Source organism: Canis lupus, unplaced genomic scaffold (assembly GCF_011100685.1).
Source record: "Canis lupus familiaris isolate Mischka breed German Shepherd unplaced genomic scaffold, alternate assembly UU_Cfam_GSD_1.0 chrUn_S2189H2389, whole genome shotgun sequence".
Classification (NCBI taxonomy): Eukaryota; Metazoa; Chordata; class Mammalia; order Carnivora; family Canidae; genus Canis; species Canis lupus.
Window position 1 is genome coordinate 1 of NW_023331071.1, and position 51,705 is coordinate 51,705.

General features: G+C 34.2%; 1 pseudogene; it reads left to right on the forward strand.

The window, feature by feature from the left end:
- The first annotated feature begins 6,560 nt into the window (after nucleotides 1-6,560).
- On the forward strand, nucleotides 6,561-44,719 carry LOC119878989 (annotated as a pseudogene).
- The last annotated feature ends 6,986 nt before the right edge of the window (nucleotides 44,720-51,705 follow it).

Below are 51,705 nucleotides of genomic sequence, written 5' to 3' on the forward strand. Positions count from 1 at the left end.
TCAAGGCTGTTTACGTCTAGCCCTAGTTCCAATTCCTTTTTAACTTTCTAATTATTTTGCATGGATTTGCTCTAGCCAAATCTTTCTTTGATTCTCTATGCTTTCCTCGGTTATACTTTTTTGGGGAAAAAAAACTTTTCTCAATTTATATCATTCATCTTAATTTCTTTCTGACACCTGCCAAATTGCCCCCATGCTTTTTGACCCTGGTCAAATGCTTACTTCTTCACCAAGTGAAGTAGTTGACCTTATGGAATTCTTAGAACATTTTATTTGTATCAAAAACACATTTATTTTTACCTAGAATTAAAATTATGTTTACTTACATCCTTTAATAGATTATAAGCTTCTTGAGGTTAGAATTGTTTGTGGCTTTGTTTAATTGCATGAATATTTGTTGAACAATCTGTAGGTATTATGCTGGACTCTTCTCATCAGTATACCATGTAATCTTCCTAACAGTATTATGAAAGAGTATTATGTCCATATAGATCAGAAAATGGACTTAAAAACTGTTAAATAACTTATTTTATGATTAGAGAGCTCTTAGACTTCCCATCTCTAAAGGAAAGCCTTGATTCTTACATACAAAAAACTTTATAACAATTGATGGTGGAATGAGTGAATTACAAAGCAGATAAAACTAATTACTCTTTGCTAAAATTGATGTTCTTGTGCTCCCTCAAATCTTTCCTATTATCCAATGAGCCAAGGGAGCCTAGCAATAGAAGCTTTTGCTATTTTATGATACCTTATTCTTTTCTATGTCCTAGTTTGAAAGTGCCTCTGTTTGGGAGGTAAATAGATAAAGACATTTAGGCACATTTTTATTCCTTAGTACTCATTACTTATGATACTAATGAGCTACATTTAGGTCTGCAGTACTATGCAGTATAAGATAATGTTCCATAACTGCATTGTTTAGTTAAAATGTTATAAAAGCAAGTAATTCAGAAGTGGCTTGATAGTTTTACATAAATAGCCAAGTTTATGAACTCTGAATTTCCCAGAGAAATCTCACCCATTTCATGTAGCTCTTTCTTTTCCCAAGTTAATAAATTGTATTTTTATTATTAGAGATTTTTAAAAATGTGTTAAGATGCAAGTCAGATCTGATCTCAAGTCAGATCAGTACCTTATATTATTTTCCTAACCCCAGCCAAAATTACCTCATTAACTGTAAAGTCAGTTAAACATTCCTAGAAACTTCTTCACCCCTAAAACACACACATACATATTGATTATTAGTAGTTTGATAGTTGTCCTTGTAATGTTTTATTATATCGTTTGCATTTTGTTTCCTGAAAGCTGTTAATGTTTCTTGTTAGGAGGCAATTAAAATATACATTAAAAAGCATTTAAAAACATCTTAATATGATTATAGTTCTCTTTGGTTTCATGGTTGTTGTTGCTGTTTTGATTTGGTAACCATAGTGATATAGAAACCATGGAGAGTTTAATTACTTAATAAGCCTCTGGCAGGTAGTACACATAGAAGTCAGATGTACACACAGAAACCATAAACCACAGAATTAATTTTGGAAGAGGGCCCTGTTTTGTAAAATAAATAGCGCAAGGGGACATTGGGCAGTATTTAAACTGTGAGCACTTGTTGTAGCACACAGTTTAAATGAATTGGTAATAGGGGATGAAAAAGAAGAAAAACTCAAACCTCAGAATGTTTTGTATGTTGGATAAAGACAAGTTCTAGAGAGTTCTGAACCAGATGTAATTTAAGAAGTAATGTAGTTTCTGGAACATTTTAGTGCCCCCTCACCCTGTTCCCATGACAGATTTGTATTTGTATTTTTTTTCTTTGTGTGTGTATGTATGGTAATATATACGTAACATTAAATTTAACATTGTAACCATTTTAAGTGAAAATTTAGTAGCATTAAGTACACTTATATTGTTAACACAATCATCACAACCATCCATCTCTGGAATTTTTGTGTACCAAAACTTAAATTCTGTACTCCTGAGATAACTTCGCATCTCCCTATAGCCACCCTTAGTCTCTGGCAGTCACCATTCTACTTTCTTGCTCTATGAATTCAACCACTCTAGGTACTTCATATAAGTCTGCCTTATTTCACATAGCATAATGTTTTCAGCGTTCATCCATATTGTAGCATGTGTCAGAACTGCCTGACTTTTAAGACTGAATACTATTCCATTGTGTGTATGTGTGTATATGTGTGTGTGTGTATGTGTGTGTGTGTATAGACAGACAGTGTTTTTGTCATTCATCCATTGATGAACATTAGGGTTGATCCTACGTTTTGGCTAATTGTGAACAATGCTGTTATGAACATGGTTGTGCAAATACCTGTTCAGTTTTCTGCTTTCAGTTTTTTTTGGGCATATAACCAGAAGTAGAATTGCTAGATCACATGGTTAATTCTATGTTTAATTTTTTGAGTAACTGCCATATTGTTTTCAACAGTGATTGCACCATTTTATTTCCCACCAGCAATGCACAGGAGATCTAATTTCTCTACATCCTTGCCAATCCTTGTTATTTAATTTAATTTTTTATAATAACCGTCTTAACACGTGAAGTGGAATCTCATTGTGGTTTTGATTTGTATTTCCCTAATGATTAGTGATATTTAGTAGCCTTTCATTGGCCATTTGTATATCTTCTTTGGAGAAATGTTTAAGTTCTTTGTCCATTTTTTAACTGGTTTGTTTAGTTTTTTGTCATGAGTTCCTGATATTTTCTGGATATCAATTCTTTATCAGATATAGGATTTACAAATATTTTTCACATTCTGTGGGCTACCTTTTCACTCTGTTGATAATGTCCTTTGATGCATAAGTTTTTAATTTTGATGAAGTTTAATTTCGTTTTGTTTGTTTTTTTTTGGTTGCCTGTGCTTTTGGTGTCATATATAAGAATTCGTTGCTAAATCCAGTGTCCTGAAACTTTGCTTCTGTGTTTTCTTCTAAGAGTTTTATGGGTTTAAATTTAGGTATTTGATCCACTTTAAATTAATGTTTTTTGCATATGATACAATTACAGGTCCAATTTCATTGTTTTGCATGTGGATATCCATTAACCCACTACCATTTCTCTCCTTTCTCCAGTGGTCTTGTCCACTCTCATCAAAAATCATTTGACCATATATGCAAGCAAGGGTTTATTTCTGGGTTCTTTATTTTCTTGTTTCATATGTCTGTCTTTATGCCAGTGCCATACTGTTTTGATTAAAGAAATTTGTAGTAAGTTGTATGATTGAGAAGTGTGAGGCTTTTTCAGGATAGTTATGGCTATTCAGGATCCCTTAAGATTCCATATGTATTTTAGGATAAATTTTTCTATCTCTGCAAAAATAATTCTTGGGATTTTTATAGGAATTGCATTGAATCTCTAGACCACATTGAATAGTATTGACATCTTTTTTAAAAATTTTATTTAAATTCAATTAATTAAATATGATATATTATTGATTTCAGAGGTAGAGGTTAGTGATTCACCAGTCTTATATAACACCCAGTGCTCATTACATCATGTGCCCTCCTTAATGCTCAGCACCCAGTTACCCCATCCCCCCACTGCCCTCCCCTCCAGCAACCCTCAGTTTGTTTCCTGTGATTGAGTCTCTTATGTTTAAAATGAGTATTAACATCTTAACAGTATTAATTCTTTGAATTAATGACCATGAGATATCTTTACATTTATTGGTATCATCTTTAATTTCTTTTAGCAATTTTTTATGACTTTCAGTCTCTTTACTCAAATATCCCCAAGTATTTATCTTTTTGATGCTATTATAAATGGAAGCTTACACCTTGCAGTTGTTTTTTGCTCATTCTGGTTCTCAGCAGTGAGGTCAGGAATTCATCTATTGGTTTCTGGAGTCTGTCTTCTCTACGGGTCCCTCTTTTACAAAACTCTGCCCTACAACTTTCAGTTGCTTCAGCCTGCCTGAACTATGAAATTGATATTCTCAAATTGGTTCCTTGTGCTCCCTGCCTGCATCATGCTTCTGAGCAGTAATTCAGAGCTCCATCTGTTTTGTATTTTTTTTTCTCTTTGAGGGATTATAGGCCTGCACTACTTACTCTCCTATGTCTTAAAACGGTTGTTTCTTATATGCTGCCCAGATTCTTATTTGTTTATAGAGGTAGATAAAGTCTGACTTTTATATATTCATCAGGATGAGAAGTAGAAACTCTGTGTTTTAAATCATATAATATGTATTGAGAGATGGTATTATTCGTAGCTTATGTGAGCTTTTTAAGGAAGTTAGAGAATAAATTGAAATGATTGATTTTGAATAATCCTTTTCTTATATCTAAAGTGAACCTGAGGAAAGGACCCCTAGATAACTCTAGGCATTTGCTGTTTTTGTTTTAAATAGGTTAACATCTTAACTGTAGCTTGTATAGAAATCTGACATTCCTATACAGTTTAAATTATTCTTTGCTTAATCAACTGAGTAGTATTGCTGCCTTTAGTCTTAGCATTCTTTTTTTTTTTTAAGATTTATTTATTTGAGAGAGAGAGAGAGCATGAGAGAGTGAGCAGGGGGTGGGGGAGGTAGAGAGAGAGAGAATCTCAAACAGACTCCCTGCTGAGCACAGAGCCTGATGCAGAGCTCAACCTCATGACCCTGAAATCTTGACCTAATCCAAAATCAAGAGTCGGATGTTTAACCAACTGTATCACTCAGGCACTTGTAGTCTTAGCATTCTTTATATAAGTTATCTAAAATGTGTAGTATTCTTTACATAATCGAGAACTCCAAGAATATGTTTGAAAAGTGCACATGATTTTTTAAAACTTCTTTCCACCCACTATTTAACAGCATATTTTAAGCATAATATTTTCTAATGATAATTATTAGGGATACACAAAAAAATTTTAAGGTGAAAAGATGTATTAAATGACAACTAGTACTTAATAGACATGTTAACATCTCAAAAATGAAACAAATAGGAGGAGTAGATGACTGAAAGAAGTCCTTCAGAAGATTTCTTATGATGCTTTTGAAGGACTTTATGACGTGAGAAATTATTTTGCTGGGAGGAAACTTTTTTTCCATTTTTATAATATGTTGTTATCTCTCTAGTCTTCAATATAAGAGGAAAAAAGGAAACTAAAATTAGTAGGGTTTGAAAGCTTAACTTTATTAAAGAGCAAGGGGTTGAATAGTTCTTCAAGGTATAATTGGTTTGAAAAACAAGACTTTATTGAGGAAATTTTACTGTAATTAAAAGTAACCTCCAAATCATGAACTATAATAATATGACCTCTTTAAATAATTAGAAATCACTTTTATCATAAGTATCCCTATGAACTATTGCTAGTCACAACATTTTGACACCAAATGTGTGGGATTTACACACCAAGCAATTCTCTCCTTCTCTATAGACACCAAGTGGATGTCCTAAAATTTAATTCACTTCTGACACTACCCAGAGTTAGTACAGACCCGGCAGCTTAAGGACTCAGTCTCACAAGACTGCTCTCCCACTTCAGATGCCAGTGCATATAGTGGGCCTGCCAGGTTACCTATTGTCTCTCCAATGTGGTTACAAACTGGGGATTCCCATGACCCCCTGTTCAAGTTTAATAATTTGCTATCATGGCTCACAGAATTCAGGGAAACACTTTACTTACTATTACAGGTTTATGATAAAGGATGTTCTAAAAGATACAAATGAACAGCCAGATGAAGAAATACAAGATCTAGAAGGGTCCCACGCACAGGAGCTTCTGTCCCTGTAGAATTGGGAGTGCTCTGCCCTCGCAGCACACGGATATGCTCACCAACCTGGAAGTTCCCAGAACCTCATTGTTACGCGTTTCATGGAGGCTCATTATATGCATATGATTGACCAAACCATTGGACATTGGTGATTAGTTCAGTCTCCTCCACTTTCTGATCACATTATTGGTGCCTCTGGCAGCTAGCCCCATCCTGGAGCTATCTGGGGGCCCATTAATAGTCCCCTCATTAGCATAAACTCAGGTATTGTCAAAGAAGCATATTATGAATAACAGAAGATGCTCCTCTTACCCCTATCTCTCAGGATATTCCAAGGTTTTTAGGAGCTCTGTTCCAGGAACTGGGGAAGAAGGCCAAAAAAAAAAAAAAAAAAAAAAAATATATATATATATTATCACAAGGTCACAAGTATGTTTTTGGTTAATAGATTTTATGTCTAAAAATTTATTTTGAAGATAATTTCCAGGTAATATTTGTCTGTCAGATTATAGTTTTAATATACTTTAAAGTGAAATTCTTATTAACAATGCTTATTGTCTGGATTTACTCCTTGTTGAGGAAGCATTTTGTTTTGTTTTTAACTATTTTCTCTTTATGGGAGAAGGTTGATAAGTACTTCTGAAAATTGTATGTGAATGTGTAGTTTAGTATGGGAAGGTGGGGAGAGAACCTTTGCCTAATTACATGAAGTGTATTATGTAGTTTGAAATAATCTATAGAAGGCTTTTTTTTTTCCTGTTCCATGTAACCTACAAAAGTAAGTGGATTCCTGGTACATTGTAAATTGTATAATTTCTGTTTCATGACTCGCTTTTCTCACAGAGCTTGTCAAAACACAATAGAAGTAATATTGGAACTGAAGGTGGACCACCTCCTTTTGTGCCTTTTGGACAGGTAATGACTTTCATGTTGGCAAATGAATTTTAATCAGCAAAAAATTGTTTTTCATTTGTATTCAAACAGTGTTTAGTTTTGTGCAGAACTATTCATTTAGAGGTCATGGGTGTTATGTGGAAATACATTAAATACAGAAATTTAATAGTTGTGGAGTTTTTTCTTTAATTAAAATATTGGTGTAGATTCTTTTCTCAAGAACTCTTAACACAAAGATTGAAACAATTAAGAGGCGCACCTGAAGAGCAACTTAATAATGAATTAAGATAGGATGGGGAGAGGCCTTTTTCTTTTAAGAGAGAGAAAAATTCGAAAGTAAGAAGACAAATGTATGTTCTAATTTCCTACTTTGTCAGTAAAAACAAAAGAGGGAGAGAGAAAATAAAAGTATCAACAGAAGGTTGAGACATAAAGGTGAGAACACAGAGGCAGGGAGGGGCATCACTGCACTCCAGTAGGGCCTGCTGTCCCAGCTGTCCTCTCTTGGATTCTGTTCTTCTCTCTTGATCCAAATACCCATCTCAGTCAAGAGCTTAATTTAATTTCTATTTGGTATTTATTTTTTAAACCACAGCAGCTCTGATCCTTCTTTCATAAAAGCTAAAAGTATTCTACTTCCTATTTTTAATCCTCCCTCTGCAAAATGTTACACTGAGGTAATTCCTTGGCTGGTGAGTATCTTGGGTCTTCCTGATTGTACTCAGCATCAAATTGTTTACAACAGTCTCCTGCAGCCTTTCCCTACTTTATCCCTGCTGAGTCTGAGAATAATCCCTGTGACAGCTTTCTCTTTGCTTCATGATGGCACCAGCATTTAGCTGTCGGTAATCTTTTTTGTGTTTGCTCTTTATTTTTCTTTGAGAATGCTAGCTCAGAACGAAGATGACTTAGGGATACAAGTGGGAAACAGAAATCTATAGCATAACAGCTTTTTAAAAAAATTTTGGTGATAAAAAGATATCTAGTTGATCAGCAGATAAATGGGTAGAATCAGTTGACACATACTTTTCAAAAATATTTTTGTAGGGTTACTCAAAATTAAAAGTCATTCTTGCATCATGTCTGTTTTGAAAATACTTTAAAAATATGTTGATTTTACCATGCTTTGGAGCAAGACACAGTCAAGATGAGAGGAGGCATGATGCCCTAGAGTCTGATCCATGTTGATACTGTCTCTCTTCTATCAAAGTCATAATGAACCTTCAGAATGGAAACAGAGCATAAACAGTCTAATAATTTGCATTTGAATCTAATAAATCTATGTTTGCAAGAATTTGCTTTCTTCTTAAACATATTGCTGATAAAATTTCATGAATTGCTCAGACTTATAATCTAATTACTTTCAAGAGTCCATTCTGAAAAATTCTTTCCATGTTTATTGTAGCCTTGTACATGGGTTAAAGATAGATTATGCAGAATGTGTTCTGGTATCGACAGGATATATTTACATTGCCAAAAATCTGTATTTATGTAACATATTTGTTTGAGAGCATGTTTTTCTTTTTTATTAGTAAGTTGAGACAAGGTTCATTTTGTAGGATTTTTACTGCTAGGATTGGGAGGGAGAGCAGAATTCAGGGCTTATTTTTCAGCAGTGATAACTTTCTTAATTTGTCTTCTGAAACTAAAAATCGAAAACTTTGTAGCCTGATTGAGAGAGCAGATATGTGTTTAGTTTTTGGTTTATAAATTCAGAGAGAGCTCTTTATATTTAAAATAACCATATTCCTTAACCCTCACAAACATATTGTGGCATAATATGGAAATCAAACTCTTAATAAGAAACTAAACTTATTCTGCCCCCTCAAAAGAAACTAAACTTATATTCTCTTGTACAATAATATAGATTGTTTGAAATGTAAGATTATTTCAAGTCATTATCCTAAAAAAGCAATTTAAATCTCTTGGTTTATTGTATGTTTTAAATATGTGTCCTATTTTAGATGGCCATTTTTATGTAGCTTTACATTTTATTTTATTTACAGTTATATTGACTTAAAAGTTACTTTAATTAATTTTCTACTTTATTTTTAAATCTTTCAGAAAAAAATATATTTTTATGAGTTCTCAGTTGTGACACAAACATTTCTTTTGAGGTATTATTTTCTTATGAAAAACTTGAATCTCTTTTGGAAATACTGAAATGTTTTATTTTTATTTATTGTTACCAGAAGTGCATATCCCACGTCCAAGTGGATAGTAGAGAACTTGACCGAAGAAAGACATTGCAAGTTACGATGCCTGCCAAACAAACAAATGATAATGATGAATTTGAAAAGCAAAGGACTGCTGCTATTGCGGAAGTTGCAAAGAGCAAAGAAGTAACAAACTAAATCATTATAAATTTCTCTTATTTCTTATCAGTATGTTCTATTTAGGTTACTCATAATCATTATTGTCTTTTTATAGAAGGTAACTTTGACATTCTTCTTGCATATTTCATCAGTAGAAATGCCATGGTAACTTATGGAGTCTTAAGCTTACACATTTTGCTCATACATTCTTTTTCTTAATCTCCTTGACAATTCTTTTTTCTTTTTGTAATTTATCTGTGAGAGAGCGAGTGAGTGAAAGAGAGAGCATGAACGGGGGAGGAGCTAAGGGAGAGGGAGAAGCAGACTTCCTGCTGAGCAGGGAACCCAATCCGAGACTCCATTCTGGGACTCTAGCATCATGACCTGAGTGAGCCAAGGCAGATGCTTAAGAGCCACTCTAGTGCCCTCTCTTTGACAATTCTTGCTAACAAACTACCCTTTTCTCCTTCTTCCTTTCTTCTTAATAGAGTGGCAACTGAACATGACACTTTGCATTATGGCAGAATTAGTTTTGTTAGTTGGGCTAAATGCCACTTCTGAGGAGTGCAGGTAAAAATCAGAGGATAAATCAATGGTTCAAGGATTAACATTTTTGTTAGTTTTCATTCTTCAACCTACTAAGTAAAAAATAATTTTTTCTTTGGATCATATATATTTATATACACATGTAATCCATCATGTTCTATTAACAGCCAAATGGTTTTCTTTTCATTATTTAAGCTTTCCTGCTTATTTGAAATAGGTGTTTTTTCTAGTTATTTATTGATTTTAGACTTTGATAAGATATTTTAGTTCATTAATTAGTTGCTTAGACAGACTTTTCTTAATCAGTGAGATTGAAATACTTTCCTTTATTCATTAGAAGCTTAGCTAGCAACTACTTTCCTATTTAAATTTGAAGTATAAGTAAGAGACTTATTGCATTTTGATTGTTCTTCCTGCAGTGTTTTTCTATTATCAATCTAATGTAGGGCCCAAGAGCACAAGTTCTGGAATCAGACATCCTGGAAGCATATCCTGCTGACAACTTTGCGTTGTTTACTTAGTGTTTTATGCCTTATTTTCTTCATTGATGAAAGGGAATAATAATGGTACCCACTTCATATGGTTGCTGTGAGAATTAAATCAATAATCTTTAAAACATTTAGAACCCTGTATGACACAGATCAAATCTTCCTTCAACTAAGAGCACTCAATAAATGTAACTATTGGTATTCTTTAGTATTTCCTATGTTCTAAGGTACATTTTTTAAAAATAATTTTTAATGTTTTTGAAATTAATATATTTTGCATAGTTCACATAAATATATTTCCTTCTTTCCCAAAAAGCTATAAAATTATGAAGTTTAAAAGAGTATATTGAGTATATGTCAATTCCTTAATGATTATAGGGAAAGTGGTTCCTTTGATGTACATTTTTCTCACACAAACTTTCCTCCCAAAATTTTGTTGATGTGGTTTAGCTATTTGTTAGAATATAGTTATATTGTAATATGCTTCAATTTTTTAAAGTCATATTGATCACATTATATTTTACATAATATTTGATAAGTAAAGAATCCTAGTTTCTGAAGAAGCTTAAAACTTCCCAATTTATATATGAGGGAACTGATGTTGGTTCGAAACTAACTGAACTTGCCTAGTGTACTCAGTGGCAAATCTAGGACTAAACCTATATGCATTATAGTAGATTATCCCTGTATCTATGTAGATTATCCCTGTATCTATATGTTTCTCTATAGAGATAAGTACACCTACATACACACACACAGATATTTATGTATTTATGTATTTATTTATAGATTTTATTAATTTATTCATGAGGGACACAGAGAGAGAGAGAGAGACAGACACAGGCAAAAGGAGAAGCAGGCTCCATGCAGGGAGCCCGATGCGGGACTCGATCCCGAGAGTCTAGGACCACACCCTGGCTGACGGCGGCACTAAACCGCAGAGACCACACGGGCTGCCTAGATTTATATTTAATCTAAATGTCTGAACAGCCAAATCATATAACACTGTAATTATACTGAAGAGATGTTTTATGATTATCCATATAAACAATGTGGATTTAGTAGAGTCTACTGTACATGATCAAGCCATGATTTTTGTTTATTTTTTTCCTTTATTCAGCAAATATCTTTTGAAAAATCTATATGCTAGGAAGTGTGGATTTTTTTATTTTTTATTTTTGAGAGAGAGAGTGAGTGTGAAGGGGCAGGGAGGGGCAGAGGGAGAGAGAGAAAATTTTAAGCAGGCTCCACACCCCATGCAGAGTCCAACACAGGACTCTATCTCATGACCCTGAGATCATGAATTGAGCCAAAATCAAGAGTTGGATGCTTAACCAACTGAGCTACTCAGGACCCTCCTAGGAAGTGTTTTAAATGCTTAGGTTAAATCAGTGAACAAAATAGATGAAAGACCTCTGCCCTTATCAATCTTATATTTTAGTAAAGGAGACAGACTGTTAGCACACTAAGTTATGTGGTAGGTTAGATGTTGGTAAGTGCTATTAGAAGAAAAAATGTAGAGTAGGTTGGAGAGTTGGGAATGCCAGTTGGGGATGGGGTGCATTTTTAAATAGGATGGTTAAGATACAGGTATCTCCCCCAAAATTCATTACAATTCTATAGAAAATAGGACTTAGAATGCTGTACTGTTAGACAAAATTAGTCCTTTCTTTGGCATTAAAAAACCAAAATAAAAACTCTGAATGTAACTAATTAACAAAGTTTTTCTCATAACTTATGTTTCTTTTATACTTAATATGCCCAAAGACTTTGGGCAAAATTCATCTATTGATTATTCCTATAGAGTATGTTTTAAGAAGCCCATGTAGACATACTGGATTTATACTTAGAAATTCCCCACTTCCTGCACAGTATCTGTTTCTGTCCTTCCAAATGATAAAGTGAAAATAGTTTACCTTTAGCAGTGTTACTAATAATAAAGTTTGTTTTTTTAGAGGTTATGCTTTTTACTCAGAAGATAGTGTTGGTGACTAGATTAGAAATGTACAGATGGGTTGTGTGGTCCAAGTAATATGATAGATATGTATACATGGTTCAATATTTGGATCGGTGTATTTGATTTTGTACTTTAAATGTGACAAATAAACCTTTGGGAGAAAAATAAATAGGATGGGTCAGAAATTGACTATTCTTTTAAATTTTGTGTAGTTTACATCCTAGTAAGGACACTAAGTAATAGAAACATGCTAAATAAGTAAGTTGGCAGATTTCAGTTTAAAATATTGTAATTGATTAGGTCTCAGGATGATGAGATTTGAGCCAAGACTTGAAGGAGGTAAGAGAATTAGCTATATGGTTATGTAGAAGAAAAAGCCTTTGCAAAGGTTCAACAGCAGAGTATATGTTCAAGAAATAGGAAAGTAGTCAGTGGAAGCAGAGAGAACAAAGGGACAAGAAGTAGAATATAAAGTCGAGTTGATAATGGAGGTTGGAGGCCAGTGTATGTAGGGCTCTGTAAGGCCATGTTAAAAACACTGACCTTCATTGAGAGAGAAATGAGAGTCTTTAAAAGGGTTTTCAGCACAGCAGTAACATCAACTTTAAAAGGCTAATTCTGGCTGCTAGGTTCAGAGTAGATTTTAGAGCAGAAATTGAGTCAGATGAGCTAGAAAATTGTTAAAGGTAAGCCGAGGAGGGAAAAATAATGGTATCTTGGATAAAGATGGCACCTGTCTAAGTGGTGCCAAGTAGTCAGATTCTGGAATTTTCAAAGTAGAGCTGTCACCATTTCTGAGATACCAAATGTGGTACATGAGAAGAGGTGTCATGAATGATTCCAAGGGTTTTGCCCTGAGAAGTTGGCAGGTTAGAGTTGCTCATTTTGAATTGGGGAGACTATAGTGGAATGGATTTGAGAGTAAAGATTTGATATTCTGTTTTGAACATATTAATGTTGAAGTGTGCCTGTTAGACATCCATGTGGCTTCATAGGCAGTGAGACAGAAGAGTGTAATTTAAAAAGTGAGCTTTGGAAGAGATACACATTTGGAAGTAGTAGATATATGAATGCCCTTTGAAAAATCATGAAGCTAAATGAGATCATCAAATGAGTGCTGAAGAGAAGAGAAAATGGGGGCAACAAATGAACCCTGTTGTACTAGAGGTTGGATGAAAAAGGGTTGAACCAGACAAGGTGCAACCAGGAAGTTAGTGTCAAAACAAGAGAATGCAGAAATTGCATCTTGGAGGAAGGAGTATTGTACTTGTCAAAAGCTGCTGAAAGATCATGTAAGATGTGGTCTGAGACATAATGTAGAGTTGGGGAATTCATTTCCTTTAGATTCCTCTAGATATTCATGTGGATGGTAAAATATACAGTGTTAAGAGAAAGTAAGTATGCAGATATCAGTGGGTGGGTTGATGTGGTGAAAATCTATGCAAGTTCTGTAATGATTATTTCAGTTTTTTTCAGTGAGGAAGTCAGCAAGGTCAACGGTGACATGGAGAAGATGTTGGAGGTTTGAGGAGTAAGAGGAATATGTAAAATAGTGGTCTAGAAAATTGGAAGGGTGGATGGGGTAAGGAAATAAAGTGAGGTTGCTATGGAGCATTAGGGACCCACTTGAGTTTCTTTTCATGATGATTTCACAGTAAATTGTACAGTACGGACAAGATGGTGTCACTCATAAAGGACACCATTTACTTTATGGGTAATGTTTAAGTTGTGTTGTTTCTAGCTATTTATGTTTAGTGAGTGGCAACTTTTAAAACAGTGAAAAAGCAATTCTGAAAATTTATTTATCTTATTGTTTAATCCATAAAAATGGAAAAAGAAAATAAGAAAGAAAAGCATCCAGAAGATGGGACTGTTTTACTAGTACCAAAAGAAAAAGTACTTTGGAGTTATAGAATTTAAATTCCAGAAATATATTTAATTTGGAACACATCAGTGTCCAAGTTCTCAGGTAATTATGTTTTAATATATTCAGTGAAAACAGTTAATGTTGGCCATGGGGTTCTGAGTGTTTGACCATGTGCAGTTACTAAATTGATCACTTTGTGTTATTGATGTCTTTCATTCTTACAACATCCCAATGAAGTAGGTTTTCTCATCCCTGTTTTAAGAATGAGAAAGCTGTCTTACAGGAGATGGAAGTAACTTGCTGAAGGCAGAACTAGTAAGTGGCTGAGCAAAGATTAGTCCCAGTCTTGTCAAGTTCCAAAGCCTATGTTCTTAACTATACTCCACTATATCCCAGTCTAATAAACTTTATGTCACAATAATATGAACTCCCATTTTCTTTATGGTTTTATAAGTGATGACTGTCAAGACATTCCAAATCTATTGCATAAACCAAAAATTGAATGAATCTAAAAATGCAACTTTGGTCTTTGAAGATGTAGTTTTAATTTTGATTTAAATAAAATATAAATATTGTGGTGTATCAACTACCTAATCAATATTTAATGTATTGTCTGGTTAATGCTTATATCATTTTTCTATTCTTTATATTTCATCTGATTCAAAATAATTTCCCAGTGTTATATAAATTTATATCTAGAATGTTTTCTTACTGTCATAATTTCAAAACACATGTAAAACTGTTATTATCACTAATAAAAAAGCAAGTCTTGACTTCTTTCTCTTTTATTAGATCTACTAGAACTATAAGGATATTGCATAACCAGGTGTTTAATTTGATATTGTACAAGTAACAGCAGTGGGCTGCTTTTCAGTCATGAATTTATATCTTTCCAACTAACATTTTTACATTCTAGTCTTTCCACAATAGTTTTAATAAAAGTAAGATCAAATCAGATTTTCAAATGTGATTAAACATAACTATTCAAATAAATCAGGCAAAATAAGAAACACAGACTTTAAAGTTTTTATATATAGTTGGTAAGATAGCATATTATATAATTAATGTAAATAATAAGTTAGTAAGGAGCATTTTAATCTAGTGTTAAAATTAATATGATTTGTTTACTTTTTAAGATCATATAATCAGGAGCATCCCAGGATGCCTGAGTGGCTCAGTGGTTGAGCGGCTGCATTCAACTCAGTGCATGATCCCAGGGTCCTGGGATCCAGTTCCACATTGGGTTCCCCACAGGGAACCTGTTTCTCCCTCTGCCTATGTCTCTGCCTCTCTGTGTCTCTCATGAATAAAATAAATGAAATCTTAAAGAAAAAAATCAGGAGAACCTGGGTGGCTCAGTTGGTTAAGCACCTGACTTTGGCTCAGGTCATGATTTCAGGATCCTGGGAGGAGCCCTAATTCCAGCTTCCTGCTTAGCGGAGCTTCTGCTTGTCTCTCTGTCCCTCCCACTCCTGGTGACTTGCTTTCAGTTTCTCTCTCTCTCTGTTTCATAAATGAATGAATGAATGATAAATATTTTTTTAAACCTTATTACTGGATCATGAGCATAATGTAATCAATTCCTAGACATGTTTAGTACCTGCTAAAGGTAGACCTGCTTTATAGCTGGTTATATAACCCAGGTCTCATGATATCAGTAAAGTATGGTATCCTAGAATTATTTTAACACCTGATCCATGATACTGGTACTATTTTATTTTCTTCTATATTGTTGTCTGTTTAAGTTTATTTGATGATTAAAAAGAAGAGATTATGGCCAGTAGATATTTGTTTAAAAATAATTAGTTAATATTCAATTCTTCTCATGTAAAACATAATTAAGATGCTTTTTGGTGCTTCAGTTTTACTAGGTGTTTTAGTTGTAGATTAGTCTTGAGAACTATTTTTCAATGTTATTTACTTGCATCTCTTTTGTCTTTCCCTTATCAAAAGACCAAGACATTTGGAGGAGGTGGTGGTGGTGCTAGAAGTAATCTCAACATGAGTGCTGCTGGTAACCGAAATAGAGAAATTTTACAAAAAGAAAAGTCAGCCAAATCTGAGGGGAAACACGAAGGTGTCTATAGAGAACTGGTAAGGGTAAAGAATCAACCACAAAATTAATGTGTTCTTCCTTGCCTTGCTGATTTTTGTGTTTTCTCATAACCACCACTGACTTTGTTCAGTGTATTATTGATAGATTTTACAATTTTCAGAAGGCTTTTAATAAGGATTATAATTAATTTATGGAAAATCTAAATTATTTGAAAGATAATTTACTTAAGTCTTCCATTTTTCTTAAATTTCTAATGTCCAAATAATGTCTTTTGGAATAGATTGATAAAAAGCCACCAAATTAGAGAATATTTCATAGTGATTATATTCTATAAGATGATGCATCAGGAACATCCTTTCCCTCCCCTTCCCCACATCTTTCTCAAATTTTGTCAGAAGTGATTTTGTTGTTTTGCTTCATTCTTTGGGAAAAATATATTAGAATGAGTACATGTATATTATGGTCTCATTTGCGAAATATACCTTGATTTTTAAGATTAATGGTGGGAGTCAGATTATTTTTGGGTATGCTGCAGTGTCCTCAGATACAAGGGAACTGACAAGACTTCATTTTTCTCTGCCTTTAGAGGTTAAATGACTTTAGATGATTTTATCTGTAGGGTACTGAATACGAAGACTGGCTTAAATAATAGGGAATTATTATTTCACATAACTAGAAATTCAGAAGTAGGTGGTTACAAAGACTGATAAATTCAGTAGTTTAACAATGTTGGAGCTCTGGTGGGCATCTCTATGATTTTTTTGGCTTTCTTCTCAGGGTTACAGGATTCTCTGTGTGTTAAATCTTCACACAAAAAGTTCAAAGACAGGAAGGAAAGAGTATAGGCCATTTTAATCAGATAAGAAAATATTTTATGAAATGTCCAGAAAATTCCATTTATGTCTTATCATCTAGAGCTAAGTCACATGTCCACTTCTAAATCAGTCATTGGCCAGGGAGAATGGGTTTATAACTATGGGCCAGGCTGTGTCTCCCTTGAACATATGACCATTTCATTCTCTTAAAAAAGTCAATTTTCAGGTTAAAGTAGATATAGTGAGCTGAAAAAAAATATGGTCCTTAACTAAAGTCTTTAAATTTCAGTAAATTGAGAATACTTTTCTGAGGATATCTTGCTGTGGGAACATCAGAGCCCAGCAGTTTGGGGTTGTGGTACAAACACATGAAGGGAGTGACATCACAAAGATGAGGGAGTAGAGAGCTCCAGGAATTGATCCCACTGAGGATATAGAAGTATAGAAATATCATCAAGGAAAATTTTCATTATATAGTTTTCACTTATTTCAGAAGCTTTATTCTGACACATTTTCCTCCTTTCCTTCCTTTCCTTTCCTTTCCTTTCCTTTCCTTTCCTTTCCTTTCCTTTCCTTTCCTTTCCTTTCCTTTCCTTTCCTTTCCTTTCCTTTCCTTTCCTTTCCTTTCCTTTCCTTCCTTTCCTTTCCTTTCCTTTCCTTTCCTTCCTTCCTTCCCTTCCTCTCTCTCACTCCCCTCTCATTCCCTTTTTTTTCTTTCTTTCTTTCTTCTTCTTTCTTTCTTTCTTTCTTTCTTTCTTTCTTTCTTTCTTCTTTCTTTCTTTCTTTCTTTCATGCATTTGTAATGGTAGTTGTGAAGTCAGAGAGTACTTGAGGCATAACCCCACATATCATATATATTTTCCTTGACTGTTGGTATGAAAAAGCAGCAAGTGAATATTGTATGTATGATATTTTTTCCATAAGCAAGAGATGTAATTTTTAGTTAAAAAACAGTATATAGTTTAAAACTTATACCTTGCTTATTTATGGCCATCAGCACAGTTTTGCTCTTAATTTCTTACAGGTTGATGAGAAGGCTCTGAAACACATAACAGAAATGGGCTTCAGTAAAGAAGCATCCAGGCAAGCTCTAATGGATAATGGCAACACTTAGAAGCAGCACTGAATGTACTTCTTAACAGCAATAAACACAAACCTGTTACAGGACCACCTCTGAGAGGTAGAATTCATTAAGCAATGTGCCAGATAGTATTGTTTGCTTTTCAGGCTGGGGTTTTGTTGGGGGAGAGAAGCACCATAACTTCATTTCTATTTATGATAAGTGGAAGGAGCCCAATTTTGGAACCACGGAGACTTTTCAAGTTACTCCAAGTCTGTTTGTCTTCATTTTATGTAAAGTAGGTCTAATAATACCTTATTTAACAGAATAGAGAAAAAATGTTATAAAGTAAGTTCTATTAATTATTTCTAGAACTTTGCCCCTTGTATAACTAGTTTACAAACTTTAAAATTAACAAGCACGTGACTTTTACTTAGTGTTATTCTTTAGTCATTCAAGCCTTAATCCTATATTCTTTTAAAGCATAAGTGGTTAAAGAAAAATTTTATAAAAATGAATTTTTTCTATTAAGAGATAATTTACGTGAAGAAATTCAAATTTCCAAATAGATCATTTAGAGAACTAAAGGTGCTGGTTAATATAATATTTTAAAACTTTTTTATTTAAAAGATATAAAATACACAGAAAAATATGAAAAGAAAGAAATACAAAATCAAACTTAAGATGACTGATGATTATATTTTAGTGGGTTTTCTCCTTTTGTTTTTGCATGTACAGTAACTATGTCATTTCTTCTTCACTTCTTAAGGTAAAGGAAAAGGCAGGGGGAGAATAAGATCTGAAGAAGAGGAGGAACTGGGAAATGCAAGGCCATCAGCACCAAGCACATTATTTGATTTCTTGGAGTCTAAAATGGGGACATTGAGTGTGGAAGGTAGGCTAACTTAAAGTAGATTTCTTTTTAAAAGACCAAACTTGATTTGGAATAATTCAGAAAAAGAGTTTAATAAAGCAACTGATAATATGAACCTTTATCCTGGGTGTTAAAAATTTTAGTTACAAATTTCTTGTTTGACAGAAACAGAACAGAATTTAATTGTTACATTCTGAAAATACTTAAAGGCAGTTTATTTTGCCCTTGAACTATGTGATGGATAATATCACCAACTCTTTCCCCCAGCTTCACTAGATGATAGATTTAGCTATGAAAACAGATTGTTATGTTGGATAAGTTATTATTATATATCTAATATGAAATTTTGACTGTGAAATTGTTCTCTCTCTTCTTTCTCCACATATTACATATTATATGAAAAATATTCACACGAGTCAGTATGCTCTCACAATATGATGTATTCCTTAACATGATATATTTTAGTGATTAACGTAAATACTGAAAAGATAAATAAGTATGTGAAATGTATGTCTTTTTTCTAAGCATGGGATATAGTAAATATTTTCTAAAATTGTATGTTTTTAAAATATGATTCCAGGGGCACCTGGGTGGCTCAGTGGGTTAAGCATCCAACTCTTAATTTCAGCTCAGGTCATCATCTCAGGGTTATGAGATTAAGCCCCACATTGGGCTCTGTGCTAGGTATGGAGCCTGCTTCAGATCCTCTATCTCCCTCACTGTCCCTTCCTGAACTCCCCCTAAAATAAATAAATAAAATAAAATATAATTCTAAAAAGTTAGGGAAATACACTTTTAAATTCAGTTTTCTCTTTCAGAAATATTTTTAAGTAAATGAAAGCTTGGAGATAAAATTCTTTGATAAATTTGAAGTTTCCAGATTTCATGAAAATGGAAGTTCATTGCTAGATTATATAGAAAAGGCAGTGTGTTTTGAGAAACCTGTTTGATGTAGACAAGATCTGTAAGTAGACACATGCAACAGCAATATTTTCTTGGTTGTAAAGCATAATGTATTGGTCTTCCATTACTGTTTAATAAATTACCACAAAGTCAGTGGCTTAAAACACTGCAAATTTATTCTCTCATAGTTTCTGTGAGTCAGGAATCAAGGCAAACTTTGTTGGGGCATTTGCTTAACATCTCATATCCTGAAATCAAGATTTCATTTGGGGCTATGATTTTGGTTGGGGCTATGATTTTGGCTGAGGCTTGAAGTCCTCTCTTATACTCACTGGTTGTTAACAAAATTTAGCTCCCTTGTAGATAAGGCTAAAGTCCCCATTTTCTTGCTTGTTGTTGCCTGGGTAGTGCTTTCAGCTCCTGGAAGTTCTCAGGTTCTTGCCACCTGACTCCCTCCATTGGCAGTTCACAACATGTTTCTTTGCTTCTATAAAGCCAGTAAGAAAATCTCTACTGCTTCTTCAAATCTCTGACTTCTTGATATTTTGTTTCAACTTCCTTTATACTCTCCCAATCAGAACTTATGTGATTTTCTTTTATCTTTCTGTCTCTGTACATTTGCTTTGACTCCTACACTGTCTCCTAAATCATAATGAGATTGAGACTGAGAATAGCAATTTTATGGTGACCCATGTACCTTATAATGCTTCAGTTCTTACAGAACATATTCTATACGAAATAATAGCATTCCATTTGGAAAAAGGTATCAAAGTTAAGATACATGACATAAATACTACACTTAAAAACTAACTCAGTGTTAGAGAGATATGCTTCTGAGGAGACAGAAATTCATGAGCACATTGGCCATACAGGGCGTTGTTTAGTAAATGTGTTTTACTTATGTCACTTATTAATATGATACAGAATCTGCTAGCATGTGAGAAAAATATGGATACTGTAATATATATATATATATATATATAATATTCTAGATCCTTGGTTTTTACAGGGCATATAATCTGTGACCTTTATAAATTCCTAAATTCAAGAAATTAGATATTTCTAACATTTGTACAGTACAGCCTCTTAAATCGATCTCAAATCTCGTTTCTGCAATCATCCTAACACCAGAGATTACCCCTCCAACTTATATTAGTTTTCTTTCTTTCTTCTTTTCTTTCTTTCTTTCTTCTTCTTTCTTTCTTTCTTTCTTTCTTTCTTTCCTTTCTTTCTTTCTTTCTTTCTTCTTCTTTCTTTCTTTCTTTCTTCTTTCTTCTTCTTTCCTTCCTTCCTTCCTTCCTTCTTTCTTTTCTTTTTTTTTTTTTTTTTTTTTAAGAGAAAGAGCATAAGCAGGAGAAGAGTGGCAGAGAAAGAGGGAGAATCTTAGGCAGGCTTCATGCCCAGTGCAGAGCCCAGTGCAGGGCTCTGTCTCACGACCCTGATATCGTGACCTGAGTGGAAATCAAGAGTCAGATACTTAATGGACTGAGTGCCCCAGGAGCCCCATATATTGTTTTCTGTCATACTTAGTGTCCACTATTTTCAGAGAAGCAAAATTTTCCTTCTTTCCTAGAAGTACTGGGAGGGAAGGCCAGCTGAAAACGATGGGAGATGAGCAGAATGCTTCGTAGAGGAGGTGGCACTTTAGACAAGTCCATGGAGCAACGTTACATTAAGACAGTCCAAGTAGGGGGAGCTCTGGGTGTCCAGGCTTGGAGGCAGCACACCACCAGTTCCCTGTCTTTGAGACAGTGTGAGAGAGGTGGAGAGAGAGGACCAGGGATAGAAGTGGGAAGCTGGGGACAGATAAAGAGGATTGTGTACTAAGGAATTTTATTTTCGCTAAGTGGCATTGCAAAGCCATGAAAGGGTTCTTGGCACAAGACCAATGAAGTTTCTTTGGTGCTTTTAGGAAAAACATTTTTTTTTCTCTGTCTACAAAGTGGAAAATGGGATTGAGACTGAAGCGAGACTTCATTCTATGGGTTACAAGGAATTCTTCATTCTATAAATGGATTTTATGTAGTATTTATTTGTAACGGGTCTATGGTTAGTGGTAGGGAGACATGATATAATAAAAGAGCTGTTTCTAAACATTTGGAGAAATACAGGGATCTTGTAGCTCTTGCCCCAAAGAAACTTACTGTCTAGTTTGTGAGGTAGAAGAAACTACAAATTAAATGGACATTGAAATACTTACTAAAAAGGATTTTATCATACACTTTAGTGTAAACAACACTGAAAAAAATATAAAGGCTTAGCAGAAGCAGTTTTGAACACAGCAATCAGACATGATCTATATTTCTACAGGCATACCGTGGAGACATTGCAGGTTCAGTTCAGACTGCCACAGTAAAGCTTATAGTGTAGTAAAGTGAATAGCACAGTAAAGTGGGTCAAATAAATTTTTGGCTTTTCAATGCATACGAAAGTTATGTTTACACCATACTGTAGACTATTAAATGTACAATTGCATTATGTCTAAAACACAATGTATATATCTTGATTTAAAAATACTTTATTGCTGGGCAACCTGGGTGGCTCAGCGGGATAGCGCCTGCCTTCAGCCCAGGGCGTGATCCTGGAGTCCCCGGATCAAGTCCCGCGTCGGGCTCCCTGCATGGAGCCTGCTTCTCCTTCTGCCTGTGTCTCTGCCTCTCTCTCTCTCTCTCTGTGTCTTTCATGAATAAATAAATAAATCTTTAAAAAAAAAACTTTATTGCTAAAAAACGTTGTCATCTGAGCCTTTGGAAATTCATAATCGCTGATTATAGATCACCATAACAAATATAAAAATGGTGAATAAATTTGAAATATTGTAAGAATTACCAAAATGTGGCATAGAGACATGAAGTGAGCAAATGCTATTGGAAAGATGGTGCTAGTAGACTTGCTGGACAAAGGGTTGCCGCAAACCTTCAGTTTGTAAAAAAAAATATAATATCTATGAAGTACAATAAAATAATGTATGCCAGTAATCTGTATAGTATTTCATCCTTTACTTCGAAGTTTTATTGCCAAAATAAAACCAACTAGTTATTTTGAATGGCTAGGAAATACTTGAATCAGGCAGACTTGAAAATACTATTTGGGCTAATATTTCATTGTTTTAAATGTGTGACCAAAAGCTGATTCTGTCAGGAGCAGTTCTTCAGGCCCTAAACTTTTTCTTTGCTGATGTTGACATCACTCGTAAGAGATTCATTTTAACACACATAACCACAAACAGCTGAACAATAAATTGATAGGTGTATATATTGAAGATTACTGTGGTTGTAGATGTTCCTTATATTGTCCTGGCTCTGCCTTCATGTAATCAGTCCTATTTCAGTGAAGGTGACAGGATAGGTGTGAATGCTCACCTGTGGTGGCCCTCACTGTTATTCTTTCTCTTGTTAACCCACTCAGTGCTGCTGCAGTTTTCTTAGGGGAGCTGGGGTTCACAGGAAAGTGAATGGATGAGGCAGACCGAATTGTTTTTTGCTCATTTTATGATTTTATGTTTCTTCCTAAATTGGAAATAAAGCCTAAAATAACTTTTTACTTTCATAAAATTGGTCTTCTCTCAGAATTTAGTCATTGTTCTATAAATCTTGAGTTCTAAAAGTAAGTCTTCATTGATGGGAGAAACTGTTGGCCATTTTTCTGAGGAAAATTAAGGAGACTTTTCAGGATGGAGTCTCCATAATATTTAATAGTTAAATGCTTCATGGACAGCTAATGGAAAAAGTTAGGATCTTAATCATTTTAATGTTCATAACATTGGTGTCATTATGTGGGTCTGTTACAGTCCCAGATTGATTATAAAGAAATCATCATGATACATATATTTGGAGTTTTTAAATTTTTGTTTCTAGGTTAGTTGAATAACCAGATCTTTCTTGCTTCTATGTTTTGTTTTATATGAGCTGTCTCGGAATTTTCTTTAATTTTAGCACCTTAGAAATCATCTTTTAGGTGAGTAAATGTAGGCCTGGATAGACTTGTTATTATCATAACAGATTCTGTGTAATGTGTCAGGCTTCTTGGGGAAGAAAAAATGTGTCCTTTAAGAATATACTTTTGACATATTTAAGGCAGGTTAGTAACACATTTACTTTCACATTATATCATATAATTTTCTCTAAAAGTGTCCTATCATTTCTTTATTCTAATTTTTTAAAACTTCTTTCAGAGGTCATTGATCATCACATGTCTTTTCTTAAAGATTTTCTCTTAACATTACCTTTTTTGTTGTATCTTTAAATTGGAATCAAACATAATTCTAGTTGACATTTTTATCAGTATTCTGAAAAAAATGAGGTTGGATTATATTATGCTCTGACAGTAATCACTAATTAAAGTGTTTCTATGTGATATGTAATGACTTGATGTCAACTTGGGAAGACTTAATTGATCAGCTTCTGATAGGGGTGTGTTTCAAAACGCTTTTGTATATAGATTTTTCTTTTGAATTTGGTTTTACAGACTAGCTATTATAATTGGTGGTTAGATTATCAAGCCAACTTTCAAAAATACATTTTTGTTCCATCATATACTTTATCAATATATCACCTCAGTGATTCATAACTATCATTAAAACAATAGTATTTTAAATTTCAACTTGAGACAGAAAGAGTAGATTTGATTCTTTCTGTTATTATGGAAGATAGCTAGGTTGGACAGAGATGGGGTTAGGAATGCCTTGAGACAGTAACTTTACTGTTTTAACTTTCTATATCTAAATAAGAACAGGATAACCTTAATTTGTTCTGAGTAAGGAACAAAGAGCATGAGAATATTGGACAGAGTAACTCTTATATTTATATTTATCTAACAGTCCCTTTTTTGTGTAGTTTATTCTGTAAATTATATGTTACCAGTTTTATTTGTTTCTTCATAGTTTGCCTCAGAATTTTAGAAAGCAGAATAAAGAATATAACCTAGTAAAAAAAAAAAAGAATATAACCTAGTTATATGTAAACACTTAGAAAAATATGAAATCAAATAGAGACATTTTTATGAAAAGGATATTAAATTAAGTAAATATAGGAGCTAAGAATCATCCAACATTTATAAATGTTGGACATGGTCATAGGTGATCAAGCTTCCTCTTTCCAGGATCTAATCTTATCTTCTGCTTTCCGAAACTCTTTTGTTTCATGGTCATAGAGTTCTGTAATTCCTCAAGATGTGTGATTATCTGATTTTGCCTTTTTGGCTTGTTGGTGATAATTGAGAAGAGCACCTCTTACCTAGTTGTATCTGTGTCCCTTCTACTTTCAAACTTGCCAACTTGTTTTTTTCTTGTAGGGTTATATTGAAGGCAGTGACTCGGTTCAGCATCTGCCTTTGGCTCAGGTCATGATCTCAGGGTCCTAGGATCAAGCCCTGCAGAGGGCTCCCTGCTCAGTGGGGATCCTCCCTCCCACTCATGCTCTTACCATCTCTCTCTTTCTCAAATAAATAAATAAATAAATAAATGAAATCTTAAAAAACGAAGAAGAAAGAAGAAGAAAAAGAAGAAGAAAGGAGGAGGAGGAGGAAGGAGAAGGAGAAGGAGAAGAAGAAGAAGAAGAAGAAGAAAGAAGAAAGAAGAAGAAGAATAAGAGAGAAGAAGAAAATAAGGAAGAAGAAGAAGAAGACAACAACACAACAACAATAAATCAACACCTTCTTTTCATACCGTATTCTCTTAAAGTATCAGCGTCCTTAGGTGGTCCGTTTCAAGACAATAGGCTACAGTTTAAATGCACAGTAAGGAGTTCCAAACTTCCTGTTAGGGGATGAGACGTTCACTGCCCTGCACTCTTTCTTTGTAAACAAGTTTTTGAGATTCTATCACTTTTATCACCCTATTATCTGGAACCAACTTCTAAATTAGTTTGCTTTAAGATGCAAGCCACAGAAGTGGAAATAAGCAAAAAGGGGTTTTTTTTTTTTTTTGGCTCAATAACTAGAAAATTTGTCTCTGCATCCTGCTATTTTGTTATGTTGACAGAGTGTTTCCATGTGGTAGCAATGACTGACCCAGGCAGCTCCAGGTGTAACGTAAAGCCAACATATAATGATGTATAAAGATATGCAGGTAAAAAGACTCAGCTTTGCAAGTAAATTTTGGGGGGGGGGCAAAGATAAATACCTTTCATCATGTAAATTATTGGTTAACCAAGCTCAAATGAGTTCTCCTAGGGATTTTGGCACTGCTGTTTGTGGAGTGGCTGGGACAGACCCAGAGAGACTTGGAGAAATGAGCACTGTAGCTATTGGTGTCAAATCTCCATTCATAATATGAGATAAAAGGTAATAAAAAATATTTGTCAGAAACAAGGAAATGGTCCCCATATCTGGAAAGTCAGACCAAAAAAAAAGGTCTTCTATCCCTTAGGAAAGCACAGGACATCTTAACTGATTTAATTAATTTCATCAAAGCATTCCTACCCCATCTCTGTATAACCAATCTTCCATAATAACAGAAAGAATCAAATTTTGAAAACTGAAGAAGAAGGGCCTGTAGGAAGGAAATGAGATATAATGATAATGGCTTAATTGGAAAGGCGGGAACCTAAGTAATGAAAAGAGAAAATGTATGTTTTAGCCCAGATGTTCTTGTGAAGAATTTCCTCAAGAAAAGATCACCCAAGTATAGATCTTCCTTGACTTAAGATAGGTTTACATCCTGGTAAACCCATTGTAAGTCAAAATGTATTTAATACACCTCACCTACCAAATTTCATAACTTAGCCTAGCCTAACTTAAATGTGCTAAGAACACTGACATTAGTTTACAGTTGGACAAAATTGTCTAATACAAAGCTTATTCTAAAACAAAGGGTTGAATATTTCATGCAATCTATAGAATACTGAAATAAAAATATGCCAGAGTGCTGCATATGTAATGTCCTTTTATGAATGTAAATTTAGTGGTGATTTGAACTTAATAATTTATATAGCATATCATATGTGGATTTAGGGATAACTTTAGGAAAAATTTTAAAAGGAAATATATAGAAAGTTGGTTAAAATCAACTTACCATAAATTTGAAATGCACTTTTTAAAGCATATCTTAGAAGGGCATTTTAAGAATAGAAAACCAGAAATGATGTTAATAAATGTCTTGATCAGGTACCACAGAAAGTGTATTGTTTCCTGTTGTATAGATGTTAATTGATAAATCTAGGAAAAATTAAGTTCAAAATATAGGTAACAAAAGAAAAGGAAAATGGCCCATGATCTCATCACCATATTCTGTTTTTGTTTCTGTGTGAGATCATACTTACATAAAGCTGCTTTTTCTGTCCTAATAATAAAATACAACCATATTTCTGTGTGATTATATATTCCTGTCAGCGTAATTTTTTTAAGATTTTATTTATTTATTCATGAGAAACACAGAGAGAGAGAGAGAGAGGCAGAGACACAGGCAGAGGGAGAAGCAGGCTACATGCAAGGAGCCCAATGTGGGACTTGATCCTGGGTCTCCAGGATCACATCCTGGGCTGTAGGCGGTGCTAACCTAGGGATCCCCCGCCCACCCCGCCACTCCACCCCCGTCAGCATAATTTTTAATGGCTGCATAGTAATTGATTGTAGCTCCATTAATGTTGTTAGTTATGTAAAAGTTTCTAAACTTTGCTATAACAATAAACTTCCAAAAATATTTCAGTTGAATTATTTACATATCAATGGTTATTTTTTCAGGCAATTGTATGGAAATCAAATTATTTGGCATATATATTTTTAAGATTTGTTAACCAGGCTACAAAGTGTGATATATAATTAATTTGGGGGGGGGGGGACTTAGATCTATAGAAGATAGATATAGCTTTTCTCAGGATCCTAGAACACAGGAGCCTCTTTTTCATTTTTGCCATTCTTCTGTTTCCTCCTCCTCAATTAATGGTCCATTCATGTAAGCATTTATTGACCATAAAAATAAATAATAGGTGCCATTATTGAACATCTATTATATGGTAGGAACTGTTCTGGGTGCTTTGCATGCCATTTGTTTAATCATCTGCAAATGCAAAATATATATTACTTCCATTTGACAGATAAATAATAGATTTGAAGTGATATACATGTTACCCATAAGAACTAAGGAACTGTAACATGGCCCACTGTCTGATTCCCAACTACGTTTCTAAGTGCCTATTGATTTGGGGGGCAGAAAGAGCAATCAAGAGTTTAATTTTAAGACATGTTAATTTTTAAAAATCAAGGAGAGACATCAAGCAGGCAGTTGAATTTAGAGATCAAGTAGAGGTAGAGGAGCCAGTAAAGGAAACTGACAAAGCAGCTGCCAAAGAAGCAGGAGGAGTAAGAGGGAAAGTGAGAGTGTCCACTGAGTTTACATAGCATCAACAGGGTACAGGTGAATGTTTAACAGCAGGCTCTGGGATGATTTTTGTGGTAGAAATATCTCCACTGTGTCCAGTGTCACACCATCAGTAGTTTAACAACCAGCTTCCAGATTTTTCTAAAAATTTGATGTCAGCTCTAGAGCAGTGTTCAAGTTGGGTCCAGCACACCACTGATTGAAAAACATTGATGAAAATAGTGCCAGTGAAGTGGTGCGGTTAGAACACAAGGTGAAGGGCAGCCCAGGTGGCTCAGGGGTTTAGGCACCTGCGTTCGGCTCCTTGCATGGAGCCTGCTTCTCCCTCTGCCTGTGTCTCTGCCTCTCTCTCTCTCATGAATAAATAAATAAAATCTTAAAAAAAAAAAAAAAAAAGAATACAAGCTGAAGGATTCCAGCAGATAAATGTTATATTGGCATTAAAATGAGTATTTTAAAGAGATTGGTAAAAAAAAAAAAAAAAAAAGCATAATTAGTATAGCATGAAAAAGTTAAGCCATATGCTTAGGATGATGGGTGATGGGTGATCTCTCTTCCTGCCTCTCGCACTATATTTTTAAAAGGTTACGTTTTATTTTTATGATATATGGAAAGCATAATCATTTAAAACTACTTGTGTTTATATGTACCTCCAAGGCATGAGACATAATCCTTGGTCTTATATTTTATAGTCCCAAGTCAGAATTCATTCATACAGAATAAATTTGTAGAGGAAATTATTTTTTATTGAGGAAACAAGTATATAAATTATGAACTGATAGACAAATTTTCAGAGCCAAAGAGTTTTTGTTCTCATTACAGAATATACACTACATATTTTATACAAAAAAGCCCAAATTTGTATCATGATTGTTTTGAGGTAAAAAAAAAAAAAAGGTATAAAATGGCTGAAATATAGACATAGAAATATTAGAAAGGGTTATGCTTTAGCTACGATATGAATTCATGTTCTAGTCAGTTGAGACCAGCTTTTGTAACAATACCTTCAATAATTTATTTTTGTTTTGTTTTACTTGTTGGAGAATTATTCTGCAGTAGTTTGAGCTATTCTTGAATCATTTATATGTCAGTAGGTAACCTCTTGTACCATGGTACTGTGGCTTTTTAAAATAGTATTCTAGGGGGCACCTGGGTGGCTCGGTGGTTGAGCGTCTGCCTTTGGCTCGGGTCATGATTCTGGGGTCCTGGGATCGAGTCCCATGTAGAGCTTCCTGCAGGGAGCCTGCTTCTCCCTCTGCTTATGTCTCTGCCTCTCTCTGTGTGTCTCTCATGAATAAATGAATAAAATATTTAAAAATAAATAAATAAATAATAATTAAATAAAAATAGTATTCTAGCCATCAACAGATATTATTTTGCTTTTTTCTTCATAAAAATCCTCTTTACTTTCATTTTTTTTTGTTTTTGTCCCCGAAATTATAGTAGTTTTAATTTCACTCGCATATTTTGGCTTTAAGTTGTAAGAGTTCTCACTTTTGTTTTGCTATAGTTTTCTGTGTGATTTGCAAGAAATGTGTTACAAAGATAATGTGGAGTCTAAAATTATACTCATGATCCTGAAAAATATTAATCAGCTTGGAAGAAAAGATCAGTTTAGTTTAAATTTAGTTTCTTATGTTTGACTGAGCTTCCTATATGAGAGTTCTAGTTGTTTTGACACATCATCCTTTCAGTTTTACAAGTTTGATAAGTGACATTTTAGTCGGTGTTTCCAGTGTATTTTCTGTAGTAAACATTGATATTTGAGTTAAAGCAAAATAATATAAATTGGTTTTTTTAATTGTTATTTTGAATGGTTTCTGACTCGCCAGTTTAGCACCTCTTGTATAAACACTCAGCCTATAACAAGGGAACATTACCTGATTTATGCAATTCCACCAATGCGCAGTTGTACTGAAGGCATTAAAGGCAGTGAGTAGTATGGGGATGATAGTAACACTGCAGTGCTACGTTGATTAAAAATTCTTGTGTTATTGTATGTCCAGGATATGCTAGGAAGATGAAATAATCCAGTTTGAGAAGAGTTTTATAAGAAACACAGGTGGGCAGCCCCAGTGGCTGAGCGGTTTAGCGACGCCTTCAGCCCAGGGCGTGATCCTGGAGACCCGGGATCGAGTCCCACGTCAGGCTCCCTGCACGGAGCCTGCTTCTCCCTCTGCCTGTGTCTCTGCCCCTCTCTCTTTCTAATAAAAAAATAAAATCTTTTAAAAAAGTTTCCAAATGCTTGGAGATTTTCTAAAAAAAAAAAAAAAAAGGAAAGAAAAGAAAAGAAAGAAACACAGAGGTGTGACTGACAGTTTAGGTATTAGAGTTGGTTGAAAGGAAAGAAATAAGGAATGGGCCTGTATAGTTTAGGGTTAATGCGTTAGGATTAAGAGCTCTGATGACTCAGGTAAGGATGGAGCAACGGCAGGAAACATGTCAGGCTCCACAAAGCAATGGCACTGTACCCCATTACCTCATCTTCTTTAATGCTTCTTCACTGGAGAAAAAGAACATTATACCCATAGAGGGGTATTTTTTCTTCTTGCACTTGTTAGAAATACAGATTACAAGAGATTATACTACCGTGGTGGTATGAATAGACAGTAGTAATTACCAGGAAAAAAAACCTTATTTTCTAAAATTGTTTTTTCTTTGTAAGAGCAATGCATATTCAGTCTGGGAAATAGTGAATGATTATTTATTCATTCCACAGTATTAACTTGAGGCTTACCATGTGGCAGGTACTATGTTAGAAAGGATATACTGGTAAAAGAACACCGTTTAGAGGTCTTAAAGTCTAGCATAGGAGAAAGATTGTGGCATTTCTCTGTTGTGCTGTTATTGTGTATATTGCTGTGCACAGAGCAAGGATGCTTGGCTCAGTATCTGGGGTATAGAGAAGGACCTCCCAGAAAAAGTGAAATCCAAGCTGAGAAGTGAAGAGAGGCTAGAGGCAAGACAACTAGGACATGTTCTGGCACTGTGCAGGCAAGGATGCATGTGTGATCGTAATACACTGAAAATACTCAGAACAGACTTTGCTCATCTACCAGGAGGCAAAACTCTGTTTTAGAGTGTCTGTTACTTACTGATAGAGAAAAGGCCAAATTGTGGCTACAAATACCCTCTGAAGAGAACAAAATTTGCGTTTAGTGTGTTTAGAGGTAGAAGAAAAATCAAATTAATCCAGTGGCATATTTTACATATGAAATTTGTGATGTATTCGTATTCCTGCAATTTGTTTAATAAAGAAGAAAAAAGAAGGAAAATCAGCTAAGTTAAACATATGTATTCTCATTTAATGAATTGATTTGTACAGGCAATTATTTTTTATCCTGGCAAAAATATTTTGTGGTAATCCCAACCTGTGTTCCACAGGGAAATACTGAAAGTGACTCATGGTTATTAATGATTTAATGCTATTAGTACAATGGTATCTTTTGTTGAGGAGGTACAGCAGGGAAGTTAATAGTGATGTCTGGAAACTGACTGGATGGTTAATCCCAGCTCGGCCCTAGTTAGTTGTATCACCTTGGTTAAGCTTCTCCAACTTCCTTGGTTGTAAAATGGGAATGTTATAGCTGTACCCTGAGCTAAGTTGGTCTTTTAACTGTATGAGGAATTTATGTACTCCCGAACGAATTTTTTTTTCTTTTGCATTTGTAAGGACTGGCTTGGACTTTTTCATGCCTGTTAAGCATGACTGGAGAAGGGCCATCTTTGTAGCTGTATCACTGATGGGTGTTGTGTGCTTTTTCAGTGTTTGCATATTTGTTCATTTATAGCAGCAATGATTTTATGCTTCATGCCCCCGTTTTCTTCATGGACTTTTCTCTCTCTGTTTTTAAAGGGAGTTTGGGATACTAAAAGATTAATTCTGTGAACATTGAATATCATAAATAAGTTGATTTATGAGCTTAGCCTTAAGCTTAATGTGGTGTCACAACTATGAAAGAGTATCATGAGAATAAAAGAAAGAAACTATCTTTGAGTAACACAAAGAAAAATTTTGGGGATCCCTGGGTAGCTCAGTGGTTTAGCACCGCCTTCAGCCCGAAGGTGATCCTGGAGTCCGGGGATCGAGTCCCACATCGGGGCTCCCTGCAGGGAGCATGCTTCTCCCTCTGCCTGTGTCTCTGCCTCTCTCTCTCTCTCTGTATCTCATGAATAAATAAAATAAAAATCTTTAAAAATAAATAAATAAATATTAAAAAAAGAAAATGTCACATTATGGGTAGCCCAGGTGGCTCAGCGGTTTAGTGCCGCCTTCAGCCCAGGGTGTGATCCTGGAGACTCGGGATCGAGTCCCACATCAGGCTCCCTGCATGGAGCCTGTTTCTCCCTGCCTGTGTCTCTACCTCTCTCTCTCTGTGTCTCTCATGAAAAATAAATAAAATCTTAAAAAAAAACATGTCACATCAGATTACTAATGTTCATTTTTGTGTCCTTTTATTCTGGGATTTGCTGTTCTTATTTAGCGTAATGGACACCAATTTTGGAGGTATTGGTATTTGTTAACTTTTCTCCCTTGCAACTAATAGTTATTGGTGATTATGTTTTTACCTGCAAGGATTCTTTTCAGGGACCATTATCTTTATGAAGCAAGTTTCCCAGCCCAAGACTTTCGTGTGTGCTATACCTTCTTCTTGGACTACTCTTCCTTCATTGCATTGGTTCTCTTTAGGGCACAGCCAAAGCACACTTCTCAGAGAATTTTTCCTCCTAAAATGGATACTCCCACCTCCTCCAGTTTTTATATAAAAGTCTATCTATTTCCCCTCTTAGTCATTATCATAATTTTAAAACTGTGTGTTAGTTTGTTTACTTAAGCAGAAGTCTGCTTCTTCCCATTAATACCTAAAGCACCACAGGATAGAGAGATTATGAGTTTACTGCTGCTTTGTATATAGTGGACTAGATGTGTTGACACTTGTCCATAGTCCGTGCTCACTTAACTATAGTATAGAGTAACTGAATGAAGAAAATAGGTAGGTAGCATTATTCCAATTTAAAGGTCACACAGCTGCCACGTGGTAGAACTGGGATTTAAGTTTGATTGTCAGTCTAATTCCAAAGACCCTATATGGACCACGAGAGAAAGCAATTTCACAACTATTTCTAATTGATTCTTCACCAGAATCTTGTAATAAGTCTAATTATCTGCACTTTCCAGATGAAGAAACTGGAGCTCTTTGTGGCTTTGTCAAAGACGCAGTATTCAGAAGTGGGAGAATGAATGTATTTGGCCTGAGCTCAGTGTTTCTATGTTGTGCAATGTTTCTTTGTAACCTCTTGAATTCATTCTAACTCTGTCCCAGTATGCTTTGATGCAAGCCTTTCTAAGAGAAAGTAAGACAGAAAATGGATTTTCTATTTCAGTGTTGCTCCCTTAGCAGAGCCCAGGTGACAGTGTTCTACAGGTAATGATTTTGAACTTAGAAGCTTGTCCATTCCCATTGGTTTTTAAGTAACTATATCTTTCTTTTAGCAAATACTTACTGAATACCATTCTGTTTGCCTGTTTTATAGGTAGGCACTGGAAAAAACAATGCTGAGTAAGACTTACACTTCACCCTCAATTTGGTTAATATAATATTATGTATTATATATATGGTTAATATATAATAATATTTAAAGTATCCTCCTTTAAAAAATAAAGAGCATGCAGTATCAAAATGATAGTGAAGTTTTTACTAAAACATTCTTCTCTATTTTCAACAACAACAATAAAAATAAATGCAACAAAAAAATAAATAAAGCAAGGGGAATGATCCTAACTAAGTTAGGGGGTTGGTGGTAGGGGAGATGTGTAAATAGGGAAGCATTTATCATCCAGTATTGTTTAAATTGGTTTGCGTATTATAATGCTAGTAATAATAATAACTGTGACATCCCACATTACTGCATGCTTATTAAAGCCAGATATTGTTCTAAGTACTTTGCATGTATTAACCTAGTTAATCCTCTGAGGTAGACTCCATTGTTATCCCTATCTTAAAGAGGAGGCTCAGAAAAGTTTTATCTTGTGTAAGATTACAAACCTATTAAGTGGCAGAGCTGTGTGTATAACCTATCAGTCCTTCTCCAGAGGTTGTACCCTACACAACTGCTATCTCTGATTCCAAATACCTGTCCAACTGTTAATAAGGGTTTTAGTTTTTTTCTGCATTAACAGATAAAGACTTAATTTTAGGTCAGGATTCTGGTAGTATCCAAATTTCCCTGGTATCCATTTTTTCAGCCCATCAGGGATTGGGAAAAAGCCTTTGTGATTTCTGCATTTCACCAGAAATGAACAGATGTAGGCGATAAAATTATAGCTAAATGTTTCTTAGTTGCATTGTTTTGTTTCTCTGGGTAGGCAAGTTGGCATAGTGGAAAATAGTGGCTTCAGTTAGATTTGAGTTTAAATTCTGGCATCAACATTCTGTAGCTTCTAGCCTTCTTTATTTCTTTATTGTAAAATAAAGATAATATTGTCCTTCAAGATGATTGTGAGAATTACATGAAATAATGTAGGCAAAAGATCTTCAGAGTAGAGTTAAGCACATAGTAAAGTCTTAATAACTATTAAGTCACTTCTTCTGGTAATATCTCAGAATAATTGAAGAATCGCCTTGGGAAGCAAAATGTACCTGATTTCTACTATAAAATTCAGGTACATCTACAAGCTGGAAAATGAATATTCAGTGAAGAAGTATTAATATTTTAAGATGCCTGATTAATTCAGCACATTCCTATATACAAACCCCAATAATTTGTGGTAATTAATAAATTCATTTTAATGACCCTTGCATTTCAAATCATGAGAATATAAAACATAATCAATTATCTTATAAACATACATTTGAAACTCATAAGTCAGAACTCATACAGCAATCTTTTATTAGTTTTCATATGAGCTTTTATCACTTTGATCTTTTAGAGGTACCTGGCTGATTCAGTTAGTGGAGCATGCAACTCCCAAACTCAGGGTTGTGAGTTCAAGCCTCACACTGGGTGTGGAGACTTCTTGGGGAATCACTTTGTTCTTCTAGAGGTTTTCACAGTTTATCCAGTTTTTGATGAATTTTTCCATGATTTTTTGCTAATCTTGCCCCTTTTTCTCCTATTTAATATTAATGTATACCGATTTCTATATACATTTTTGTTTCATGTTTCTTCGGGTCATTAAAAACAATTTATTTACTGCCTGTATAGAAAAATATCTCAGATATTTATTACTAGAGTGATTGTAGCCTGCCTGTGGTGTTGAGTAGTATTTTGGGTGATTTGAAATCATCATGCCTTCTGAAAGAAGTGTGGCAGAGAGCAACTAGATTCTGAGTGGAGAACTGAGGAGCTTTCCATTTGATTTGGTGCTATTTCTTTCTTTATTTTATTTTTATTTTTTTAATTTAATTTTTTTATTGGAGTTTGATTTGCTAACATATAGCATAACAACCCAGTGCTCATCCCACAAAGTGCCCCCCTCAGTGCCCATCACCCAGTCACCCCAACCCCCCACACCACCTCCCTTTCCACTACCCTTGTTCATTTCCCAGAGGTTGGGTGTCTCTCATGTTTTGTCACCCTCACTGATATTTTCACTCATTTTCTCTCCTTTCCCTTTATTCCCTTTCACTAATTTTTATATTCCCCAAATGAATGAGACCATATAATGTTTGTCCTTTTCCGATTGACTTGTTTCATTCAGCATAATACCCTCCAGGTCCATCCACGTCGAACGGCAAAAGGTGGGTATTGTCGTTTCTAATGGCTGAGGAATATTCCATTGTATACATAGACCACATCTTCTTTATCCATTCATCTTTCAATGGACACCGAGGGCTCCTTCCACAGTTTGGCAATTGTGGCCATTGCTGCTAGAAACATCAGGGTGCAGGTGTCCCTGGCGTTTCATTGCATCTGTATCTTTGGGGTAAATCCCAGCAGTGCAATTGCTGGTGTCGTAGGGCAGGTCTATTTTTAACTCTTTGAGGAACCTCCACACAGTTTTCCAGAGTGGCTGCACCAGTTCACATTCTCACCAACAGTGGTAAGAGGGTTTCCCTTTTCTCCGCATCCTCTCCAACATTTGTGGTTTCCTGCCTTGTTAATTTTCCCCATTCTCACTGGGGTGAGGTGGTATCTCATGGTGGTTTTGATTTGTATTTCCCTGATGGCAAGTGATGTCGGAGCATTTTCTCATGTGCATGTTGGCCCATGTCTATGTCTTCTCTGTGAGATTTCTGTTCATGTCTTTTGCCCATTTCATGATTGGATTGTTTGTTTCTTTGCTGTGAGTTTATAATGTCTTTATAGATTCTAGGAAACTAGCCCTTATCTGATATGTCATTTGCAAATATCTTCTTCCATCTGTAGGTTGTCTTTAGTTTGGTTGACGGTATCCTTTTGCTGTGCAGAAGCTTTTTATCTTGATGAAGTCCCAATAATCATTTTTGCTTTTGTTTCTTTTGCCTTCATGGATGTATCTTGCAAGAGTTGCTGTGGCTATTGTCTTTGTTTAAAATCACATTTTCCACAATTTAGTAATTGAGCATCTTCTGGTATTTTATTTAATAGGTTAGCTCACTTTCAAAATTCTTACTATTGTATCTGACTTCATTACATAACCTAAGAAAGAATATTGGATTTAAGGACATTTCAGGAATGATGCAACATTAATGACCTCCTTTTTCTTGGCTTACTGTTATTTATTTTAGGAAAAAAATGGATGTATATGAAACTATGTTCTTTTAAAATCACAGTTGGTAGGGACTGAGTGGCTCAGTGGTTGGGCATCTGCCTTTGGCTCAGGATGTGATCCCGGGGTCGAGTCTCACATCTGGCTCCCTGCATGGAGTTGCTTCTCTCTCTGCCTGGGTCTCTGCTCTCTCTCTCTCTGTGTGTCTCTCATGAATAATAATAAAATCTTTTTTTAAAAAATCACAGTTGTATTTTCTCCTTACTTAGTTTATTTCTAAACTTATTTTTAAAAGTAGTTTTTCTTTATGGATTTCTCTCACTGTACTATCTCAGCATAATAATAGAGATAAAGTATATTCATTATTAGTAAGTTATTGTTTTACTCTGTAATCTAATGTACATCATCAAATAAGTCTGGAAATCTTTCCTTTTTTTTTTCTTTTAGAAGAATTAAAATCAATTCTCTCACACCGACATTCTGTATACATGATTATCCAGATCCCTATCCATAGTCCAGGATACTTAAGTTACTCTCATGATGACCTAAGGTACTTGTACTTCCTGACCATCAGAGGTATTGGTGGCTCTAACTAGAATACCTTTAAAATTTCATTCCTAAACGTAGCAAATCTAAAATGCTCACTTCTCAAATATCTATTCAAACCTATTGACAGCAAATAAAATGTCTTCATATTTAACTGATTTTGGAAGCTGAAAATCTTCTTTAACTCACAGGGAACCTATTTCTATCCCATAAATCTCATAACATCTTTATCTTGAGACTGCCCTGCAGACTATTGGTAATGTATATAAAGTGCTAGTATGTGGGGCCCTAGTACACAACAGATAGTCAGCAAGAGGCAACTGCTGTTTTTATTCTGTGAGAATGACTGGAACAAATGCTAGTACATGCTTTCTGCTGAAAAGGCTCATTTGTGTCCTCCTTATGTTCAGTCTTCCTGCTTCCCTAAATTATCACTCCTGGATAATAATGCCAGAGAAACTAAAGGTGACCATTTTTCTTCTCTCTAAAGAAAATACAATATTGATTACAATTGTTAAAAATAAGATATTGTGTATAAAGCAAATCTTGGGAAAAGGTGATTTTTAAAGAAAATCTCTAAGTAGTCTTGGCCACTGTTTGAGATCTTACATATATGAAAAAATATATATTCTTTGTCAAAATTAATGGGTGATTTGGCTGGGTATAGAATTGTACTTAGGACATAATTTCCTTTAATTTCAAAGACACTTAAAGCCTCTAGATTGGCTTTAGCTTTCCAGTGGTTCTGTTGAGAAGTTTCTTGCCATTTTGAGTCTTGGTCTTTAGACTGTGACTTATTTTGCCATTCAGGAACTTTTAAAGGTCTTCTCTTTATCCTGTTGCTTGAGACATTTTACCTGGTACCCTTTGCCTCCAGTGGCTTTTGCAGATGTACGAAAACTGTTTTGGTCGTCCCAGTGATTAGGGAAGATGCTTTGGTATTTAGTGTCTGGATGACAGAAAGGTTAATTTTCTTGCAGTGCAAGAAACAGTCTCACCCAAAATGTCAGTAGTGCCACTGTGAGAAATATTGTGACCCTTGTGTATGACAAGAGAAACAAGACATGTACACCAAAGACCAGTCAATATGTTTGGTGATAGGGTTATAGACATGCTACATAAAAACAATGGAGGAAGAAAGTGTAAATGACAAGTTACAGATTGAAATAGAACAAAAATCCCTACATGAAATACAGCCATTAAGTTATCTATGAGTACATATTTACCTTTGTCACTGTTTTGGGTTTCCTAATTGGACATTATCTGCACTATTGTGCTTAATCATATTTTTGATACTTTTTTCTGTATTTCCAAGTGGTACCTCCTCTTAATTACTTGATAAGTCAAAAGCACTTATTAATTCTCTTCTGTAGTAAAGTATCTATTTGTAATCTAAACCACTTAGCAACTCCAGATCCAGGCAGGTTAGAGGAGTAACATTTTTGCAAAGGCTAGAACTTGACTGACATTGAAGGCATACATATTTAAATTGAAACAAGATTCCAGGAATTGTACTTAGCAGCTTCATAGCAGCGTCTTAGCAGTTTGCAATTCTGTTTCATTAATGTCTTGGGAATGAATGACCAGAGTAGCGCATGTAGATAGCTATATTATAAGAATGCAAACATCCAAGGACAAAGACAAATTCCTTTTGGATCATCCCTCATTTTCTCATGGTTCATATCATTGCTTTACTTTACTAATGCGGCTGACCAGGAAAACTGGACATTAGAAACAACAGAACTCTAAGGAAGTAGAGGGGGATTAAGATAATGAGGTGGGAAGGTAGTGGAAAATGTTAAAATAAGTAATTTGATGATTTGTATTAATAATTTTTTAGATATCTTTAAATCACTAGATATTAATGCAGAGTCTTTGTTTTAATATGTATATAATACCCTTGTACTTTTCAGAACCTAAATCACAGCCACAGCAGCTTCATCAGGGACAACACAGATTGTCAAAATACTGAGCAAAATGGAGTAAAGATAACAATCAACAAGACATCTTCCTCGAAATGATACCAGACAGCAAGAAATGAGAAACCTCCTCGTTTTCAAAGAGACCCCAAAATTCAAAGTCAGTTTTAGAAGGCAGTGGATTACCTAGAAACAGAGGTTTCCGAAAGACCCGTACTTCTTCAGGGTTCTGAAGCATGGGCTGAAAGAGAGAAATCAAGTGTGATAGACCCTACTCTAGATACGACAGAACTAAAGAGCATTCATCCCCTTTCAGTTCTCAGCACGACGGTGCTTTTAAAAAAAGGGATAACTCTATGCAAAGCAGATCAGGCAAAGGTCCATCCTATGCAGAGGCAAAGGAAAATCCACTGCTCAAGAATCCACTGATTATAATAACCAGAAACGTGGGAAAAGAGAAAACCAAACAGCAAATCCTGATCATTTTATGACAGGAAACCACGAACAAGTAACGAAACTTTCAGTGGTGTAAAATTGAAAAACATTTTAATGTAAATACCGATTTCCAGAATCCTGTCCGAACTAATAGTTTCCTTGGTGTTCCAAATGGAGAGGACAGACATGCCACTGAGGGGCAGGCGAGTGGGACCGATTAAGCCGGCAAGGACCCATCACAGCTACACCTTATGATGATAAAGTATTTTACAACAGTGGGCCCAAAAGAAGATCTGGGCCCATTAAACCAGAAAAAGTACTAGAATCATCTATTCCTATGGAGTATGCAAAATTGTGGCAACCCTGGAGATGATGTTTTGCACTTTATTGGGAAGACAACAAGGTATGCATGCTGTCAAGCTATCATATACTAATATTACTGAATGTCGCATTCTAGCACAGGACATAGAAGGCCATTGCCTTGGGACTGGGACTTTGGTTCTATGGCCGTACATGTTAAGGTCTTTGAGCAGGTTCATAGATATGTAATTTATAAAAGAGGAAAAGTAAAATATTTAATGTTTTATGGATGTTTAGGGAGAATCAGTCTCAAAATTTGGTTAGATAAGTTCTAATTTTAGATTGTATATCAGAACAGTATTTAAAAGTGATGAAGTGAAGTTGATCAGTTACTTCATTTATCATCAACTGTCAGTGTTTGCTTTTCTTTCTAGTAAAGTTATGCCGATTCACAAGGAAGAAAATGAGTGGAGTGGCACAGAGTTAAATTCTATGGATTTCATTTAAATTAAAGAAAATATACACAATTGGCCTACTTAAAAGAAATCAGAACAGAAAAGCTAATTATTTAGCTAACAATAAATGATAATAATTAAGACAGTAATTTAAGCATTCTTTAGTTCTGCATTATATGCTGTCTACAAAAGAAAGCAAGAAATCATGAGGAAAGGGGAAGGGAAAGACAGAAGATAAGGTCAAGAAGGAATACAGTGGATCAGAGGAGAAGACCCAACAGAGAATAAGAAGGGGAAGAGGAAAGAGGGAGCCTCAGAGAGAAGGAACTTTGCACATGTTTCCCCCTCTACCAGCTCTTCTCGTTCTTGGGGGCTTGGGGGCAAGTCAAAGAAGACTTCTTCAGGAAGTGATGTTGGGGCCACTTCCAGAACTTGCTACAGTTTGTCAGTATTTTTAGTGTTGGTTCTTGGCTTGATAGCTCCATCCTCTACCATAATTTTAAGTTTCTTAAAGGCAGGGTTATGTCTGTCTAGTTTTCCTCTGCAGCCCTACTGCCCTGCTTCTCCCACAGTGGAGGGATCTGTTAATTAGTTAATTCTGAAGGGGGTACTTACATTAGAAAAAAGGAGAGTGGTAGGGCACTGGAGATATCAGCAAGATCATAATAAAAAAAAATTTAAAAAAGAGTAGTTCTAGTGTGAGAGACCTGGTTGGATGTGAGGGTCAAGTTAAAGAAAAAATATTGGAAATAAGTATTTCATAGGTAGAGTAGTTTCAGTTGATAAAATAAGGCTATGCTCAATGAGAGTTTGGCCAGAAGGAGTGATGAAGACAAAGTTAACTGTAGTTTTCAAGGAACTGAATTTCAGGCTAGGGAATGTGGTTGGATCTTTTAAAAGGATACGAGAGGGCCAGGGATCAGGAACCAGGCCCTCCTGTGTTCAGTGAATGATGAAGCATAAGCAGGGTGTTAGATGTTCCTTGATGATAGCAGCAAGGAGAGGGGTACTTGTGTCAAATGCTTCTGTGAAAGTTTGATTAAGCTGAGAATGGAAAAATGTTTTTTTTTTTTTGTATTGAACAATGTCTGATTGTTGGTGATCTTGATGAACAGAGGAAGTAAAAGGATTTCCAAGTGCATTAACTTTTGAAAGGCTTAGTATTATGACTCATGCTTTCCATTGAAATCCCTCAAGGATCATGCCCTAGTAGTAAGTGCAAAACTAATACAAGCCATTACAAAGCCTACAACCAACCATTAACAGGCTCAAGGATATCTGTTTGTACTTCATCTGCCTGCCAAAAGAAAATATAATCTTCCTTTTGGAAAAAAATTTTTTTCTAAAACCTCTTCAGTATTTCATCTGTGATGTCTGGTATCCTATAAAAAAAATTTGGAAGCATGGTTAAAAATAGAGAAAATGAGTGAGAAACAAATAAGCAACAGAGAATAATAACAGACCTATATGTATTCAGATGTTAGACTTAACAGACGAGTTCCTTAACAAATACTGAGTAAAACCATAATTGAGTAGCTGGTAAGTGTCAGGTACTTGGGATATATCAGATAATTCTGGATATGCTATTATCCTAATTTCTTCAAACACTTGATGAAATTATTAACAAAGTTTTACTTATAGGTGTAATTATCTCAAAAAGATCAATAATACCAAATTCATCTGTTGCCTTTTCTGAATATATTTAATATAATGTCATATAGTTTGTGAAAGAGAGTACCTAACAATTCCCAAAATGTTTTGAGCTTTTAGAGTATTCTTAGAATAATTGGATGATCTTCTAAGGTGACTCTTCTGACTTTAATTGAATGTGTACTTTCATTTTAGATTGAGGGACTGGGGGCTCTCTAAACATTGCACCATTAAACAAATAAACAATATTTACCCCCTGAAAGAGATAGGACTAGTTATCTTCTGAAAACACCTAATGTAAGATAGCTTTTAAAGGTTTGTCAAGAATAGTCAACTTTCCTATTTTTTAACCAGAGACCAACCAAGATAAAGATTTAGGAAAAACATGAGTTATAACTGTCGTTAAGACACTGTAATCTTAATTGCATTATAGTGCTGTTATGAAGATAATCAACTCATTAGAATAATCTAACATTTAAAAAATTCTTCACACTATCTTGCCTTTTCTCAACCTTTATTTCCATAGAAAGATTTGAGAATTTGGGAAAATTCTCCTTCTTTCTCTAGACTGCTATATTTAGTTCAGTTCTTTCTGCCCTCTCAACTGGAATACTATAACAGCCTCCAAAATGGTTTTCTTGCCTTAAACCTTATTCCTCTTAAATTTGTCATTGGGACTATTATTACTGATCCTGATCTTATACCATGTCATTCTTCCTAGTTAAAATCTTTCACTGTGGAACAAATACAGCCTGCAGCATGCATATAGAGCCTCTATCTTCTGTCACTTACCTTCTTGTCCTGTCTAATTTCCTATTGGTTGACCCTTCTCACATCATGCCATAATTATCTAAACTGTAGTTTTCTGCTCTCATCTCCATATTTTATGTCTCATTAACTTTCTGTGGAACACCCTCCTCAGTTTTTTTTACTTAGCTAAACCTTCTTCATCCTTGAAGACTGTATCCATTGTCATCTGTTCCAGCAAATTCTTCCCAAACTCCTGAGTCTTATTAAGTACCATATCACTGCACCATTAGTACAGTATACTCCACATTATAAAAGTCATTTTTTTTTACACAGGCTGTTTTTTATTAGACTCTAAGCTTCTTAAAGGATGTCAACTTATTTATTTTCCGAGGCTATATTATGACTTTCATTTATTGAACTTATCAGAACTGATATAATTATCTGAGGAGCTTATAATTGAAGCATAGGTCCAGAAATTCTCACAGTAATTCACAGATCACTGAAGTGTAAGGCTAAGAAATAAAGGAGGAGGAGATAGATGTGAATGTATATCAAGAAGTCTAATACAAGAACCCCCCCACCCCCCTAAAAAAGGAAAGAAAAATTCCAGCATGGTGTCTCTGAATTTACCAGCATCCAGACCTAGGAAGAAAACACTATGGATTAACTTAATAACCTTTGTGATGTTACATATACTAGTTGATCAGTAAAAACAGATTTTTTTCTCCTACTATACTCAGGATAACATATTTTACAAGGTTATAGATAATAAGAATTCTTGTTACATTTAGCTTTTTCTGATTCTGGTGAGCTTATGAAGAGATACTCTTAGAGTAGATATTGTTTGTAGTAAGAGCCTCCAGCTACCCTCATTTGAAGGAAGTATTCCTTAAGAATAAATAGTTTTCATTTTCATTTCATCTTCACTAAGCAACATTCAGACCTGTAATTTGGGTCCTGAATGGGTTGACATATAGTAGAGAAGTACTCCAAATAGTTAGTTGAGCTATTCCTAGTTACCTTAACAGAAAAAAAATTTAAGATTGTTATTGTTATGTAAATCAATTCCTTGTGTGTTTGTTAACGTGAATTAGTTCCCAGAGCCAAATTACACTAGGTAAACTGACAAAATAAAAGTGTCTGGTCTTGCCATGTCTCAAATCCTACAAGTCTTGAATATAACTAATGTGTTTATTCCTACTTCATGCCAGCTGCCCGTGGTGGCAGTCCCCTTCTTTGAGATTTATTTTTGTCATATATTTCTATTTGTTACATAGATTGCTCCATAGTTACATTTTCTGATTAGTAGGTAAGAATTGTGTAACTAATGTTCTCAAAGGGCTTCAGTGGCTAACTATAAGACATAACACTAGTTCTTTTTACACCCATTAATATGTGAATATTCTTCTCTACTGAGCTTCTTAGTTCTGTCCTGAAATCTTACTACTGCTCAGTGTTTGTCAGAACTCATATGGAGGTGAGAATTTCTCCCGTTTTTTTAGCCAATTTATGATTATCTAAAGGTAAGTTTTCTTTCTTAAAAATATTATTCCCTTAAAAATTTCCTTTGAAATATTGCATACTTGAAGTTACTAAGAGAGTAGATCTTAAGAGTTTTCAGCATAGAAAAAAAGTTTTGTAACTATGTGTGGTGATGAACATTAACTAAACTTACTGCAGTAATCATCTCACAATATATACATATCTCACTAAAAATTAATCTAAAAACTGAGCTTCCAAAAAAATGCACATTGTAACACTCTTGAGTATTTGTTTCTATCAAATACTGCCCTTTGTAGACAATGTCGATTGCCATGTTGAAAACTCCTTTTTGTCTCCTCAGTTTTACCGAGCAGAAGTTGAAGCTCTCCATTCTTCAGGTATGACAGCAGTTGTTAAATTCATTGACTATGGAAACTATGAAGAGGTGCTACTAAGCAACATCAGGCCCATTCAGACAGAGGCATGGGTACGTGATCCAAATTCTGTACGGAGGCATAAGTTATTTTGAAGAAAATACATAGCTCTAAATGATTAGTCATAGCAACACAAGATTTGCCAGTGTGAAAAAATATTTTGAATTTGCTTAAAACTGGCCACTTTTAAAGTAATATTCTAATTAATTACATTGAACTACAATAAAAATGAATGCGTTGGAATTAACTTTTCTTGTGTAATGCTTTGTTATATTTTGCTTTGGAAATAGGTGCCCTTATTTACGTTTGCAAGTTTTTATGCATATTTTGTTCTTTCCCAATTTGTTACTTTAAATTTGACTAAATTATGTCCAGCAGTTGTCAAATTCAAATCTCTGTTGGATATGTGTATATTCTTTACATATCAGATTAAGAAAAGAACTTTGAATTACATATGAAGTCATGCTGCATATATATGTATGTATTAACTATAATATCTCTGTTTAACGATTATTTGATTTTGTTGCCAAATGTATGTCAAAGCTCTGTGATAATTTTGTTGATGTAATTTAGAACTATTGGTCTCATGGGAGTCCATTTTATAAAGGACTTAGGTAACTTTAGATACTCAGTTATATTTAGGGAAAAACAGGAGGGCAAGGTATATTAAAATTAGTTTCATATAGTTTTTTTATTTCCTTTCCTCAATTTATGATACCTGTTAATATACTTATCATTAGAAGTCTAATAGGTTTCTATTTCTCTAAAATAGCAAAATACACTCTAAAATTATGATAGCCTTATCATTGAAGTATACAGTGTTTTCTCATTTGCTAGCTTTAGTTTAGTTTTGGTCTTCTTACATATTTTTCTCTTACCACCTCAGTGTCATCTACCCCTCCATCACTCCTTTCCAAGAGAAATAAAATAACAACAAAAAGCCTAGTACCAGTAATTATGCGTTGGGCCATGGAACTTTACTCTTTACCATTTTATTCTAGAAAAACTATCATTTTCTAGATAATTTATCATTTCATATTTTATAGTATATTACTAATGGTTCATATGTTTAATTAAGAGCTCTTTTCCCTCACTCTCATTGGCCACTTTTTCTCCGAAAGACTGAAATACCATCAATATTTAGTTTATGTCTTCTTTTCTTGAAGAAATTTGATGTAACATATCTTTCCCCTTCTGACTTTCATGTGACTATATTTACATTCTCTTTTTTCCATTAATACATCTTAATCTTATTTTGATGGTAAAAGTAATTATTTTTAAGTCTGTATTTCTAGAAGATGAAGCCTAGTTTGCTGTTCATAATGTGCTCCCAAATGTGTTTAAACTATTACAGTCGAAGAGTCAAAATGGAATTTTTACCTTTATGTTTTTAAAATTTTTTAAGAGGATTTGATGAGATTGATTTTATTCTTTTCTCCCTAGAGAAAAATTTAGTTTCCTTATTTCACTTCTTTTCTACTTCCTTTTTCTGTTTCAGGGTGGCCATAACTGATGAGCACATTTGTCATTCCTCACTGTAGCTCTTTCATTCAAAGGTGTTTGGTACTGAGTGATCATTTTCTTTCTACAGTCAGTGACTTTTCCTTTCTTCCCCTTAATAGTCCTAATTGCTTTATCATTGATTTTAAGTCTATGTAAACTTAGCTGGACAATAGTTTTATCAGTTGTCACAGCCCATGTAGTGATTCTGAACCACAGCAATATTTTCATATTCTTTCTACCCATTTGTGAATATTCATCTATGCTTTATTCTATTTTTTTACTGATTTACTTTTTTGCAGTCAACGTAAAAAATTTTTATAAGATAATTGAAATATTTTACAGAAAGAAGCAGAATAGAATCATTAAATCTTTTGGTGATTCTGATATTTTTTTCTCCTGTGCTTGTTGATATTTTATGATTTTGCATTAATATAACAAATATTTTTGGATCATGAACATTGTTATTGGGGATGAGAGCATTCTTTCTTCTTTTTCTGCATGAATAATTGACTTAGTTTGTGGAAGCATCTCCTTGATATGCAAAAGCCACCAGCTTAACATACCTTCATTCATCTCCATTTTAAAAAAATGCATATGTACATATATACATAAAAAAGCCCCTGAAGAAAAAGAATGTATGCAGTTGTCAATACGTTTAATGTAGAGTTAGTGTTGAATTGTCTTGGCCTCTGAGAATATCCATGTTGAGGGTCTATGAGCACTTTCTCTTTTTGTAACTGGAATTGTGACAAATTTTAAATTAATCAAAAGCAAAATATTCACCAGATGAATAAGACGATAACTCTAATTGATAAGTCCCATTAGAAAAATTAAAGGGTTGCAAAGGTACAGTGAAGTTTTTAGAAGCCTTAGCACAGTTGTTCACTCACACCATGGATTGTGTCACTTTTAATTTTTAACTCTTGCACTATTTTTAATTGTGAAATTATATTGTATCTTTTATTAAGGTGTTTGTTATTGGTGTAAGGTTTTGGAAGAACTTCGTTTTCTTAAATGTAGCAATGATCACTCATTGAAGATTTTTCTAATAGTTTGCAGGAAAAACCACCCAAAAGCCTGCATATAAATCAAAAGCTTTTGTAGAAATCAGTTGCCTGTATGGTCTCTTAAAGGCATAAGGAGAAATCATTGAATAAAAAGCATGAAATATTAAAAGACACAGTGACTAAGTTAATAGTCTCTTGTATGGAAAATTAAAATAAAACCAACTTAATACTTTAAATCTAAAGGTTAATATTTTTCTTGTGAAGTTTAGGAATTATTTGCTCTGTAGACTAAATATCTATTTTGTCCTAGCTAGACTTCAGCTGGTTCTTTTAGCTGTCATTAAATATTCTCTCTTAATTTTAGTGACTTTATTATGGTGAACTCTCCAACTATCACACATAGTATGGGGTTCATAACTTACTCTTAACTGGATAAACGCTCTCACTGTTTCCCGCAATGTTCTTTAAACATTATACGATTTTCCTTATTTTTCCAAAGTAAATGAAGCATTAGGGAGTCTCATATTATTTGTAAAATTATATAGGAAGAAAAGTGTAACATTATCTTATATTTCTGATGACTGTATGAGAAAACATTGGGGGGCAGAGAAAACTGCTTTTTGTGTTTCCTGCAGGCCCTTTCCAAATTGGTTCCTTTTAACTCTAAAACTAATACCGGGAAACCAGTAAAAAGATGCCACAGGCAATTTGGAGTTACTGTAAAATACCCTGGCACTGCTGCTTAGACAAACCTTTTGTGTTTTTATTTTTTTTTTTTTTTTTTTTTTTTTTTTACCTTTTGTGTTTTTAAAGTGTAGTTGCTTTTGAATTGCTTTCCTAAGCCTGGAGAGACACTTGTCAAGTCTTGATTTTCCAAGTATTTTTATGACCTGGATTCTATGGAGGCTTTTATATCCAAGAAATGTTTTAGAACTTGGTGGTTTCTAAACCTTTTTTTATAAATTCATAGTACTTCTTAATATCAGGAAAAGAGCTTGTTCAGCTGTTGTTCCAATGAAATTAATTGTAATTATGTAGATAATGTTTAGTTCTAAGGCCTTAACATACACACCATCTTGGGCATTGATTCTGGACAGATGGATTGTTATTACCTTTTAAATAATCATCCTGTTTTAAATATTTTTCTGTATTCATCTACTCAGCAAATATTCATTGTACATCTATTAGGTGCCAGGCACTATTCTAGGTGAAGGGTATATGTTAATGCAAAACACACAAAAATCCCTGCATACTGCATAAATTTAGAAGAAAGTTACAGGTCCAGTTATGTGAAACAAACTAAAATATCTCACGAGGGTCTTTATTCTTTCTTCTTGAAGCTTTAAGATAAAATACAAGTGGAAAAAGTCTTTTTTACTGAAGTTGTAATTTAAATAATGTTTAGGTCTTTATTTTATTCCACCTTAGTTTGAAGATGAAATTAATGTGGAAGGAAAAGCTATGACCTAATGAATTTTATCTATTTTTAAAGTTCTTATCTATTTATCTATTTTAAAAGTAAAATTTATTTTTTGGTTCTTTTTTAAATAATTATGATATATTTTTCAGGTTTTGTATACTTTACAAAAAGAACTATCTCAAGTTTTACTTTCGAAGTAACTTTGCACAAATATTTTATAATGACATCCTGGGATACACATTTGAAAGTTATCTTTTAAATTCAAATGATGTTCACAAAAAACTATAAATTATTCTACCACTAATAAAAATATTAAAAAGAAACATATAACCAAAAAACTCTAACCTATTTAATGAGGAAGGAGATTGAGAGGATACATAAATTAATGAGTTAAAATAGATCCTAAACGTATTAGAACAAGGTCATGTTAGTAATTTTAATGATGTAGTGATAAAGTTAGGCTATAACTAGTTTGTATTTGATATCAAAAGATCATAATAGATATTAAAAAGAGGACAATTGTTATAGAAATCATTAACTTCAAAGGAAAATTAGAATTATGTAACAGTGAAGTTCTGCCAATTAGTATCTAATAAAAAGTACAAGCCCATATTTGATCATAGTCCAGAGATTTTTCATTCTTGCTGATAAATTCTTAAATAAATTAATGGGTATAATTTACCATACTTAAATTTCTGCACTAAAAGTACAAGTTGATCAAGGTCACTGAAAGACTGAAATATATTTCTTCCACCATACATATTTCCAGAAACTTTCCTTCAAACATTGTCATATGGGCAGTGCTCATGTTGTTCTGTTTTGTTGCAGTATTAACAGAATTAAGCAGATAAAACTGTACAGCTGGCTTGGCTCCATTTAAGAACATAATTTTCAAATCACAGGTGGTGGAATTTGGGGATTCCATGCAACATCTTCAAGCTTCACTTTAATGAAGCTTGGTTGTATTTGATATTCTTTATTTCTTCATCAATTACCCAGCCTTTCACAAGTCCCATCAAAGGTTGTAGAATATACAGAAGGATTTTACTGGAGATATGAAAGCTGCTCACATAGAGGGAGAGATTATTCATTCATAAATGCATGCCATATGCATGGATATGTCAATTTAATACTGTTGGTATCTACCCTTTGAAGCCCATATTTCGTTTGTGATAGCCAAACCTGACAGATTATTATGAAAATACTGACATCTAGTTTTGACCCTGCTATATTATTCAAAAGAGACATTTTATTTCACTACGTAAATTAATAGTAAAAGAATAATATGCTAGATAATAATTTTAAGAACCTGTACAAAAAGTATTGTTTGAATTTTGCTGTTTGATAATATATTGTAATCTACTCAAAGGAACTAATATAAAAACATCTTTAAAAGGTTTCTGGGTAATCTGAGTTGTTCTTTATTGAGCAGTGAATGTACAGATTATATTATTATTTCATGTTACTTTTTCTGAAGATGAAATAACTTCTGAAGCAAAGCAACATGTCAGGGTATTACCTAAGATGCTTTCTGTTTTTTTACAGTTAGAATAGACATACTACTCAGATTTGCTTCTAACTTTAATTACAATTCATAAAATAATTCAAGCCTTAAATTATTTGAATATCAACATTAAGAATCAAGTTGAAAAATCTGCAGCATTTTCTTTTTGTATAAATGAATACTAATAGATATTATGTTAATCATTTATCTTCTAAGTCTCACCTTTATTAATAGCAACCTAAAGTGTGGAGCCCTGAATTATGATGTTGGTTAATTGGGAATTAAATTATGATGCTTTAGGTTTATGCTGAATATTACATGATTTACTTTTTCCTTCAAAGTAGTCTTAAGGAGGCATCATGAGTGAGGCCTGCAAATGAAGGGTGCTGGGATTGTCAGGTGAACTTATTTTTCCCTTTGACTTTTTGATTCAGTAGGCTCAAGCCTTGTTTTCTTTTAAAAGTAAATTTTTGTTTTTTCATTTATTTTACTTACCAGGACTTTTAAAACTGCAATTCAGACTGCACTGAATTTTACCATTCTTTTACAATACAAGACTTGCTAATATACTCACTGCACAGGGAAGTAAAGTAATAAAATAAATGAATCTGAGGAATATTTTTGTTTTGTTTTATTTCTCTGTTCCCAAAGATCTTACTCTTGTATTGGACATGTGCCTTGACTAGACACTCATATTCAGTATATTTTAAAGACTGTTATAAATCTGAAGACGCATCCTTGAATTAAAAAGATACACATAGTTCTATTTTAGTTTCTAGTAAATTTCTGACCCTCTTCCATCTGCATCTAAAAAAGCAGAAAAATAATGTTGCTCATTGCACCATAGACTTTATTTGCTTTCAGATGGAGCCCCCACAGCACATTTTTCCTCCTTCGAAGTCAGTGCTTGTGATCCTTGATGGTGATGGGCTATGAGGGGATTTAGGATATATATTTGATGGCATACTATATATAGTCAGTTGTGAGTTGTCCATTCTCTTTTTTAATTTTACATGGTTCTCTTGTTTGTTAGTCATCTCTCTCTGTTATCACTCTATTTCCAAAACAGCTTTGTATCCACCTGGCTTTTTTTTCTTTTTGGTACCTTCAGAAGATATTATCTCTTGATGTACATGGACTACCCTTCCTACTGATCTTAATTTTCTGAACTTTATTAGACCTGGACTGCTTACTCTAGAATCATGAGCAATAGGTTTCACTATCACATCTCTAGGAAAGAGTGGAGTTGATATGTCTCCTTGTGAGAAATACTCTGTGTTATAGAGCTTCCAAATCCATTAAACTTGGGAACTACTAGCAAGAGTTTTACACGTTGGCTTGAAATAACTCCCCTAGCACCTGTCATTGACTGAAAGCTCCATTCAGAAGGGAAAGGAAATACTACAACAGTGAGTACTTTTGTTTGCCTTAAAAAAGAAAATCCATGTAGTTTATTAAGAGTAAACATAACTGAAGAGGCTCTAATTAAGCATCTTAGACCACCATAAGAATACAAAAATCATTAATTTTTTTGTGCATACTTTTTAATGCCTGGTCCATCTAGCTCAGAGTTTTCTGAAGTGTGTTCTGAGAACATTAGTTATGTTCTCGGATTAAGTAAATTTGGAAAATGCTGGCTTAAAAAAAAACAAGTGCACTTTTTTATTATGGGACTTCTCAAGACTAAGTATTTTATTTTATTTTATTATGTTTTTCTCTATCTTTTTGGGTTCTTCTGTAATTTCCTTCGATAGTGATTTATAGTTATCCTGCAACCTTGCTGAAATCACTTATTAGAT